This window comes from Prosopis cineraria, unplaced genomic scaffold, assembly GCF_029017545.1.
Source record: "Prosopis cineraria cultivar Desert tree isolate PC_DT_omini unplaced genomic scaffold, ASM2901754v1 PC11, whole genome shotgun sequence".
Taxonomy (NCBI): domain Eukaryota; kingdom Viridiplantae; phylum Streptophyta; class Magnoliopsida; order Fabales; family Fabaceae; genus Prosopis; species Prosopis cineraria.
The window spans coordinates 5574806-5645462 of record NW_026555342.1 but is presented as its reverse complement, the minus strand read 5'-3'; the positions used below and the strand labels follow the sequence as shown (position 1 = coordinate 5645462).

Sequence of the window (70657 nt, the reverse complement as noted above, 5' to 3'; positions counted from 1 at the left end):
TTCACCTTCTTTAAGATTTCTCTGGCATTGGTTCTTTGATTGCTATCTGGATGACTGGAAAACATGGTAAATGCTAGAGTTGTTTGTGGAATTAGAGTTCTTGACAAGCTTGGACACTTGGTCATCGTCTACTGTTTTGTATTTTGCGACACGGGCATAGCTTTAATTCAAGCAAAAAAGAGAAGTGAGGTGAATGCAAAATAAGCACGCTGGCTAGGCACAATTAGCTCAACTAATAGTCAAATATCTGTATATGTTAAAATTGAACAGCATTACATTGTTTTTGAAAAATCTAAAGGGAAAAAGTTAATGATATCAATTATACTTTAAAGAAAAGTTCAGAAGCACATTTGCCCTTGAACCAATAATTAAATCTTTTTGAAATGAAATTAGTTGGTTTTCCTTTTATCCTATTCATAAAGTATTTTCAATTTTTTAAAATACAATCATTACCTTTTTTAAAAAAAAATATCCCTATTAATGAATGTTTTTATATTTATTGTAGAGTGTTTAATAAAAGTAAATATAAAAAGATAAGATTAGTTTAAAAGTAAATAATTACTTTATTGGAGAGTAAGATTCAGTTAAAAATATCTTACATTTTTGAATGAAGAGAGTATATAATTGACTTTTTAATCATGAGTTTTTTATTTCATTAAATATTGGTTTGAGAAAACACATAATTTAAATGTATATATTTAATAAGGAAAAAAGTTAAAAATTTATTAAATTTTAATTTTAATAATAGTTAATAAATTTTAAAATTTTTCTTAATTTCAATAAACATTTTAAGAATAACTTGTAAATAAAAATGGAATGGGTGCTTAAAATTTTTATTATTGAGATTAAGATGGCTGTGAAAACTACATTAACTAACTAACATATACTGAAGTAACACGGGTCTCATGTGTGTGTGTGTGTGTATTAATGTATTGTTATATTATACTAGAATTCTGAGAAAGAAGCCAATCATCAATCAATCTATAGAACACCGTGGCTCGTTATGGTTGACTTGTTATATCGATATATATATAATATAGATATAAGAATTTAAATATTCTGGAGAGTTGACTTTCTTTGATCTTGACATTCGAACATGCATTCAATTTTTTTTTTTTTTGGGTAAAAGGACAAATTGAATTAATCAAATAGTAAGATTACAAGGTAATCGCAAATTCATAAATTCGACACGTGGAAAGTGGCCGTAAAAGAAGACCGAAAAATAGGAACATTTAAAAGGTGACCATGAAGGTGTCGTCCTCAACCAAGGTATGCGAAAATTCTTTCGCGAAGCGATTTGGAATTGGAACTCTCTCTTTTTATTGCTTGTTCTTAATCTTTATTTTTCTATTTTTATTTTTGTATCTTCATAACATTAATCAAAATAAAATTCATGCTATCAAATTCAATGCTTGTGTTTCATGGAGGCTAAAGGCCATTAGCATTCTGGTTCTGAAAGCTTATGTGATGACGGCGATACGATGGTGGGCAAGTGAAGCGATAGGATGTAAGCCTTCTGGCTCTGAAACAACAATACACGCCATGAGCCTTCTAGTTCTGAAAGCTTATATTTATAAACAAATGATTGTAAATCGCGAAAGAGAAAATGAGAACGCATGACTGTTGACCCAAAGACTGTGGAGAGATGAAGATTTGGGGGAGAAGGGTGAGACGAAGCCGAGGTCGGTTAAAAAGAGTGAATTGATTAGCTAAAATGATTTTAGTGACAACAAGCTACGAGAAACTATGTACTCGATCTAGTTTAAAATATAAGCCCTTTCTCCTATTTAGCTGTGATTCAAAATATGAATAACTTAACATTAAAAAATCTATTTTATCTCTCATATTTATTTATTAAACCTGATTTTTCTTGATTGAAAATCTAAACCATTTGAATTAAATTTTAACAATATAAATTAATTTATATTGTTAAAAATTATTAAATTTAATCTAACAGCTTAGATGTGCAAAGTTCTCTCAACTATAACAGAGGAAAGTGAACTCTATATTTATTAACCTAAATTCTTGTATTGGTAAATCTATGATTTTGGTCTCATTCATCATAAAGTGAAATTAAGAATAAGAAGATAAAATAATATATATTTTTATAAAAATAAAAATTTTATTAATATGCAAATTATTATAAAAATGCTTGTATTTTAAACGAGAGTATTAAGTAAGTTGTCAAAAAAATGCGATACCAATAGAGACAAATTTGTTCCTAAATTTAAAAAAGAATTTTTGATATAACAAGTACTCTAGATCTACGTACTCATTAATGTTTAAATTGGCTGGATAAAAAAAATTGAATATTTAAATTATAATTGTAAAATTTCATCAACATTAAAAAATTATTAAAATATATTTCATCATGAAAATTTAAAACAATGCTTATTATTATAATATTTGAATTTCTCACTAACATTTTTCTTCCAAAAATTGAAATTTGGTGATAACAAAAATCTCCCACAAGCAGAGTTGGAAAAACATGCTAAGTTGATTGGGCCAACTCATTTAAATTCGTATAACAGTATGGTTGAGCTTGTAAATTAATTACTGAAATGATAAATCGAGCTTAAGAAATAGTGAAAAATTTTGGATTTAAACAAGTTGACCCTTAAGGGTCGAGGGTTGGCCCATTTAAGCCCACACATACTTTTTTTTTTATTTTTATAATTTTAACTCTTTTTAAACTTAAAAAAAGATTAAACTAAATATTATTTTACATCACATGTGAACCCATATTTGTTGAAGAAGGAAGGCTAATAAAGAAACCCTAAATCTCTTAACTCATATAGATCTCTCAATCTCATATTTCAGTCCATTAATCTTATTTAATTTAAATTGAGTGTTTGTTAGCTTATCTAATCCATTATTTGGTGTCTTGTTGTCATTTTATTTACATTTTTAGTTCATTTAAATGTTGCTTAGTTAGTTTTTTTTTATTGTTTTCTTGATTATATATTATATTGAAATGAAATAATTTTTTGTTTGATAACAAAATTTAAAGAAAATAAAAATAATTAAAAAAGTTTAAAGCTTGCAAGATCAATTTTAAACCTGTTATGTTAAGGGTCAAACTTCATATTTTACTATCATAAAAAAACTCAAACTTAAATAGACGGATTCTTTCAAGCTCGAACCCATCAAAAGGCAGCCTTATAAAACTGAGCCATCCCATTTTTTCAGCTGAATAATGGTGTGACGCTTGTTGATGAGCCGATGAATATATGTGTCTTGCTCAATTCAAATAACGAAACGGTTTATTAAAAAAAAAAAAAGATAAGAAAAAGAAAAAACCTGGTGCTTCCTCGCCTCTCCGCCTCCGCGTGCGCTCCCCACCCCACCCCACCCTCCAGACCTGACTTAAACTGACTCTTCTCGACTGTCTCTCGTCGCCTCTTGCTTCCTCTGTTCGACATACTCAGACAGACTTCCCACGTTATTAATTTCCATGGTTAATCCCCATCACAGTTGAGGGAACGGTGAAGAGTGTTGGTGTTGGAGCCTTGAAGGAAGTCAAGATGGGTGAACAGAAGCAAAGTGTGCCAGTGCTGCCATGGATGCGGGACCCTGTTGATGTCACACTATCTGAAGAATGCCCCCTCGAATGCGTTCCTTGTCTTCACCCCAAGTACTTATTCATTCTATTTCCTCGTTTATTTGCAGTTTTATCTTCAGTTATGCTATATGACTATAGAGTTTAAGTGTTTCTCTGTGTCCTGGATCATTTTTGTTCCTTGCTTGGATTGTTATTTTTACTTTATTTCTTCTGCCACGATTAGAAGTAGTGAATGTAAAGACAACTTTCTGATGAATTGTTGCTGTAGAGAACGCGGAAGTAGAGCCTGCAGGATATTGTTTAGAAGTTACATTTTCTTCTTATGGGCCATCCTTTTTTCTTGGTGATAGTTTACATGTTCCGTCTTTCTTCTTATTGTTAGATGTAATATATAGCTTGCGGACTGTGTGATTCGTAAAGTAACTGACTGTAGGCGGGCTCATATCAATCTTACCTTCCAGTATGTAGGAAGGTCAATTTTATTGATTTTCAATGACGCGTCACCTAATTCTATTGCATGAATGAACTGTCATCATAAGATTCCTCCATGTCCATGCTCTGCGGGCATTTGCTTTCTTTGCTGCATTTGGCCCTAGCAGAACGCGGTATTTTCGCTTCTCTTGTTTTAATAGAAGAGGATAATATCTTAAACTTAAATTAGATTTTTATAAATCAGTATAATTTTCCCTTTTTTTTTTGGAAGTCGATATAAAATATGGCCTCGGATGAATAATTTGGCATGGAACATGATGGCTTTCATTGAGATTGCTTATTTAGCTGAGGATTTGCACCCATATTGGTACATGGTCGATGGGTTACATGTGCTAATGGGAGCTAGGGCGCTTCCTGGACAAGATCCTGAACCAAAATATAAATTTCTTTAAAGGCCCAATGTAACATCTTCATTGCTATGTAATCATTCTATCCTGCAAAACGCTAATATCTAATGCTTTTTTTTTTTAACAGTTTTAGCCTCCCCCAATTTTGTTTCAGTAAATATCTTAGGGAGAATGACAACTAAGGATCTCATAAGAAAGTTAATATCAAATCAGGATCTCATCACAACTTAAGTTTCCAAATTCAACACTCATTTTCCTATATCTCAGAACTGAAAATCTTTAGAAGATCCTGATTTGGGATTGACCTTTTTATGAGATCCTTAGTTATCATTCTCCCAATATATTATCCCCTCAAATTCAACAAAGTCGGTTCAGTTTCTTATGAAGGCTAAGCATTTAATTAGTCTATAATCTATATGTGATGCTACTCTGAATTTTCTCATTTTCTTTACTTCCAGTTCATTTTTTTTTTAATTTTACATTATATGCATCAGGTTGATTTTATTTTTTTTGGCCTGACATCAGGTTAAAGTTGGCATTGCAGAATATGGGCATCTCTAGGCTCTTTCCTGTGCAAGTTGCAGTCTGGGAAGAGACAGTTGGGCCTGGTAATTTTGAGCGAGACCTTTGTATAAATTCTCCTACTGGAAGTGGAAAAACTTTAGCTTATGCCCTTCCAATTGTGCAAATGCTGTCAAACCGTATAGTAAGATGCTTGCGTGCTTTAGTGGTGGTGCCCACTCGCGATCTTGCCTTGCAGGTTAGGTGCCTTCCTGTATGTCGTTTTTCTTTTTTAATTTTTTTTATTTATGGTTTTCTTTCTCAATGCAAATGATTTAACCTAGAACTCTCATATATGTTCTTTTAGATATCAACCTTTAGTTTTTCATTTCTATTTTTGTTAATGCGAAATCAAAGATGAAAAATCCATTTTTTTCAATTAAAAATGAGCCATCGTATTATCCCTGATTTCTCTTGCCACTTTCAGGTTAAAGAAGTTTTTGATGCCATTGCATCTCCTCTAGGTTTGCATGTTGGCTTGGCTGTTGGTCAATCTTCAATAGCTGATGAGATTACTAATCTTGTGGATGTACCGGGATATGAAGCAGGCATGTGTTATGATCCAGAAGATATATCACTTCAGTACCAACTTGGTTTCCAAAGTAAGGTGGATATATTAGTAGCTACCCCTGGAAGGCTGATGGATCACATCGCTGCTACTAAAGGGTTCACACTTGAGCATCTTTATTATCTTGTAGGTTGCAAATGCTTATTACCTCTCATATTTGTATGCAGCCTCTTGATTTTTATTTTTCATTGCAAAAAGGATTTTATTAAATGATGAGAAAGATTATGTGCAAGGATGATAATGAACTAGAATGTTATAAAGATTTGTTTTAATTCCAGTTTAGTATCTTTGAATGTTGGTTGTGGAAACAATTTTAAAGGCCATAGTCAAATATGGTAGATACTTGTTGAAGCCTACCTTCTTGCTGAAAGAACCCCTGAAGGCAATGGGAAATAGAGGAACACATAGGGCCGCTTATTTTATAAGTTTTATTTATACTATTCTGGTGATGGAAACTAATTGACTATGAGACTGAGGAGCTTGGTTATCATATCTTGTACTAAGATTTTTTGTTTAGAAGTGTTGACATGCATTAAGTTATAGTCCTTTATTGTACATAGACCTTTGTGAACAAGATAAATTATGTCAGGTAGTTGATGAAACAGATCGACTTCTTCGAGAGGCCTACCAATCCTGGTTACCTACAGTATTGGAGCTGACTCGATCTAAGGACAATAATATTTATCCGCAAGCTGGTCCTTTTCTTCTTAATTCATTTAGTGCATTGAGCACTAGAAGGAGATGGTAAGTTCAATGTTCATTTACCTGTCTTCTGTAATGTTCTTATCATAGTAAATATTTTGAATATCTGATCATAAATATGACTTTGGAGTGTTTTAATTAAGGTCAAATGGACACCCACTGGTTGATTTTCTTGATTCTTTTATTTTGTGTTAATGACTTGACAGCTAGAAGAAATGCTTCCAAATGGTACAAAGTAGAGATTGCCCTGTTAGTTGCTTTGTTGAACTTTTTATGTTATTATGTATTTATAATGTTTTGGTCATAATGGGGTTTATTTAAGAGATCTTATTATCTGGGTTCTCAGTCCTGTTTCCGAAAATTTGAGTGGCAAGAAGCCAAGTAAATGAATGATTCTCCACCACAAGAAGTAATTAAGTCCTATGAAGATAATAGGTTAGTATGTTTTTAAGTAATCTGGTTTATGAGTTATGAATCCTTTGCGCTGCACATCAGTACACTCACACTGTTGCATATGTAGTCTTAGTGGGATCCTAACAATAATCTTGGGTCGATTATACTAGAATGTTGCTACTTCTTGAATTATTGATATCTTAGTGTCTTCTAACTATTGTGTTATCCTTGTTTACAGTGTTAGGGACTGATTCTCTTCTCTCTCTTATACTTTCTTACTTTAATGAGAGAGAAATAATTACTCATATATGTATTGTTTTTGTAATGTTTATTTTTATTTTCTACAGTGGTGTTGAGAGGGGATTTAAAGATAAACCTTACCCCAGGCTAGCAAAGATGGTTTTATCTGCAACAATAACCCAGGACCCAGGCAAGCTTGTTCAACTTGATCTACATCACCCAATATTCTTGAAAGCTGGGCAGATGCGTTATAGGCTTCCAGAAAATTTGGAATCACTTAAACTGGTATAGCATTAAAACCTGAATAATGTATGAATTTATTAGCATGAATCCTTTTAAACTGGAATCGTTCTTGTATCATTCAATTTCCAGAAATTAATGTAACTGCTTGCTTTCAGTTTCTTCCATTTTAGACTATGTTGTATGATTATGGATGATTAAATTTGTAGGATGATATGCTTCTTCCTCCCTTGCTTCTTTGGAGTTATCTTTAGGACTGGTAAATTCATTAGGTTTATGAAAGGTTGCTCTTGCTTCCACAATGATCTCGTGATATTACGTTTTAGCTGATTGAGTCATTTTCTCTTTTATGTTAGGTTTTACTAGTTTTTAGCAGAGTTTGATTGATCAATTCATCAATCTTTCAAAGCAAGATGTAGGATTGGTTTGTGACAGTAATTGTTGGGTTTTTTATGTCGGAAAGATTTAAAATTCTTTCATAGTGGCTATGTTAGTTGGGACAGCTCTCAATCTTGACACACTGCACACTCCGTCCTTAGGTCACGGTTTGCTTATGTAGCCAAAGGACAAAGGATTAGAAAATGGGGTAAAATAGCTGGTTCTATTTGGGGATTTAGATTTTTGTCTTGATATGGTACAAATAACAAAGGACTTCAATTGTTGAGTGGAGTTGCTGTGTGCTAATTTGAGACAACTGTGAGTTTTTGGCCTGTCTTATTGGTGGTCTTTGTCCTAAGACGGATCACAGTTGGAGTTGTGAATATTTAAAGAGTATGAAAAGGGAGCAGTGGAACCTATCACTTCATGGTCTTGCTCATCGTGCAACTTCTGAAAGTTATATCTTTCTTGCAGCACGTAACTGTTTTTAACTTTTCTCGAGTCTAATATTAGGATGAGTTATCCTAGGGCACCGACAGGATTATCTACTCCAGTGTGATCAGATAATGACGTTGATGGGTTAATTAGTCCTGTCAGTTGCCAGCATTCTCAAGCACCAAAAATGGGTGAGGGTATGTTCTGCTGGCAGGTGCATGTTTGTGTGTAAAATGCAATGTGAAACTCGACTTTCTTGAGTGATAGTGAGCGCTTGATGGTTCCTCAGAATTTTAAATTTGATTTCTTTTTTGTCTAGATCTGTGACACAAAGGTCAAACCATTGTATTTGGCTGCCCTTTTAAAATCATTGGGAGGAGAAAAATGCATAGTGTTTACAAAATCTGTGGATTCAACACATCGTCTGTGCAAATTGCTGCACTATTTTAGTGATCTTCAATTTAAGATCAAGGAGTATTCTAGTCTACAACGTCAACGTGTAAGAAGGTGAGCATGCCATTTACTGTAAAATGTATTTTGAATTGTGCATGATATCATATGACACTTCAACAACATGATGAAATTCTTGTTGCACTAGAAACTTCACAGATTACTTAAATTATGACAATTCTGCCACATGGTGTATTGGATATGCTTTGGAGTGCCTTTGGGAAACATGGGTATTAATTGAAAACTTGGAGAAATTATATATTGTAGCAAAAATGCAATTGCGCATATATACCTTCTTATTCAAAAGTACTTTCTAAGCTAAATCCAGTTTAAATTACATAAACCTTGTGGGACAAGAGTGCAATCTTGTGCTTTTAAGGAGGAGCAATGTGGGCTTGTATATTTTGGCAAGGCTCGGTAAATATGGGGTAAGTTGAGATAGGAGGGGAAAAAAGGGGGAAAAATACGGAAAAAAATAAAAGACCATAAGAGAGCCCCTTTAGATGACCTTAAATCAAGGAACTAGATAAGTAGTGCAAAGGAACTATGGAATCACTTTTTTCTATTGAAGAACACTATATCTGAAAATTTTATCAAATTAAGTGCGTTTGGAAAAGAAATGTGCAATGTCTTTGAAAAGAATCGGTTGCTTTTTCCATCTATTTCAATAAAAGGATTATATTTTTTGCCTGCTTGTACACGCATGGTTCTGTATTCCATTTGTCACTATGAACACAGGTTAAGGTTCAAAATGTTGTGCCCCTTTGTTTTTATTTTTTATTATTCAACAGGATAGATGGTTATGAAAATGTTATTCTGTGTGCAGTAAGACATTGAAGGAATTTCGGAAAGGGGAGTTTCTAGTGCTAGTGTCTTCTGATGCAATGACCCGTGGAATGGATGTTGAGGGGGTGAGAAATGTTATTAATTATGACGTGCCGAAATACATTAAGACTTATGTTCATCGAGCAGGTAGGACAGCAAGAGCTGGCCAGACTGGACGTTGCTTCACACTGATGTCCAAAGATGAGGTATGAAGTCATCTTGCTGCAGTCATGATTGGTTCTATAATAGTTTGTTTACGCTTTTCTGACTATTGTTTGTGCTAAATCCATGTTGTATGCCTTTGGGGTCAAATGGAAGAAATCACAATCTTAGTTTTACTTAGAAAGGCATGTGTTCAGGCTTAAATCTCTTATCATCTTTCTTTTGGGCCTGATTAATCACTGCTGGGATGAGGCTTCTTGTTGTAGTTGTTGATTAATCACTGCTGCGAAAGGACCTCTTGGTGCCCTTTAGATTATTTAATAAAACTGCAAGGGGAAAGAGTACATATAATTTCTCATATTGCCCTTTTGACATTCGACAAATGCTCCATCCTCAAAATGGTATAAATTTGTGCACCACATGGCAGGCTAGACGATTTAAGAAGTTGTTGCAGAAGGCTGACAACAGTTCTTGCTGTGAGCACACTTTGCCCTCCAGTTTGATTGAAGAACTTCACGCTAATTACCAATCAGGTTTATGTTATGTCTATATTGGTTTTACTTATTCTTCACTATCAAAAAATGGGAAATGTCTTGACTTTTACCAGAGCAATTCCTCTCATCTATTTATCAGAGTGCCAGTGCCAATCTTCTGAGTGCTGCAACCTTTTTTGATATCTCTGAAACACATTGCATTTTGATTTGGTTGAGAAATAGCTAAAAATGACACAATTATTTCTTGCCACATATATTTAACTTTGACAGAATCAAATGTTTCTTGATATCTTTTCCTTTTTGCCATTTTGGAGTAGCATTACATTCTTATTGGGTAAGTTACTTGGAGGGAGTGGGTGTTTAGTTAGTTGAGCCTATAAATAGAATATTGTTGTACACATTATTCCTGTTAATGAATTAACCCTAATTTTAATTTCTCTTATCAGCACTGAAAAGATTTAAAGTGACAGTTTTGGAAGCCGGAAAGAAACGCAAGAGCAGTTCAGAGGCGTCCCAAGCAAAGAGGATGAGAAAGAGCACACAGGGGAATAGCTGCTTATACGCTAATCTTGCAGTTTATGATCCTTGGGGAAGACATCCAAGCAAATGAACCAACAAGGAAAGTTCTACAATGGAAGTTACACTGAGGCATGGTATGTTGTAGTGGAAGCTAACGAATACTGCGATTCTTTGGGGGCTTTTTAGGATGTTTGCTGATAAAATGACGACATTCAACATGATGGTTGGTCAAGAAATTAGAATGTTGACATGTTTAGTTTTGACAAGAACTTAATGGCAGAGTTTAGAAGGGATATGGCTTCATCTTGTTCTTGTCATGGATGGGGCTGAGTGAGAGCAGGTAAAATCTGTGGCAACACCAAAAGGACATGAAGCTCGATTTGTAGAAAATTTGATAGCACTATAACTTTTAGTTTCCTTTTGAAGAATTATAAACAGGGAATATTCTACACAAAAACATTAGGCATGGTGAGTGAACAGGGCGTGAAAAATTTGATCCATGTATTGTCAAAGTTCCACTATTGTAATGTTGTTGTTATTATTATTTTTTGGGTCCTGTGTTACCATGTTATTTGATTGATTGATACTTTCGAATTTAGATAACACCAAAAAGAAAAAAAAGAATGGTACAATATGTGAAATTATCGTATGTACTGTTTCGTAGTAATTATTTTTTTCAAGTATTTTATTTTTCAAGTTTTCTTATTTCCTTTTGTACTAATTTTTTTTTATTAAACCAGACAACGTGAAAATTGTCCCAAAATTATATTGTTTAGGATAAATTACATTTTTTTAAAATTTTTCATTATATATATTAATGCAGATTAGAACCGTCCTCTACGAAAAAGATATTGATATGTTTTTTTTCCCTCCATTCTTTTTTATTAAAAAAAATATACAAAGAAATAAAATTGATTGATGTTTTCAAAACTTTCATCTTCACAAAAATACCCTTTATTAAATACTCTCATGCTCTTTTTGCTTATCTTATAAGAATAGGAGAATTTTTGAAAAAGTAGTAATACGTCAATCGAGTTCAAAGGTTTTGATGACGCTTCCATTGTGTGAAATAAAAACTTTAGGCATTAATTGTAGTCAAGAAAACTCAGCTATCCACTAATTATATGCATTAAACAACTGTTCCTCTCATGTGCTGTATTCCACTGCCCACCCCTAAAAGAATTTTTTTTTAAAATTTTACTAGAAATTGTGAATTATGAATTTATGATTCTGATTTATAGCCTTTTTATCAAGTTTGTTCCGGTGAAAAAAAGTGTTAAATGAGAGGTACTTTTAGAAATTTATACTCCTTTAAAAAATTAAAATTTTCAAGTATATTTAATTATCTTCATAAATCTTTACAATTTTTAAATTTTTATTGAGCACTGGCACTCTGGTAGTGTTTGATTTCGTTTCTCTTGACCTTAATTACAGTGCGATTCCGAATTCTCGACCTCCCCACCACACACACAGAGAGGGGCGCGAGCGCGCGCGCGACACACACACACACACACACACATCGATAATCAATCATCGTACATATGCTCCCGGACATAAACAAGAGACTCAGGGTTGGACTATTAGGTTCTCTCATATGTGGACCGTGAAGCAAACAAATGTGTGGAATTAATTAGCTTGGCTAAAAGCATGCATGCAGGTGTCCCTCCTTATTATAAAATAGTACCAATTATATTAACAGCTTTACATAAATTATTTTGAAAATATAAAAATTCTCAATGAAATTAATTAATATAGGAGGTTGTTTAGCTAGATGATTAAAAGTAGCAAACCAACGTTTAGGGAAAAATAATGCTTTAATTAAAAAGTCTCATATTAAGTATCATGGGATGAAGCATTTTAATTTGATGAACCTTGTTTTGAATGTAAGGAATACCGGTAACTGTATATACACCATCTGATATGCAAGGTATGTATATATATACCTTGCAAAATGCGTAATTCTCCACTGATGATTAAGGCTCCTTTTATTATATAATCTTTAAAGGAGAGATACAAAGCAAGGTGATTAGCTTAAAAACAAGAAGAGCAAATTAATAATATAAAGGAAAGTACTCATGTTGGATATAAAATTGTCTTATATATATGCATAGAAAGATGAACATAAGTTCTAGTATTTGATCTTCCCTAAAGGAAAAGTTGAGACACTTCTATTTCAGCCGAGGATTTGGATTTGCTATGAATCTGCTAGCGTCTTCATTTTACCATCTCATCACTCTCAGTGGTTCAAGTTGGAGAGCGATCGATGAACCTCCTTGAGGAAGTACTTGGAATCAGCACTTGGGATTGAAACTGAGGATGATGAAGATGCCGATGATATGGATGCTGCTGCTGCTGATGAACTTTTAGGGAATAAAGACGACGGTGAAGAAGAAGAAGAAGAAGATGATGATGATGATGATGAGAATGATGAACCATGATGAGGATGATGATCGTTGTTGAGGCTGCCGATTTCCCTGTGGTCCTCTTCAGTAATTGTATCCAACATCTTTGATGTTCTGTGCCTCATCACAGTCACATACTGTGGCGGGGCTACCTCCATGACGAACCTCGCAATGCGTGAACTCGCCATTGTTGCACAGATTTGGTGCAGAAGGTGATGGTGAAGAAGAAGAGATTGAAGGGCTAGATAGAAGAGAAATGGGTAAATCTCAAGTAGACTAGAGAGAGATAGAGAGAAAGAGAGTTTGGGAGAGAAGATGTGCGTTGGAAAGTTGGTTTGGTTTGGTGGCGATGGATTGGCAGAAACACAAGACATGGATGGCTTTTATAATGGTGGTTCAATAACTAGGGTCTACGCTGACCTAGGTTATTTTTTTTAATCTATAACCCAGAGGCCTGGTATTCTAGAAATTTCGAAGATACTATCGTCGTATATGTGCAAAGTAATTCAAACACTCACTGAGACTATTTTTATTAATAGTGGTCTCACAAGTACTTTAAAAATGTATTTAATTTTATTTATAAATAATTTTTAATATGTTTTAAAAATAAAAAATTTAAAATTTATTAAAAATTTATAAATTTTACCTTACCTTTACCTCTATTAAAATATATATATATAATTGAATTAACATATTTTTTTCTCTTTAATATTAAGTAGGGTAAAAAAAATTTACAATAAAAAATTTGTAAAATATCTTTTAAATTGGATAAAAAAATTTAATTTATTTTATAAAAGGGACTGGAGTAGCATTTTTTTTTAATGGAATTAAAGTTTCATTTATAAGTCAGTGCCGCCTTTCTTTTTGATGTTAATGATGAAGACAAGGTGATTGAAGGGACAGTTCAGTGATAAACGTCAGAGTCAGTAACCGTGTTTGGCAAGTGGCAAAACCTAAGTGGAAAATTCAATATCCCTTGCAGATATGCTTCTCGGAAGCTCCAATGGCTTCCAATTTAGCACTTTCTAGGCTTTTGATGCACCGGACATTCACTCTGCCACGTTTATGGAGATAAAAAAAACCGATTTCAACATTGATAATGATGCATGATACGGTCGCCAGTGTTTTCACGCCGTTCCCTTCATTTTCAGGGAAAATTAATCTGAGTTTCTACGTATTTGTTTGGCTGAAATCGCTTTGAAGCCATAAATTAGGCAGAAAAGAAAACAAAAAATCTTAGTAGTCGGTGAAGCTGAACGCTGGAACCATGCCAAGTGTGCCAATGGAACTTGCTGAGAAATAGCTTTGATTTGAAGTTTCTTCTTTCTCTCAGTTATAATATCTAGTCATCAAATCAGAAAGAAGTCACGGACTAATGGTTCTCCATGATTTTTTGTTAGTGTTAGGATGACGAAGTTTCCGGTTTATGTTAGCTCGGATTAAGTTAATCAACAGTTTCAGTTGTTACAAAATGGATACAATAACATTCTCATTTGTAAGGGAATGCATACATGTCAGGAACGTATTGTGTTTATATCAGAGTCTGGTATATATGTCACTAATGAATTATATAAAATTATGTTAATGAGAATTTTTACACTCAATCACAGATTTGGATTTTATGAGTGATTTAAATCCACCCATTCAATATGTATTTCAGTTATAACCATTAAATTTTATCAATATGTAAAAATTATTAGGATATATTTTTTTTTCAAAGATTTAAAATAATTCTCAAAATCAGAGCACTCTCTAAAAAAAATTTGGAATTGATATTTTTGAGTATTATATATGATAAAATTTCCTACATTCATTCCATTAAATTGAACGGTTATTATTGTTGTGATGCACATATTAAGTCAAAACATTTAGACCATTTACCGGATCCAAATTTCTTTAAACACTAGTTCACTAATATATAAATTGATTCTCTTTTATTTATGTTATGCTCACTTGCTTATATATTCAGAATTAACGTTCCATCTTTTGTTGGTCAACTTCTTTTGGTCATTATATATAATTTATCGTTCTCTGCGTCTCTCTCTCTCTCTCTATACACACACACACACACACACACAAATATTTATGTATGTATTAATTTAATTTAATATTTTAATTGACATAAATGAAATATAAAAAACTAAGCACATGCAATCAGGAAATTACAAAAGAGTCCAGGTCGACAGTACTTCCCCTTCGTTATAAGCTATAACAGACAAATTAACAAGGTACCGTGTGATTCAAGGCATGCATGCACTGTTTTCTTATGCTTATTTAATTATTGTGATCCTAAATTCTCTAAAAAATATTATTGCAATTAAGATTTCAATTTATCACTTCAACATTTTCAATTTTGATTTTGATTAAATTTCAAACATTAATTTGCTACATTATAAGGAATTAATCTTTTCATTAGACCCAACTCTAATTAGTTATCTGTGCAGCTTTTTAATTATATTCTTATTAAAGATTTTATATAAATACCTTAATAATAACAACTGAAATTCTAACATATTATTTTAAATAATAGATAAAGTAAGAGTATAATTTAAAAAATATTATAACTATTCTATATTTTAGACCAAATAAGTTTTCTAAAAAATGTCTTATTTTATAAATAAAAGAGTATTTATTTAATGCACTGATAAAATAAGATGTATATTTATACATGTATTTATGCATGTATATGTGTGTATGTGTTTGGGGTATGGAGTTTTTTTTTTTTTTTTTTAATTGGGAGGGGACCAAACCTCCACAGCCATGGCAAGCCACATGGCCCCTGATTTTAATGAACCTGTTTGTAGCTGCTTTAGTTTTTCGGTGGTCATCATGAGGTCATGCATATCTTGGAGAATAGAGAATAGTCAAAAGCATGTGATATATATGGGGATCTTAATAGTTGAATTAATTTAAGAGTAAAAAATTGGGGCTGGTTGAATAGAATAAGTATGATATACTTTAAATAAAATCACAGAGGTTTAAATAAATATTATAGATGAAAAAGAATTATGTTAAGAAAAAGTTACTTTTATTATTTTAATCTTGTTAATGCTTCATTTTGAACATTATTTGATAATATCTGATTTCAGATAGTTATGAAAAAAAATTATCTTAACAAATGCTTTAATATTTTAAAAATAATAAATTTTTTTGTGAAGTATGGTGAAATATTATTTCGAGATTACGAAATTAAATTTCAATCAAAGAAAGATTATGATATTAAATAAATTTATATTTTTGATAAATAAGTTAAGAAGAGAGTTGTGGTTACTTATAAATTAAAGGCCACCAAGAAGATAGAATTTTTGTGCACAAATTTTGAAGTTCTTTTTGTTGTGATACTTAGCAGGATATATATAGTAGATTCGTTAGTATTTTGGTGGCCAAGCAGGAAGAAATAGAAACAAATGGAAACACACACACTACAAAGGCCATATGAAAACAAGGGAGAAAAAACAACTAGCTAGCCTCACCAGGAGGAGTAACCAGGGTGTGACAGCTTCATCATGTAGATGGATGATATCATTTGTGAGACGTATAATTAAACAAAACAATCCAATCTCAGTGCATTAGAAGATCACTGAGGATGGTCATTTCATTGTTCTTGCTGATTCTTAAGCCTTCAAGCATCCCCAGAATTTCAGCAAACCCAAAGATACACTTTCATGCTTTATCAACAAAGCCATCATCAATACCTTAAGTGTGTGTCCCCAAAGCTAGGGTCGAGGATATTCTATTCAACGGTTGGAGTTTGCTGATGTCATTGATAACTATGAATGCAATATCACTATATCTTTCTAAATAATAATGTCTTTGCCAAGGAATAATTCTCCTGCAGCTTTGATTTCCCAATTCATTCTTAGAGTTTCAAAAGGAGTAGTAGAGGTAAAAGGTGTTAATTAGTTTTGATGCTTTAACCAATTTAGGCCAGGTCTCTCTCACAACAATGCAATCATGCACAAATAATAATGTGAATTGATGAATCTATAGAATCACATACCAGAGTTGATCTCTCAAAGAAAGTTTTGATTTTTGCTTTTCATTGGTAGGCTAGCTGTTTCCAAAGCTGATCCTAGACAAAAGAATTAGTTCTCTCATTAATCCAATTGCACGCAATTTTGATGGAGAAATTTGCAGTCACGTGAAGATCTCCAGCATACAAACGGAACCACATATATTATATTTTGGTATGGATAAGGATTGACCAATGAGATAACATGTCCTAATTTGTTGGTGCGTGTAAGCGCTTGTGTCTGTGTATGGACACACACCAATATGCACATCACCATTTCTTACGGCTCATGGCAATGGATGTCTTCTTGTTGAACATGGGCAGGCTGCCACTGCCCACGTGGACACTCCACACATTGTCTTCTTCATCCTTTGCTTTCTCCTAGATTACTTCCTGAAATGTCCTTCTTGAATAATGATTGAAATATTAACTTTACTCACAAAATTATCCCTAACATTACTTATCAATTTTAATTTCTTGTCCGCACTTGTGAAATTCATAACATTACTTATGCATTATCAAACCTAATTTAATCATCATGGCTTGTTAAATTATTAATTTTACTTACAAAATTATTAATATTATTACTTGTTATTGTGACGTGTTAAATTATTAACTTTAATTGTGAAATCGCTAACATTACTTTTATATATATATATATATATATATATATCAAGAAATACCATTAAATAAATGGGGAAAACTTATATTTTCACCAAAAAAGAAAAAAAACTTATATACTTAGCCTTATATATTTAATGTGCTTGTTTTTAATTAAATCAAAATATATAGATTTTTTATAAATTATTTATTCTATAAATTATTAATTTTATTAACATAAGATCCACTTGACATGATTTAATTGGTTATAAATATATTAAGTATATAAAGCTAGGTATGTAAGTTTATGCTAAATAAAATAAGTCTACTTGTCAATAATGCATTGAGATTAGAAATAATTTTTTCTTTATTTTTCATGAGATATAATTTCTTCCAAAGGTTAAAAAAATAATTAATATATTAGAATTCTCACTTAGTTTGCAAGTACTTTTTCTAATCTTATATATAAGTTACTTCTAATGTAAAATTAAAGAAAGGCAGTTACATTATTGATGTCTAAAAAAGAAATAAAATTCTTAATTTATCTTTATTAAATGCATTATAATATTTAAAATTTTTTTTCTCTTATGCAACTTTTCTCTCTCTCTATTCTCTAAAATTGTGAAAGAGTAAAATTTTAGAAAAGCAATAAGTGTGATCTACCTTTTTATACAAGATAAGGATCATGATTAAAAGTTACATTATTTTTAGTTCTTATTATAGAACTAGAAAATAACTTATACATAAGACCGTGGGTAATATAATTACTAAAAGTGTTACATAATATTATTTCTAGTTTTTATTATAGGGCAACTTTTAAAAATATTTTTTGATATTTAAGACACTTAGTGAGGTATTAATTATATTTCTTCAATAATATTCCTATTTAAATTCATTAATGATGAGAAAGAATATAATTAAAAATTATATTCTTTTTATAGATAAAATTAATGACTTAATCATCTCTCCTTAATTTCAATAAGGTTGTAAGAGGTGCCTTGTAATAGAAAGCAAATGAAATATTCCCTCCGTCAAAATATGTAAGGCATTTTTAACTTAATCTTACTTCTAATAAAGTAATTATCTACTTTTCAACTAACTTTATTTTTTTATATTTATTCCTATTAAACACCCTATAATAAATATAAACTCATTATCAATAGGGATACTTTTAGAAAAAAATGTAGTAATTACACCTCGAAAGATTAAAAATGTTTTACATTTTTGAACATTCAACTCTTTAAAAAATACCTTATATTTTTAAACATCTAATTCTTAAAAAAATACCTTAACATTTTTTAACAGAGGGAATATATAACAAACAATTGCAATGGATATTTATTTATTTGTTTTGAAAAATTCATGAGCACTCTCCATTTTCCTATGTAATATATAGTGAATTACGCAACTCGATTTCTTCGACGATGGGCAAAATGGAAAAGGTAAAAAACTTTAGACACCCAACTACTTTTAATAGTATGTGTATATCAATAAAATTGTTTCTTATACTTCCTCATTTTCAAAATATAGGTCTTGTTAGAAGAAAAATTTTTCATATCATTTTAAAAGTTCAATCAACATTCATTATTGATGATCTTCCTATTATATTCTTTTTTATTATAATCTCAATTCATCATTCATAGTTCCCTCGTTTTCTTTTTATTAGTTATAGAAAATTTAATTATAAATGTAAAATTAAAAATCTACTGTATTAATTGATATTAGAGGGATTAAATATTATGTGTTACTCCCTCCGTTCAAAAACATAAAATATTTTTTAAAAAATTAAATGTTAAAAATATAAGATATTTTTAATATTTTGAGGTGTAATCGTTGCCATTTTTTTAAAAATGCCTCTATTCATTGTAGGGTGTTTTAAAGGAATAAATATGAAAAGATAGATTAGTTTGAAAGTAGCTAACTACTTTATTGAAAGTGAGATTTAGTAAAAAATATTTTACATTTTTCAACGGAGGGAGTATAAAATAGTTGAAGATTTGTAAAATGAATTATTATGTTTGAAATTATAAACAACTCCTCCAAAGTGACATAAAAATATAAACAATTTCTTCTTCAAAGTGACATAGAAAAGGAATGGAATAAGTCCTATATTGAATTTTTCAGAAAGATATGTAAAATAAAATAACTTTTTTCTAAGAGGCTGAAATGGAGGGAGTACGCATTTGGGTGTAAATTAATACTTTCGAATATTAATTTATACCCAAATCATATAGAGCTTCCTTTATTTTTTGTTAAAACTTTTTAATTAAATTACACAGATTAAAAAAATTGGTTTAAAATATTTATGCTTTAAAAATTATTATCACATTTCAAAACTGTCCTTAATTAAAGCCATTTATCTCTATCCCACATTTAATTCTACCACTTTATGAATGGCATTTTTGAAAAAAAAAATGATCTTATAAATTCGTCATCAATTTTTATAAAAAGGGTATTATGTATATAGCAAGGAAGGCGAAAATTTGTTAGAAAGGGTTTTATAAAGATAAAGAGAGGGTATTATACAAGACTTAAAAGGGTATTATACATATAGTATCAGGAAAGGAATACAATATTTCAAAACCCTACTTAAGGACCAAAAGTTAATTTAAAATACTTTTATTATATTAATGAGAAGGTGCTTAAGTGATTATAATTTCAAAATTATTTTACTTAAATTAAATGTCCTTACTATTTTTTTAAAAAAAATATTTCATGTTAAATTTTGAGAATTCGATATCATCTGTTAAATTGAGGATGACGATTGTCAAACTTGAAGAGTGAATTAAGCTAATTTTATAATGTTCCATGTTAAACCTTAGAAATTCAATTATACATTATAAATTATTATGCAGTTAGTTGTAAAAATTATGTAAAATGACATGCTTATTAAAATACATTAAAATAACTAAGTAATTAAACTTATTAAAAATGATATGATTTTAAAACAATATATAAACAGATAAATGAAATAAAAAAACTTGAACCACATGAATCTCCATCTTTCTTTGTACGCGTAGTAGTAGTGATATGATAACGATGCATCCATAATGAATGACAAAAGTGGTGGCCTCATTATTTATTATACCAACATCTCCTAAAAGGTCTTCACGGAATCTTAATGCCACGAAATTTCCATTTTGTTAATTTCTAATTGATTTATTTATTGAGCAATGCTACATTATTTTCAATGAAACTGTGCTTTATGTCATTAATTTTTAAAAAGGGTATTAGCATCACATTAGCATATTTATTCTAGACGAGGGACGTACAATATTCTACATCGATTTTGATATACAAAACTTATACAAAACCTGTATTTAAGACTTAGCTAAAATCTGCTAATAAAAATATTTATAAATTACCTATTAGGTTACTAACAAAATTTTTATATTGGTAATAAGATTTAAGCTCATTATCTTGTATTATAAATTATGAGCCAAATTCTAACTAATTAAATGAATTGATTAGAATTTCTAAGGCTTGCTTTTTTTTTTTTTTTTATCAAAAGAGATATAGGAGGATAACAAAAAGCTTTCAAATGATGGCGGCCACATAAATGAGTTCCTCAAATAAATAAATAGATATGACGATGGTCTTACTTCGGTGATTCCTCACAAAATGACGTCATCCTTATCAACTTGGTGATCTGAGTGCGCGCGCGCACTGTGTATTATAAATAAGACAGAGCTCGTCTGCGTTTGAATAAGCAAAGCTTTATATTGGAATAATATATGGATATGGATATGGCTCCTGCAAGCTCCCAGATAAGTGTCTCCCAAATGTTCCTAAACACTTGTTCTTCTTTAACGCCATTCTGTGCTGTCGCACCTCAGTATTATCATCGCTTCTTTCTCGTTCCTAAGATTCACGATCTCCAAATAACCATGGAAACAATCTCTGAAGAGGAAGAAGATGATGACGATGACGACCTTGAAGTCCAGCCAATCTTCAATCTCTTGGACATCTGAGACTGATCAAACCCTCTTCACCATGTTTGAATTCATGTAGAGTATATATCTTCATGATTCATGTTGAATTCCAAGCTGCATAGTTTTTGTACAGTTCCAAGGGTTCATTATGATCATCAAAGCAAATCTCATGACTCAAAGAGTGCTTGTAGAGATTTGAGTATCTGTAATCTTTATTCTTCTATTTCTTGAGTCCCAAGATCAACATGTTGGCTCTTGAGCACTTTCAAATTAACAAGCCAAATTATCAGGCTAAATTATGCATTACTTCCCTAAACTTTGAATCACATACACAAAATCTCCTTAACTTTTAAAACTTTATAATGAACTCCCTTTCAATCTCATATTTATGAAAATAACTCTAAATAATCAATTTTATATATTAATTATTTATACATAACTTAAATTTTAGGAAGATTATCTGTATATTAATCAAAGTTTGAGAGCTTAAATATACATAAAAATAAAGTTTAAGGGGGTATATAATTTATAGCTAGGGATCATTTGCATAAATATGAAAGTTCAAGAAGGTTTTTTTATTAAATTTTAAAGGTTAAAGGAGTTATTTATACATGGCTCAAAGTTTTAAGAAAATTTTGTATAATTTAGCCAAATTATTATTTATATATATATATATATATATCATCAGCACAAAGATTTTTGGTTTCGGATTCTCATATTCGATAATTAAGCAATTCTTTTAGACAAGTAGTGTGGTGATGATGTTTTCTAATATGTAATTTTTATTGTCATAATGGAATAAATTACATAAAATTTTTGGTTTTGATAAAATTACAAAATACTCTTAATTTTGATGACAGAACTATACAAAAAGAAAGTCAGAACTCAAGCATCACAGTTTCTTCCCTGAAAAGTCCTCATAATGTCTTCAATAAGAATTTGAGGGAAGTTTGCAGGGAATTGCTCCAATGATGAAATCTTAACAAAAGATGAGAATATAACTTGCTAAGCAATCAACACTCCTATTATTTTCACAAATATCAATTAATTACTCCTTCCATCTCAGTTTATAAGAAATTTTTTTGAGTGATTTAATGTTTCATAATGTAAGATGTCTTGAAAAAAATAATAAATCTCTAATGAAATTTATTTTAAAATTACCCTTCATTATTTAATTCTTTAAATATTTTTCTCTTTGCCCATTTTTAAAAAAATGATATTTTTTAAAAATTTATATTTCTTTTTGGGACAGTTAAAATTCTAAACTATATATTTAATTTTTTTATTGCTCATAAACATTCTCTTATTGGTGTCAATCATATATTTAATTGATTTTATTTATTTTCATAATTTTTAAAAATTATTTTATAAATGGGGCAGAGGGATTTTTCTTTTTTAAATAATGGTTAAGAAAATTCTACCAGCAAAAAAGGAATTGGCCCAATCTTTGGCCCATGGTAGGCACATATTCTCACTTCCAGATCTGGGCCTACTTTGCCAGAAATTTCCTACCTTACTACCTATGACATTTTCAGGCACTTCGTTTGGAAATCAAAGCCACACACACACTCATATATGCAATTAATTAACCTCTAATATCTACTTAGGTATTTAAATATGGCTATGTATGGATATTTCCCCGTAGATATCCAAATTTTAACCAAAAATCTTATGTTTTGTTAGATGTTTGTTGTTGAACTTTTGTGAAAACATGAAGAATCTATTTTTAATGAGCCAATAATAAAACATATATAGTTGAGTAGTTGTAGAATAAACTTCCCCACATATTACATCCTATGATTAGAAAATCTAACCACACTAGTCAATTAAAAGTCTTCCTTACCTAAATTTTATCCTATTTTTAAGCCTCCAAAAGCATATTCTGGAACATTCAATTTACTTTCGAAGTCCTTTTTTTTGTTTTTTTTAACCAACCTAACAACTTTCTTTCTTTAGTTCACTGACCCACTGTATATATACACGGCTCCATTAATCTGCAAACATCAGCACAGACATTGTTCTGAGTTGTGAAGCAATATATCAATCTCTGAAGCCAATTAATTAAAGCCTAAAAAATTAATTGTGAAGAGATATATCAAAGATGGTGAAGCAAGTGAGAGGCATATGTGGAGAGGTAGCACCAGCAATGCTGATAAACCTTCAGAGATGTAACCCTAATTATCTTCCAAAGTTGGAGCCTATCATTGAAGAAGCGTCTGAACAAAACCAGTTCGAGGTTGTTTTGCCCAAAAGGATTGTCTTCGTTCTTCCTCTTTTTCTCTCTTTTGTCTCCTACTTCTTCTTGTATCCAAATATCAAGTTTTTCACTACTTGAATAAAATATGTTTTCAGGCATCATATGAGGCTCTCCTAAATTTAAGGTCATAAATATCATATGGATAATTTTCTAAGATTCCAAAAACTCAACAATCAACATCCTGATAAACTACATATTAAACTTGTGCGGATGATGACCTCTTGCTAATTAAGGCTGTGTTTGGTAATTTGCATACAATCTGAAGTTTGCAAGGATAATATGCATGTAGAATAAGCTTAAAAAGGCCAACAAGCGTTTGTCCTAATAAGATGGGAATGAGTTATAATTGTTTAAGTATGAGGTCTTGAATTTAAGTTTGTATTGTGAATGCAGAAATATTTTTAAAATGGCTACCTCAATCGAACTTGACAATGTTTTGAATATGACCAAGTCATATATATTAAAAAAATAAATAAAAGGATTATACAAATTAAAATATCACCAAAAGAGTTTGTTATCTCTCCGGTATTATTCTTCATTAGTGAAATAATGTATTAACAAGCAAAAAAGGGCTGTATAAGTTTCCAACTTGAGGTAGAGATACTTAATAAAGTTTTAATGGTTAGGAAATTATCAGCATGTATCACCTTAAATTCATGGTTCACTTAGGGAATTTTATAGTCTTCATTATGTATCACTGACATGTTATGCTCATTGGTAAAATGATAAATTGAATTAGAAGAGTTATCTGCGTAGATATATATACTTAAAAGCTTAAAAGAATTTATTGTCTTTGAACAAATTTCATTATTATGTTTTGAAAATTAGAATGTTATCGATATATATATTGTTCAAATTTCAACAAAATTCTATATATGAAATTTAATTTAGGCTCATAATGGAATGAAACCGAAGTGCATGCATCTTCAAAAACCTCCCCTTTTCATGAGAGACAAAAGCTCTTCTTGTTCTCACTCCCTAGAAGCCCCTCCATAAATTATCTTCTTGCTTAAATCTTAAAGAAAATGAGAGAACAGGTCATGAGAGACTAGATGATTATTTTAAATTATATGTTCAGAGAAGCTAATAGTTATAATGATTGGCTGTCATACCAAACTTTCAACATTAATTTAGATGCTGAAATTTTTTATGTTTCACCACCTAGATGCGTACACGTTTTGTATTCTAACATGACTTAGTTTGTTATTCTGTTGTATGGATTTTTTCACGGCAATCTATTAAAAAAATAAAAAACTTGTTGTGTTGAGAGATAAAACCTCTTCTTTTTGTATCAAGAATGTGATGCCGTAACAGCTAAACACAAATTAAAAGAGAACTAACAAAATGACTTTTACTCTATCAAGTATTAATTAATAATAATTGCAATCGTTTTCTTCAATTAATACATGAAGAATAGTAATAGTTTTTAATATATCCCTATGCAACGCATAGGGACTGAAATCAAGGCTACCTAGCTTACAGAAAAAGGAACACAGCCACAAAAGTAATGCAAAAAATGAAAGTACAACATCGTGATCAAGAAACTCAAACGAGTCTTTTTCATGATCTTCAAGAATGGGTTCCAATTTTGGATGACTGGAAGATTTCTCGTGAGATATCAAGTGGGAAGGTGCAACTTCGTCCCACTTGTTCGCATACTGAAACTCCATGGCAGATATAAATTCAGGTTCTTCTCTGGAACTGATAATGAAGAAAGGAACAGATTTCTGATGATAAAGAAAGAGAAAGATTTGTGTGTGGGATTGGTGACAGAAAGCGGAAGGAAAATGGGAATTTATAGTTCCTTTGAAGGAAAGGAAATGAGAAGGAAAGATCAGAGAAGCAGAATGCTAAGCGATGATGTGTCGTCATATGTCATTATTCTAGAAAGGTTAGTAATTTATTTGTGTGGAAAATATGTTAAGTAATTGAAAATTGGGATTAGTTTTTAGACTTCGTCAATTTAATAATTTAAAATTAATTAAAAAAAGAATGTAATTTTGTATTCACCGTCTCACGCGGAGAATCCAAGTCAACTGAATGAATTAATTCCTTAGCCTATTGGATTTCTAGATGCAGATGGATTGTAAGGTTATACTTTTTCTGTTTTCAAATAATTACAACAAAATGACTTTAGATCTGATTGTCAAATCAACGGGATGAGGCCCTCGTATTATGGATAACAATAATCTATATTTTTCATAGCTTTGTGAAAAATATAATTTGGTGCTATCATTATCATACTCAAACACTGTCAAGCTAATTAGAAATAGCTTTTTAACAGGATTTCTCAACTATCAACCTTATATGAAAATAATTTAATTATTTTCCCTCAATTTAACTAAAAGAAAATTATCTCTAGTATTGATATTGATAAATAATTTATTTTCCTTCTTTCCATTCCAATGTTCTCGGGCACTCCTCTCACCAATAATTTAATAGCTATTGCATACTTAAGATTTAAACTCAAAACATCTAGTTAAAAATGACCAATCATCTAACCAAGTAATCCAAGCATCTACTAGTGTTATTGATAGGTAATTGATTATTATATTTTTCATAAATAATTAATAAATTGTTTTAAATGTGTTATAATTGAAGTTATGCTTAAAATTGATATGTAAAACATCAATATCATGAAAGTGAAACCACAGAAAGTTCCATGAGCAACACTTGTTTCAGTTTCAGTCATGACTCAAATACCACATCTTAATATAAATTTTATATTTTATTGTGGTCGACAATATTGATGATTGGAGAGAATCCAGAATACTGAGAATAGTACAAGTACTGCAAAAGAGAGTTTTTGTTTCTAATGCGTTTCAGTCAACCCAAAGGGCTACATACTTAGCCATTACCATGTACAATTAAATACAACAGCTAATGTAACAAGAATGCCTATCATGTAAGATCAGCCTCAGCGAAAGAGAATATTTTTCAAGGGGAAAAATGTATAACTAATTCATCGTTAGAATATATCAGCTTGCAATGCTTGCTTGCTCCAAGATAAGTAGGCTGGGTCCCCATATGGCCTGCAAACAGGGGGAAAAAAAATCAGATGTGCTGTTTGCAAATTGTTACTAATGGGAATAATAATATACCCCCAACAAAAGTTATTCCAATTAGTAACCCATAACCTACAAGGTTGTGAATTCAAATTTTGTTGTTGATATAAAGATTTTGTAGGTGGACAATTTGTAAATGCTCTTTAAGCCTAAAAGCATGTCTTGATCTTGGTGAGCCCCTTGACCCTACTCAAACTTTTTTTTCTTTTTTACCCCTCCCCCCAACACGCACACACAAATACATTTACAGATGAATAAAATATTTGAAATATTTTTTCTCAACTCAACAGCACATTTTTAACTCCTTCTAGAAAGCTCTTAAAGAACTTGATAGGAAACACCTAAGGAATCATCTTATTATTATTATTTTCTACTCTTTGAAAATAAAAAATTCTGCGTTCCTAATCTTCCAGGAAACTACATGAAAGATTGGTTCAGGTTAGCGGGCTAACTGATAGGGATATTCCAGCATGACAAAAAGAATAGTTGAAAGCCAATTCCGCAATCAGGTCGAAAGAATGCCAAAAGCCACCAGACTATGTACGATAATAAATTACCTGGGATTTTTCACATGAAGCAACAAGAAGATGATGGAGATCAATATACAAAAGGAGCCAACAAAAAGATTTGCGAGTCCAAGAAAGTCATTTTTCCCACCCAGCCAGCTTGATGTTGACAGAACAATCTTCTTTTTCCCACCAAAACTGTAAGTGTTATAGTTATTCAATAGGTGGACTACGACAACATCATCCGCATCCAGATCCTCTTCGATTTTACCATACAACTTCCGGAAGCTAGGGAGAGCAGCAGTGCGCATCCATACTATAAGATCTTCTTGATCACTGAGCTGAAATGTGTGAAGCAGAATGGACAGCACAGGGAAGCATAATAAGATGATGAGAACTCATTAGAATCAGTAAATAAAATGACTGTAACAAGGAAAGAAAAGGACTACAAATGTTAACACGGAAAGATGAGAACGACACGAGAATTATGTTGTTAGAGATTATTTAAAATAAGAAAAGAAGAGAAACCATTTATGAGCCTTCATTTAAGAGTTTAAGGTTTCGAGGTGAATTGGTTCTTGAAGGTATTTCTCTCCTACAATCCCCCCTCCTTCACCCAATATTGTACATTCTTATCAATATCCGCATTATGATAAATGCTGTTCTCATCATTTCTAAACTATTCTTGGTGAATCATTATAACCCACAAGGAAGTCTATCAAAATAGATGAAGATAAAGAAAAAGGCATTGCAGCTGAAGCCATAAATCAATTGTGTTAGCATTAGAAATCAAATCTGGGTCATATGATAATCAAGAAGAACGCGCCACTTGGGGAGAAAATATGGTTAGAAGACTTACAGGAATGAGTGGATCCAGCTTTCCACCACCGATCAAGGTCCCATTCTGAAAATTGAATGGGTAAACATGCTTCCCAAATTTATGATCACGATCACTCTTCCATGCAATATTCTTCCTGTTGACCTTCAAATCTGATGGCCCTCGACTAAAGCCATATGTATCATTGAACAAACTCCATGCTATTAACCCACAAGGTACAATTGGTTGGTCATCAAAGGACTCTACAGGTTTACAAGAACTGGTGCCATTGTACCCAAGTCCCTGTAAGAGCTGCTGATCACTTCTACTTTTGACATACCTGAACAAGTTTTGAGGACTTCAATGACCATGGCAATTAACTAACTGAAACTAAATATATAAACACTCGTTTTTGGACAGAACGAAGCAGGAAAAAATAAAAAATGCATTTTATACAACTAATTTAAGAGTTTCAAATGCTTTCATGTACCCTACATGGTATTAATTCCATAAACAACTCAATCAAATGGCAGGAACCAGATGTCCAGAAAGCGTACCAAAAGGTGGGATGAGCTTTCTCATAGCTCAACTCACAAATTTTGGTTAACAATAACAACTAGGATTCAAGGGAATCGAAACTTGAGGAACATATTCCACAATTGCTTTTTCAGAGACAAGACCAAAAATGTCAAATGAAACAATTTGCAAGTATCATGTCGAGCCTAGAGATTCATAATTTGGGAGGTCTAAAAATTTTGAACAGCAGGAAAGCAAAATTTGCTTTTGAAGGAAAGAAAATTGTAGATATCTAAAATTGATTTTTTCAAGAGGACAAAGCACCAGCTCTCATTCTAGAACTTATTAAGAGGAAAAACATAATAATACTTGACTACATAAAGAAAGTGAGACAGTCATAGCCCCCAATTACTTAATCCCAAATGGTAGTTCAATTCTTAATTAAGTTTGCTTTTATGGATAGCCATGCAACAGTTTAACCTCAATTGGTAGCTCAATCCAGAATTCAGTTTGCTTTCACAGCTAGCTTTGTAATCATAATGCAAAGACTCGAGCTCAAGCCCTAAAAGTTTGCATCTGACCATTTCATATGACAATTGACTGCAATATCTTCTTCCTTTACACATAAATCATTCTGCGGGATTTTCTATAAGTGAAAATAGAGACATTCAACAAGCAGAAAAGATAATAGAGCAGGTAGGCGAAGCGACAACTAAAAACCAAATTGTCTTGAATGGAGACAAAGCCCAGCTTAGCTCCATTGCAAACACTCATGAAGTCATTGAGATCCCTAATCTTGAGGAGATAGTTATGAAATACAGCTTGCATGTAAATCAGGACCCAAAAAAAAAAAAAAAAAGAGCAATGCTCCCTCTAGTCCTATTTCTAAGTCACTTTCAACGTTTTCACCGGAATCAAGGAAAATCTTAAACTTCATTAACTCTGTCTAAAAATTTAACAAGTTTTCAACTTTACCCCTATTAAATATATTTATTCTAAAATAAAATACTCTAGCATTTAATAAACTTCCCTATATTTAATAGGGGCAAAATAGTAAAGATAAATATAATAATCATTGATGTGCCTTATAAATAGGACTAGAGGCGTATATGAGAGGAAATCAATGTGAAAGAGAAAGAACAAATGGGGAAAACGCAATTCCATGCAATAGCTGTAAAGGGAAATAAAGCATCCTCACCGTCGGTGGTTTTGGTAATAATTATCAAGCTGGTAATAGATATAAATTGGTGCTCTCATTGGCTTAGGTACCTACAGAAAAGTTACAAACACAATTAAGGGACCATAAGCAACGTCAACTCTATCAGTAGTTCTTTTGGCAAAGCCATTACTTGTTTTAGCACCCAATCCAAAAATCTCAATTATAATTGAAATGAGAAGAAAGAAAAGAAATAAGCCAAAAATGTATTGTTAGTGAAGCAACGGCAGAAAACAAAGGAAGTAAATATGAGCACAATATCATATTGAGCAATGTCGTAAGCCACAACACAAGGTTCTTGTTAATAGAGATATATGTCAAAGCTATCATTGGGCCTTCACTTAATAGTTTAATCTTTTGGTATGAAATGGTCCTCCACATGGTATCAGATCCTTCATGAACAAGTGGTCAAAAAATAGATTCTTACTTCCCTTCACTCTCCTAAATAAATTCAATTTAACACATGACATGGAGCGCTACTGTTTAGTCAATGCTTCAAGCCAAAAAGCCTCTTTGTGAGTGGGTATCCAATCATTTTTTGGGCCTTACATAAAGCAGCTAAATCTTTTAAGACAAAACGGTCCTAGGAATTTTCCAAAGTCCATAATAGGAAGCAATCATTTCTCTTTGCTGACAAGTACAGAAAAGTTCTAACTTTACCAGTTATAACATCAATATGTGAACTATTTCCGAAAACTACCCCACCCCATGGTGGTGTCCCCTAAAAACAAGATGTTAATGCTCTCAGACACCATACAATATTTCATAAAGTTCAAATGAATATTTATGCCCCCCAAAAGTTCACCTCATGCCTAGCATGCATACGTTTTTTAGTCAGAACTGCAGGGGCATCTTGAAAATTCAATAATAAATTGAGGTAAACTTCTGCAATTTCTTCACATCTATGCTTCATAGAAGCAGTTCATTGTTTAACAAAAAAACAAGAAGGAAAGAAAGAACAAATGGGCTGAAATCTTTTTCAGTACAAGATGACCTTTAATTCCATGAGAAAGGCACGACAATAAAGTTAAAGGGGTCAATTTTATGGGATACAACTATCTTCAATTTACTGATATTATAAGAGAAAGGAAAAGTTCTATTCTCTTTATTTTTGTTTTCTTCAGTCTTAATTCATCCAAACATGGGGAGTGAAAACCTCTATAATTTACTTTCCACCTTGAGGACATGGAGTTTTTTAATCTTCCAAAAAACTCGGACCACCAATTGATTTATCTAAATTGATTCTGACGGACCTGCAAGTTTTGGGCAGGTGAGGCTACAGGCTTATGTGAAGAAAATAAAGACAAAAGTTAGTACAAGAGGGCTGGCGAAGGCTGCATTATCTGTGATGAGGAGGCCAAAGGGAAGAGAGAGGCAATTGAGGGCTGTAACACATGCCCAGGACGTGAGGGGGTAAGTAGGAGGGGGAAGAAAGTATGCAGGTAGGGTTGGAGAGGATTGTTGAGGGGTTTAGGGTCTCAGAGGAGACAAGGAAGAATTTTGGCTAATGGTGAAGAGAGTGCCCAGTCTCTCGGATACTAGGTGGAGGGAGGAGCTGTGTCTCTTTATTTTCTTTCCTTTCCTTTCCTTTTCTTTCTTTCTTCCTTCCTTTTTTGTGATATCTTTTATGTCTCACTGTTTACTAGTGTGAGCTGAATATCTTCTGTAACAACCACATTTCCTTTATTGGAAAAGCTATTTAGCATTTAATATCAAATTTATTTTCATATTGAACCTTAAAATAATTGGAAATACAACAGAGAAAATGTCAGCAACATTTGGAAATTTTGTTACCAACATCAAAAGCAGCAAAGAGGAAGCAAACCACAAATAAAAATAGGATTAAAAGGAGCAAGTATCCACAAAATTTTGACGTTGCAAATTCCTGAAAAGGTTTCACAAAGATCAAACAACGACTGCAGAGATAATAACCACTAACTAATGCAACCAAAAGATAAATGATTAATCACCTTTAAGAATCGTGAACATTTTTTGGAGATTGAGTCATCTTTGATATATGCAACCTTGTTACTTCTATACTCTTCTGGCACGCATTCAACATCATACCTATCCACAATTTCAACAACCTACTATCCACAAGTCAAAAGTATATTCCAACAAGCATTAAGCTTTTGAAGAGAGAAAAGAAAAAAATCACTGCATAATATTAAAAGAAAATAGAAATGTAGTTTACATTATAGGAAGCACGAAGAGTAACAAGCCCAACAGGAATGAAAATGCAACTCATCAATAGAAAAGTAGCAATGACCTGCATAGCACATGATTGAGATTTAGCATGCACATTTTATGAAACAAAGCACCTATTAATATCCAAATAATGTCAAAGAACTTACTGTTGCTGGTGTCAGGACAGGCTTACAAGCTGGAAGGTTCTGTTGTGTAAACTGATAGAATGCTAGAAAGCCGCCATTGACATCAAGTTATATTAAAGAAGTACAAAGGTTCAAGATTTTAAAAAGAAAGTTCATGCACAGAGACTTGTCTAAAGGAGAAACACGAGATGCAGTTAAAAGTAAACCACTTCACAGGACTGACTTTCTAGTCTATGCAAAAGACAAAATCTGCACTAAATTTGATTCATCCTCCAAGTCAGAGTCACTTTTCACAAAAAGACAAATATCCTAAAATGCACTGAAATAGTATGTAATGCTCTCCAAATATATTACAACTGAACAAGTACTCTCCATTACAATTTTCTTTCACAATAGCTAAACAGACAGTGACAAACGCTCTCATTGGCCAAATCACCAATTTGCACATCTTCAGTAAACCATAGAAACTTTTTTTTTTTTCAAGCGCATTTAATTTTGGCAACAACTGAACATCTATTGGATTTTGATGGGCATCCAAGTGAGATGAGGAACCCTCCCCGAAAAGCTAGCTGTTGAGGTGGGAGAACCAACCTACTTATATACCTCATTGAGTATCCCACACTACTCAATGTGGGGCTTGGTATCCTCCACTACCGAGTCACCATCAATTGGCCCCCCATGGAACGTCCTAGCAGCTGCACTCCACAGCACCTAACCCTGCCTCCTTCTAGTAAGAACCCTCAGTGGGTAAGCCTCTCTAGAATCACCGACAATGAGGCTCTGATACCAATTAATGGGTACCCAAATAGAATGAGAAATCCTACCCCAAAAGCTAGCTGTTGAGGTGGGAGAACCAACCCACTTATATACCTCATTAAGCATTCTGTACTACTCAATATGGGACTTAGTATCCCATACTATCAAGTTTCCATTAGATCCTATATAGAATAGACCAGACTATCCCCCACATTTTATTTCACTTTTAGTCTCTAAATTCTTTTCTTCTCAATTCTGTTTGCAATGTGAACCTCAGATTTGAAGAAGTGGAAAAATAACTGATTTAAATATATAACTATGCTGCCACATCTTCCATCGCTAAATATTTTCTGACAGTGAAAAAGAATAAAAAAAATAATAATCAAATCTCAATGAAGTCAGTAAATGGAATGTCCAAAACAAAAATGGACCAACCATCTTTTTGACTGCTGATAACAATTACACATGATTTGATCTTAGAGAAAATGAAAACTACAACCTAGTCTTGAAATAAGGAGAGATAGCTTAGAGAAACCATTCCCCTGCATCCCATGAAAGTAAGGAACCAACTATAATCTCAAATGTCTAGATGATGTCCCAGTAATAATCCAATATATAACAGACCATATTGAATAGAGGAACCAGACGTTATCAGAAATTAAGGATATAAAAACATCAACAGAAAAGTCCTCAATCATGGGCATAAAGAAAAGAAACAATTGAAAAACTGCTGTAAGAAACAAGAAAAACACACCATTATTTTGCCTTGAACGTGCTGAGATTGATTGGGAAGCTTGGCCTCCTCTTCCAACTGTTGAGGAACTCCCTCCCTCAACTTCCATTATTGCAACTCCCCAAGAGTCAAAGATACGGCTCAACAACAACAAAAAATTCCACCAGCACTTGCATTCTCCCAACACTGCATTGAAAAAATTTTCCTTCAGTTAACTAGGAAATAGCTATAATTTGTCATTTAATCGTTAATACCTAGTTTCAAAGAATATAGAAACTTCTCATTTATTTTTGAGGAAAGGGGGGTTTCGGCAGGGTGGGAGCACATGACATATTGCAATGCACTAAAGCTAAATCTGTCCATGCAATAGCAAATTTGTGCCCTATTCTCTTTCTTAAACATTTAAAAGTAAGGGTGAAAATTCCTATAAGATCCATATCCAAGAGCAAAAGTGTTGACTAAATCTATTCTTTATTTAGATCATTGGACAAAGAGAAATAAGAGAATCTTAAAGTCATGCAGCAGAGAGCAGGCCTATATGAAATTAACATAAGACTACAAGATGTCAACCTTGATAAACATTTCTACAGGTAAGTTAATCCTAGATATTTTTTAAGAAAACAACTAGCACCTCTACTCATATATAATCATGCTCGAAAGGTAGAACTGCATCAAAATAGATATGGAACGAAAAAACATGCAATGAAAGCTTAGTTATAGGTGATTAGAGAGTTTCCTCTGACATAGTTGTCTCATTCGAGGAAACACACAAACAATAAGCCTTAACAGTTGACTCTACTTCAAAGGAGATCTCATCCCTAGAATAAGTAATCTCCACTCTCAATCATATATGGAAGTGATATACATAGTTATATACCAAATATCCAACGCATTCCCAACCAGCCGTCTTATTTATGGTGTGGAAGCCAAATGTTCGCTCCAGTCCTGGCTGGAAAACTTCAGTTTATAACGACACAAATTTCTCCTTTGCAAATCCGTGTTTATTCATAATAAATCAAATTGAGCCTCTCAAATAAAGATAACAAATTCCCAAAACACAACCTATACTCAACCAGAATATTTACTGAATTAATCTGACCGTTTTAAGCTCAATCTAAACGAGAAAAAGAATTCAAAAGATAGCCTAGGCTAACATAATTGCGATCCTTTATCTGCCCCTGAGATTTTCTCAGCAACTTAAAATATTACCTGGTAATTTACGTTGATCCCAAGTTTGACTAAAGCACAAGTTGAACTCAAATGTCTTTTGAAGAGAGATTTGGAAATGAAGAAACTGAGTTTCCCAGGTGGATAAGGTAGCGAGGGAAGAGATTGCTTACCTAGAGAGAATTTGGAATCACTGAGCACTATATTCTTCGCTTACATAGCGGGAAGGAAGCGATCACCTGCGTTGCGAGCCACGAGCAAGAGAAGAATCCCAAGGTTCCAATTTTCTGTTCATGAAATCGATGTTCATGAATTACTAATTTACTATTACTATTTGTTACGTAAGAAATAAGAAATACTCATCTCCATGCCTTTTCTTTTTTTCTTTTTCCCCTTTCGGCCTCCACCCATCTTTATGCTTTTGGTAACAATTTATGTCTTTGGGAGAAAAACGAACATGAATAATAAAAAACTAATTGAATTCAAATGAAATATTTGAGTTGTACTATTACCATCTCAATTTTTTTTCTTATTTAACAATCTAAAAAGTATAATTTTTTTAAAAAATGTTCGTTATGCATGATATTTTTGATCAATTTAATCTCTTCTTATTAAATTAATTTTAATTTAATGAAATTATGACAAATAAAATGTATCAAATCATAATCGTCAAAACTCAAGTGAACAATGCCTGTCTTGCCCAAAGAAAAAAAAATAGTGAGAAATAATTTTAATTTCTTCAATACTTTTCTTAACGTTTGGATGAGAACAAAAAATGGAAGGGGAAAAAACCTAGGAAAGCAAAACTTTAAAAACTATTGTTATTTTTAAAAACTTCTTCTTCAAGTTTTCTTCTCACTTTCTTTCTATCCAAACCAGGTTTTGAAAGTCAAAATGAGGCGATGTACTAGCTTATACATCCATAACAGGCTATTGGGGAATTCAATATAAAATTTGCAGATAATTTAAACTGTAATAAAATCATATAAATTGATATTGATGATTGAAGCTTCTTTTTCTTGTCACTTTGAGAAATATTGTCAGACAGACCCTGGGCTGAACTGAAGCAAGTGGAGACATTCACTCTGCATGCATGGAGACATCTCAGAAGTTCTTCGAAGTTGATGGCCGAAGAGAACCAGCTAGCTCAGAAACTCGTGATCAATTAACAATTTAAATGGGAAAATACTTGAGTGAAAAAACACTTAAAAAAAAAACAAAAACAAAGTAGGCGTTTGCCATCAAAATTTTCAATTAAAATTATTACATCTAAAAGTAGGCTTTCTATAGAGTCAATAATTTGCTGCCGTGAAGTACGAATGTTCACTTGTCATTCTTCTAGTTGAACTTGATACCACACAGCTACTTAAGTAATGTCCTTTGAGATGGCCAAAACATCCATTAACAATCCAACCACCACTTTCAATTTCATTTATGGAAACACTGCTTTTCCAACATTGCTCATATTACGCAAACGCAGACTAGAACCCAATCGACACTCAGTTTCAATCCAGCTCTTACCAGGCATCTTCTTAACCCCTCTATCTTCCATTAACTTCCTGATCTCCACAGCATCATTCCATCGGCCTACTGCTCTATAAATATTACCCAGAAGAACATAACTTAGATGGTAATCAGGTACCAGCTCAATCATCTTTTTCGCAATTCGCTCTGCCGTGATAGGGTCTGAACATTTGGTGCATGCTCCAAGAAGAACTGCCCAAAGTGATGAATCATATCTACAATCTGCATTTTCTAACAAGTTTTCAGCCTCTTCTATCAGCTCAGCACGGCCTAAGAGATCGATCATGCACGTGTAATGCTCAACTCCTTGTTTAATCCCATAGTCCTTTGTCATTGAAGCAAAATACTTTCTACCTTCATCAACCAAACCTGTATGACTACAAGCAAAAAGGACAGCAATAAAAGTTATATAGTCAGGCTTCATCCCCTCTCCGATCATCTTCTCAAATAACTCAAGCGCTTCTCTCCCTCTTCCATTCTGAGCAAGCCCACCAATCATCGAGTTCCAAGTTATCAGATTTCTAACTGGCATAAGTAAGAACAATCTATGTGCAAAATCAATGCAGCCACATTTTGCATATAGATCAACTAAGGCTGATTCTACGATAACATCTCTCCAACCACCCCTTCTCACGTACTGGCAATGAGCCTCTTTCCCCTGTCTTACAGCTGCCAGAGCTGAACATGCTCGAATGATAGTCCCAAAACTGTAAAGATCCACTTCTTTCATTTCCCTGACAAGATTGATCACAGTTTCACATTCTCCATTTTGACAGTATACACCAAGCATAGCAGACCAAGAAATTGCATTCTTATTGCTCAATCTGTCAAAAACACTCTTGGATTCGCCAATAGAGCCACATTTTCCATACATATCCACAAGACTACTCTCAACAACCACATTTCCACATAGCCCTGATGTAACAACTTTAGCATGAACTTCTTTGCCCTGCCTCAACCTCCCCAAATTAGCACAAGCTGTCAACACTGTCCCAAATGTAAATCCATCTGGGGATAGCCCATGATTTCTATGCATAACATAAAAAAACTCCAAAGCTTCCTCAAACAAATCATTCCTTGTTAATGCGGAAATAACTGATGTCCAGCATATAGCGTCTGGTTCAGGCAATTCATCAAACAACCGGCGTGCGTCCTGCACACCATGGTTTCTTCCATACATATCAATCAGAGCACTAGAAATAACATGATTCGAATCAAACCCCCGCCTTATGACCATCCCATGGAAGCATCTTCCTCGCTTTAAATCTCCCAGCTCTGAGCATGCCTTGATCACGGCCGATAAAGGAAACCCATTAGGTTCAACGCCAAATTCAAGCATTTCCCAGAACAATTGCAAAGCATTTCGGGGCTTCCCCACTCGAATGTATCCAGAAATCATTGAACTCCATGACACCACATCCTTCACAAAAAGACCATCAAACACTCTCCGAGTCTCCGAGAAATCGGGACCCAATTTGAAATACAAAGCCAGCAAGCTGTTGCCGACAAACCGGTCCGTTTCAAGACCAGACTTGATAACATGGGCGTGGATTTGGATGCCATGCCCAAAAGAAATGACCTTGGTACAAGTCTGAAGCAGGGAAGCGTATAGAATTGGTTTGATACTGATATCACCAGAATTAATAGTGTTCAGAAGCTTAAGCGCCTCAAGAAGAGCACCAGACTTACAGTGTTGGAGGATTTCGGACTCTTTGATTGATGGCTTCCTGGCGTTTCTGAGATTAGAGACTAGATAGCTGCAATGGCGTTTAAACAAGAGCTTCATCAACTTGAGACGGTGCTCGCGATGGTATGGTTTAGGACTCGGCCAATATGAACTGCATTGGAGCCTGTTCCCTTTCCCCCTTTTTTTTTTTTGGAAAAAAAAATTGAGGCCCCTGAATAATTATTTGATTATCTCTTTAAATTTTATCTTAGCAATTTTCTATAGAGAGAAGAGACACACGCATCCACGTGTATACGCAACCATATCAATGTTAAGAATGAACTAAGGTCTCTTCTAAGTAAGAGAGGTGGTATTACACTACAATTACTTTACATGTAAAAAACACTTAAAGTTCATTATTTCAATTTTAATCCCTTTCACATTTTCCCAAGTAAATCATACATGCCACATCCTTAATCAATTCTAAGGAGATTTACAACAATTAGTCTTTGTATTCCATATTATCTAACAAATAAAATTACCAACAATTTAATGAACAGTCCTTTCAATAATTGCATTAATTGGAATTTTGCTTATCCTTTCTCTTACTTGGACTTTCACTTGAAATAATAAGTGATGAGGGCTGGGCTTTCGTGGAGAAATTTCATTAGCATACACAACCATTCAATATATACATGTTACCACTCAAGCACATCCATACAAGCACATATAACTTTCCAACATCAACTAGCAAAGCAAAGAGTGTAAGAGTTGGCGACATTTCACAACACATACATTAAATTCGCCAGGCATTGTTTATATGCACAATCACATTCAACATACCAACTTATACTTTGAAACATAATTCTTTCATAAAACAAGAAAACAATCGAGGTATAAAGGGTTAAGAGTTAAAAATGCCTCCCAATTAAGCAGAAATGTTCAAGATTTTTTTTAAAATAAAAAAAGCATCATTTATATCCTTGAACTACTAACATTTTTAATTCCATCACCCTATCATCTCTCCGTCAAATTTCATTATTAATAGGACTTACATTTAAATTTTTAATATTTTTAATGGATTCTACCATTTTTTTTATAGACTTAAGAGTCTAAAATGCCCGTCAATTAAACATACAAGGCCAAGGTCTCTCCTAAAATAAAAAAAAAAATCATTTGTATATTTTAACTGTTAAGATTTTTTATTCCATTGATCTGTCATCTATTTCGTCAAATTTAACCTTTAGTAGAGCCTAAATTTAATTTTTTTAATATTTTTAATAATTTTTGCCATTTTTTTATATTTTTAATAGGTCTCCTCAGAGCTCAAGTCGCACCTTCGAATGAATCTCTATTTATACTTGTAAAAATTTAAACTTCACACTATCTCTCCAATGGCTCCAAACTTGATTTTTCTACCATAATCCCAAACATTGCTCTCAAATCTACCATTGCTAAATACTACTAAAACTTTGCCAACCATTACAGGAACATGCTTCTGTTGCACCCTTCAACATGATCATTCACGATAATAACAAGCTTGCAATCAACATGTTGGGTGCTCTGCCACCTACCACCACTCCACTTGCTTCAATCTAAGAATGAGTGAATGAGAGGGAATGAAGGGGGGAGGGAGCGAGGAGATATTTTTTAAAAATTATAAAAATACTTAAAAATAGTAGGACCCACTAAAAATATAAAAAAATTTAAATGTGAGCTCTAAGGATGAAAATTAACACAATAGACAATAATAATGGAATGAAAAATCTTAATAGTTGAGGGATATAAATGATATTTTCTTAATTTTAAGGGTAATTTTGATCTTTTTTGCTTAATTGAAGGGTATTTTAGACCCTTGACTTATAAAAATATAATAAAAAATATGAAGTGGGTTCCACTATTATATTTAATTATTAAAAAATATTTTAAAAATTCATGTGGGCCTCGCTAACGAATAACTAACACCAAGAGCACGAAGGAAGTAAAATTTTGGAATTAACGAATAAAATTAATCTCAAGTTGAGTTTTAAATGATTTGTAAACTTTCATATACAGTTCAAAAATAAAAATGACTCTCAATCCAAATATAAATATAGTCATGTAATTAAACATGCAAACAAAGAATGGTAGTACCGCTACCAATTAAACACAATTCTTACATTATTTTGTTCTTTCGCTTTTTCTCCCTTTTTTTCTGTCTCTTGGGCTTAACTTTAGAAACATGCCTTGTCATGGTTTCCAATTCAACCACTTACCAAAGAATAAAAGCCTGTTTGCCAACATGTTTTAAAAATAATTTTTTATTCTTCATAATAAAAGGATAAAAAAATCTATTTGATAATATATTTTTAAAAAATATTATAAAAAATAAAAAAACAAAACATTATTCTGAAAAATAAAAAAATAAAAACAACTTTCAATAATTTTAAAATTATTATTCTGAAGAATAAAAGAGAGCGAGAAAAATCTTTATTTTTATTATTTTTTTCTTCTCAAAACATATTTTATAAAATACTAATTTTCAAAATAATAAAATAAAAATAATTTCAAACAGCTCCTAAAATCCCATCATCCTGGTTTTAGCACTTGAATTGTTGAAAACATATACGAGGACGCATTAATTTTACAGTTTAGCATCGTTTATTCACTTTTTCAATCACCTGAAACAACTAAGAAAAATTTGAGATTTTAATACACAAATAACTCACGAAAATATGGTATTAGTGTCAAATTAAAATGCTCTAAGGAAATTGGAGCAGTGCTGAGAGACTTGTGGTTCAAACACCACCTTCTTTAATTTAGGGGAGTGCCATAGATTCTCTTTCAGCAGAGTTATAGAAAACATACATATCACGATGAGCTTGTCGGCCCCTCAACGATCCCTACATATTATTAGTGTTTTGACCAATAATCTTGAGGTAAATTTGTTATTTTATGTGCTCAAGCAAGAGGGTGTCTCACAATGATGCGATTCTTAGCCTGTGTTCAAAATTTTCAAATTTGCTACATACAGTTTGGTCAATATACACAACTATCATGTCCTTGTAAAATTTTCAGTCAATGGCTTCTCAAGCCTTCCCTGTTTCGGTTGTAATGTGTACAGTATGACACTGGGCTTAACAATTGCTGCCTGCAAACATCACAGGAGAGGACGAAGACCCATCAAACCAATTAGGCAATTACGTCAAGGAGACCCAACAAATCCACAAAAGAAACCATTTTACCTATGCTTTGACTACATATGACCAGATTCTTTTCCATGAGCTGATCAAACCATGAGCAGAAAGATGCCCTTCAAAAATTCTCTCAGCTGTGGGTCCCATTTCATGAACAAATTTGACAGATTCTGACAGTCGATTAAGGAGATTCATCAAGGCAATTACTTCATTTCTTTGCAACTGCAGCTGAAGACAATGAAGTACATCATGATGAGTTTGGTTAGCCAAGTGGCCATAGAACACAACTCACAAATACTCGTTAGTTTGTTAAGGATTAATTTGAAAGGTACAGGATTACTAGTAGTAAAAGCTTCAGGGTCGCTAAATGTTGTGCATCACAAAAAGATTTTACTCAGGCGTGAAAATATCATATACAGCAAGCTAGCATAGAAGGATATTAAGCATATTCAATTTCAAGCTATCATCAGCTTAAAACAGTTTCCATTTAAAAAATACTTATGAGAGAGAGAAAATGTTTAAAAAAAAAAAAAAGCCCAGTTGTAGGGGTTAGCTTCTGAGTTCTACAAACTTTCTTAAAGGGGTTAATAATGTGATAATGAGTTGTAACAATGCACAAATGTTACAAGAGAATTTCATTTCATGACAACAATAACAAGTCTTATCCAATTGGGTGGGGTCGGCTACATGATTTATACGACGCCATTATGTTCTATCATCAATCAAGTTAGCAAGATTTGTCATGTCATAACAAAAATACAAAAAACTTCATCCGAGTGTTATATTCACAAATTAGCAAGATGGAAGGACTGGCCAGTGGATGGAAAATATATACAATGCATAACAGCAACAAACGAGAGCAAAATGAACTTCCAAAAAATGCACTTACTGTTTGATCCCCATTTTCTTGACCATCGACAGTAAAGAGAATTTTTAATGCTGTCCCCAGACCCTGAACCTGAAGTTTTCCCCATAACCGACACTTCTCGCATCCCACACAATCCATTATTGCACTGCATGCCACAAATGATTAAGCCATTTCTAATGAGATATATATCAAATGAAGCAGGTTGCAAATTGAATCATTAGACACATAATAGTGGAAGAACAGGCATAAATTTCCGTTTTGTTTTCCTACATCAGAGTTCAATTCCCCACATAACAAGGAGTTTATAGATAAACCTGTTTCGTTTTTCTTTTTCTCCCCTATATATACCTTGCTATATAATAGGAGGAAATAGAACACATTGCTAATTAATCTTGCTTCTTAAATATGTATCAGAATACAGAAAACTAAAGCATTAATTCAGAAGAAACTATGCTGCCACAAAGTTCTAACTAAAAAAAATTGGAGCTTCTCAAATTCGTAGATATATAGTAGAGGCCAATGCTAAACCTACTAAATTTAAGGAGATACCTAATATTTCGGAACTGCTGTTGAATTTTCTGTTTAAGCTCCGGACCACTTTTGCCTTTCCACAGCTTAGCTTCATCAAACGGAACCGGACAAGCAGCTTGAAATTTGGGGTTGTAAAGCATCTGTCTCATCAAGGATTGTGTCTTAAGGTCCTCAATGGGGTTCCCTGTATCATATTCAGCCTGTTCTAGATACTCCCCAGCCTACAGAGTATTCGGTTGTGGATAGTATAAGAAGCATTATCAACTAGTCGTAAAGACAATTAAATGACATGATGACTACTGACTTATGCGTAAAAGCAGAAGGACAATCCATACTCACTTTGGTTACTGCTCGTAGGACAAAAAGGAAAGTGAAGTACAAATTTCTGACACGATCTGGGTATTTTAAGACTCGATCATACATCAAAGTAAGATTCTGACCCCACTGAAATTACAAAAGAGAAAAGAGAATTAGGCATATAATTAAGTCTGTTTTAATTTGATGTTCGTTACTTTAACAGTTCCATTAGTCAAAGTAGGGTTCTGACCCCATTGGAATTACCAAAGAGAAAAGAGCAAATTAGGCACATAATTAAGTTTGCTTTAATTTGACGTCCATTAGTCAATAAGTTCTATTATTCCAAAAAAAAAAATTAAATCAAAAAATTTGAGGCTAAAAGCCAAAACCAGTTTGCAGTCCATTCACGTGATGAAATAGATGATGAATTGTACCAATCTGCAAAAGCAATGCAGATATTCATTTGAAACGAGGATCAGCAGCTACTGACAAAAAAGAACTCAAAATTTACCAAGTTTGACGCTTCATCCAGTAGATAATCAGCAGCTATATGTATCGATATGGAGGAGTGAAGACCAGATATCAATTTATACAAAATTTTTTCCTCCTGGCATAACTCTTCAGAGGGATCTATAGAAGGCAAAAGTTTTCTCATCAATAGATTATAAAGGACGCACATAGATATCTATTTCACATACAGTACCAAACATCAACGTACAGCAAGGAAAACAATTACTCTTTCGTCCTTGCTTTAAAGATAATTATTCTCAAAAGTAAAGAAACAACGAGAGAATGGCTGACATCTTTAAATTTTGAAAGTGCACACCCAAGTAGATAACTTCATCCATTGAAGAAAAAGCCAGATAATAAAGAGGTCGCTCACTTTAAAAGATAGTTTACTCCTGCATCATAGAAATTTATCTGGTTCCAAAACTTAATTAGAAATCCCATAAGCTCCATAGGAGCTCTGATTTATTTTGTTTTAGCACTTTCTAGGTTGTATAAAGAAATTATGTAGAAATAATGGGGGTTAAGGAGAAAAGACCAAAGGTTATAAGCTTTTTACAGGCAACTCACATTTAGGGCAGTTCTCAGAATAGATAGCATCCCATATCCTTCTTGCAGATGGACCACTGTAACCAGTATATCTTTCAGGATTCAGTTGAAGATTCACATAAGTCAATTCATCTGTACATTCAAAGAGGCAAAGTAGCATCAATTGAGATGCTTACTTTCTTGAGTCTCAATATACCATGAAGACCAAAGTCAACTATGAATATCAGTGACAATACTCAAGCATATGTATGTATGTATGTATGTACTCTTCTGATCCTATTTACAAGTCACTTCCAATATGTTTTATCAATATCAAGGAAAACCTTACAACAACAACAACAACAACAAGCCTTTATCCCACTAGGTGGGGTCGGCTACATGGATTGCAAGACGCCTCATTAATTCTATCTTAAAATTTAATAAGCTTTCAACTTTGCCCTCATTAAATATATATAATTCAATCACATTTTCTCTCTCCAACATTCAATAGAGGATGAAAGAGAAAATTTGTGATAAAAATTTAATGACATGACTTATAAATAGGACAAAAAAATTTTTCTCTATCTACCCTATAAATAAGAGCAAAAAATAGTATTTTGTATATATTCTTTTGGTCCTATTTATAAGTCACTTCCAACATGTTCCACCAATATTAAAAAAAAATCTTAAATCTCATTAATTATGTCTGAAAATTTAATAAGTTCTCAACTTTGTCCTTATTAAATTTATACATTTCAATAAGATATTTTCTCTCTCCAACATTTAATGGAGAGTAAAAAAGAAAATTTGTAATTAAAATTCAGTGATATAACTTATAAATAAGATTAAAAAAAATTTTCTCTCTCTGCCCTATAAATAAAACCAGAGGGAGTAGCATTTTGCAGATTCAGCAGGATAAAATGAAAAGTTGTCTAAAAAGCTTTCATATATATACATATATATAAAGTGACAAACCATTGTCGGTCTCATCATCATTTGTCCAGGGATTGTCAGTTTCTGTCCATCCTCTGAAAGCTTTTCTATCTACGGTTCGATCAACAGCTGCTTGAGGTTTTCCTTCTTGACAAATAAGGTCATCCAATGGAAGGCGGTGAGGCTTCTTGAATAATTCCGGAAACTCACTATCTGGACATTCACATACACTGCAGTCCCGCAAGCGACACATACCATCATCAGGCCAAAAGGGGCAGTCACACCATAACTTAACCTACCACAGAACAACAAGCGTTTATCACTCATTGTATAAGTTTAGCAGCATTCATACATTAAACATTTTAAGTAATCAAATGCACACACCCTACTGACCATAAAAAGATGCACAGACATACCAAACGATGTCATATATTAATTAAAGATTTTCCCAATGTAAGAGAAAAAGAGAAAATCAGCAAACCTTGAAATATCGAAAGAATGAGGTTTTCACAAGCTCCTGAAGTGATGGATACAACACTTCCACATTAAGATTATTCACGGTCTCATAATCACAACAGCAATCCTCCACTATCCCACTATACTTGTGAGTGCCCTGCAAAAGAGGGGGGAAGGACAAATATTGATCACAAAGCAAAAATGCAAAACACAAAATAAGTGATTATGTAGCACAAAAAGGAATTGGCAGTAAATGACTTTCTCCAGGCATCTGAAATTTAAACAAAGACGAAAAATTTTGATGATAAGATTTGTCCAGAAGAAAGCTTCTAACTGATATGTCTTTCCCGGAAATTTGATGATCCAAGTATAATATTGAGGAGAAACAAGTAAAACCATTATGATCAAAGACTACACTAGCAGAAAGATTTCCTTCTAAGTCGTAGGTTTTCTAAAAACCACGTCAGGACTTGCAATTTGGATACGAAGGTACATATTTCACAGTAATCAGAAGAACTGTGGCGCAAATTGACGATCCAATATAGGGGCTTTGTGACCTTGAAGTCAACCAAAGCACAGACAAATTACCTGAGCACACTGACAAGCTCTGTTAATAGCTCCAAAAAGAGATATTTTGGGAGAAGTTGAAGATGACATAGCCATGGCAACAAACACCGCAACGAGAGCAACCAGCACCCAAACCCATCGGATCCCATAGCCTTTCTTCTCGACCTTCGAACCCATCTTGTCCGAATCTGAACTAATATCCGTGCTTTCGACACAAAGAGCCAGGATTCTCCGAAACCCAAGAGCTATTGTTCAATGGCTGAGAGAAAACCGACCAAGAGAAGAACGAAGGGAAAAATCTCAGACTGCCTGGAATAATCCCAGTAGCGTGAGTTTCGGGGAAATGCAATGTGGCGAAAGAGTTGCACGCATTTAACGCGCGTCAGTGGGGTTAGGGGAGGTTTTACTTTTCTAGTCCAAGGTCTTCTTAGAAAGGAAGAAAATCAAATCTCAGGATTCCGGAGGCAGGAATTGAACTTGAGGACGATGGCCGCTGTTTATGGTTTTCCATTAAGACAAACAATGGGCAAGAAAGAAATAAAGGACCCCGTTGAATTCTATGACTAAAACAAATTTAATCTTTATATTTAATTAAATATGTATAAAAATAAAAATACCATAATACCCTCAACAGATTTCCGTCCGCCACCCAATGGCTTTCCCGCCGGCAATAGAACAGATTCAAATTTGATTCAACCCAGATCAAGATTTCAACTCAAATTAAATCGATTTGAACAAATTCCAACAAAATCGGGTTAAATTTCATAAGCGAAAAAAAAAAGAAAAGATTCAAACAAAAATGTTAATTCGCAACCCAAAATCTGGGATTCCAAACAAGCAAAGGAAGGCGAAGAGGAGAAAGAGGCAGCCGTACGCTGGTGGCCCCCCCGCAAGCACAGATTCACAGAGAAGGAGGTGACGATAGCGGAGAAGAATTAGGTGGCGCCCGCTAAGGAGGTGAGGAAGGACGAAGGAATACGGGGAGGAAGAGGTGTCGCCGGTGGTGGTGGTGCAGAGAGCGGGATCGACGATGCGGGAGAAGGAATGCCCACAAGCACGAGGGTATTTTTGGCATAAAATATCTAAATTTAGAACTTGTAAAAAATAATAAAAATATAATTATAAATTAATGGCATTGCTTTATAATTATATATAATCGTATATATTACTTTTATTAAAAAATATAAAATATTTTTAATTAAATTTTACCTTAATAAAATAGTTAATTATTTTTAATTAATAAAATATTTTAATATAAAAAAATATAAAATCATTTATTCAATAAAAACACTTTAGAAATAAAAAAAAATAATTATATTTTAAAAAATTAAAAATATCTTACATTTTTAATATTTAATTTTTTAAAAAATATCTTATATCTTTTAATGGAAGAAATAATTATTATTAATTTTAGTTTTAAAATTTTAAATTTAATTTAAATTTTAGAGTTTTAATTATTTATAGAACTCTATTATTTTAGTTTTTTATTTGTTAGGTTTTTTTAGGTAAAATTTATAAGATTATTTATTAGAATTCGATTAGGTTAATATTAAAATTATTTATTTTATTGCCTTGTTTGTAAAACTGTCCAAAAGTTGCTATTCAAGAAATCTATTATCGTGAAGGAACTCATATCTTTTTTGGACAATGGGAATGAAGTTTAAATGTAAAATGATCAAATTGACTTCATTAAATTAAAATAAAAATATGGAAAGTCTTCATGAAACTATCTAATTACCAAATTGCCCCTACTATCTTAAAAAAAATTATTAAAACTGTTCATATGCATTTGTGGAAGGCTTTTACATTTGACAAAAAACAAGTTGCATCTCATAGAAGATATGTTGCATTTATAGAAGATATTTGCACATTATGAGAGATTGTTGCATCCAATGGAAAGAATTTGCACGTCCTTAAAGACTTTATGCATGGCCTTCGTGGAAGATTGTTGCAACTCATGTAAGACATGTTATATCTCATGCAAGATTTTTACATCCCACCAAAGACAAGTTTCATCACACACAAGCCTATCATGAGGTTGCATTTTTAGACAGGTGCAAAGTGTAATCACAATCATCATTAATTTTAATTAAACTCAATTAATTAAACCATTTCTAATTACCAAGTATCAACTGTAGCTTCAAAGATAATTATTTTATTAAAAAAATAAACTTGAAGTTGGAATCCCAAAATTATTTAGAAGTGCACTTTAAAGAATTAATTCTTAAAAACATTTAAAATCACAATAAGAAAATTGAAGATTGCATAAATACAAACAAAAGTTCAAGCATTTAAAACATATCCAAACATGAGTAAAATAGACATTTTAACAATATGGATACATCCATCTTAGCTAAAAGCACATTATATCGCATATGAATACAACCCATGGGCTAATAACTTGTATGGTATAGTCTGTGTGACTAAACTAACCCCATTCTTCAATTATAAAAAGCCTAGTCCTTACTCAAATTTCATGTTATCATAATTGTCCAACCTTATGCTCAACCCGTACCTCACATATAGAGTGTTAGCAATGCTAAGCACTTAGTAATGAAGTGTTGCCAATCAAGTGTGCAAACTCAATGAAAGTCATACCGTGTGAATTTACTATTTTGACCTTCTACTATTTTAGAGTGAACTCCCACCCTTTATGATCATGTAAATTCAAACCTCATATGCAAATATAAACTCGTGTGTATCATAACAATTCATCATCACTATCATAATATCCTAAATTTGCGTGTTCATTACAATTCATACAATAACACAATTGTCACAACTCCTCATATCAACATGATAAACTCATAGTCAATCAATATTTACAAATCATGCCCAATATTATGTGACATTTATATAAGCAAAATTATCAAGCATTTCATTGCAGCTAGGCATGCTTAACATTCATATAATCCATAATCCACAAATTTGTTGGTAAGTCTATATTACTCATTTCAAGCCATTGATAACATAGCATAAATTATGATTGCAAACACTATAATATACAATAATTAAATTTTTAGTTACCTCAACCCTTGAATTTACTACCCCAAGAGTGTAATTTTAAATTTTCAAGACAGTTTTTTATTAACTCGAGCTCCGAAATACTATGGTAAACACACGAGTGTTATAACACTATTAAGTTAATACTAATATATTAAATGGATGCTAAGTAGTATTTTTACATCAAGTTAAAAAAAGGCTACATACATCAAATCGGATAAAAAACGCTCTGGAAAAGACATTTGTTGGATTATTCAAGAGGCTAAAAGCAAGCATTCATGATTAGGCTTGACAGTCTATACCTCTTAATGAGTCCTTGATTTCATCTTGATGCAGCCTAAATTGTAATGGACGTTTTAATGACTTCATCTTTATGATTGGGTTTTAATGGACGTTTACTTTGATGGGATTGTTCCTTATCTCTGCGTGCACAGATTGAATTCTAAATAGCAACAAAAAATAATTAGGAAGCTTGTCGTGCAATTCTCTACTGTTTTTTTCATTTAATTTTATTGATAACAAAAAATATTACACCCACTAACCATTAAGAAGAAAAAAAACAAAGCAATAAAACCTGAGTACAACCTATTAAAACATAAGAACATAAAGCATTAAAACCTAACTACAACGTACAAGTTAAAAAGAAATAGAAAGTAATAAAACCTAAATACAACCTAAACAAAACAAACTAGAAAAAATTAGCCAATACCAAACTCATCCATTTTCCTACAAGCAAACAATAAAGAAAAAGGAACTTTAATCCCATAAATGCAAGTAAGATGTTCAATAAAGAGAATGTTGCTTAAGTAAGCCATCTTGTCGAACACATTACCTTAACACATAATGCTACTAAACATCTTGTAGTCCTATTAACTTAGCGACACATTAAGGAGAAAACCAATTTACCTGCTAAATTTTTTTGGAGAAAACAACTCCTTAACTAAATCTACATATTGCCACTCACCAACTACTCTCTTCTTACCTATAAGTAGATTATATAATTCTTCACAATCCATTTCTAAAACCACATTACTAGATCTAAACCTGCAAACAGATAGCAGACCCTCTTTTAAAGCAAGATATTTAGCCATGAAAGGGGATGATGCATTCACCTTCATATGCAATCTACCAATCATATTACCATAACTATCACAGCACACCACTCCTACACAACCCGCATCAATTGCTTGAATGAAAAATCAATATTTATTTTAATTTTTTCCTACATAAGAGGGATCCATGATAGCAATCTGACATTCCTATCACTTTGACCTTGCATTTTAGAAACTTCTTTCTTTATTACTTGAAAGCATTCCAAAACCATATTCTGGGCATCACATATCGCCACTCTTTCCCCATTAAAAACCTAAATAGATATGTTTTGAGATGTACCCACTTAAATGTCACGTGACTTAAAAAAAGTTGGCAAAAAGTGCCAACTTAAGTAAATAACCGTCAACAAGCAGCATCTGAATGGTAAGACAACAAGGCATTGTATTTTAACAATAATGAACAAAAATGATTCAAAATCAAGTTTAGAACACCCACATATCCTACGTGAAGAGTTCAAGGATAAAAATAACTTTTAACTATTAAGCAACGTCTTAATTATCTAAGAAAAAGCTTAAGTAAATGTGGTATATCAATTAAATATGAAAAAAAATTTAATTATAGAAATAAAAAAAAATGGCATTCATGGTTATTCTCAAAGTATGAAAATTCAAGTTAACCTCATCCGATTGAATTGGTAAATCATTAAATTGGTATCTTGACTAATTTAATAAAATATTTTTTTATGATTGATTTAATTACAGTTCGATTATAATTTTAACCAATAACTCTTGAATCAATAGCTTGATCCGTTCAATTTTCTTGATTATTCTCAAATGTGCTAGCTGTTAGTTGTCCCTAAGCTGTATTATTTCGTCTTATTTATTGCGGGAAATATTTTGTCATATACACATACCATTGATATGTGGCCATGACTTCCGTGAACAAAAAGCAACATGCATGTCTTTTTTTGGACAAAAAAGCAACTCGTATGTTATAATATACGTATATGTATATGCACACGTAGATTGTCGGCCAAATATGATAAATTATGCACATAGTTTGAGTATAGCTTAAAAAAAATGAGGCCGAGCTAAGAATTAATCCTTTTAAGTCCTTAAGAAATCTTAAGGACTAGCTTGAAAATAAGGATGAAAATTGACAAGCAATTGAAAGTTTAAATTCAGTCATTGTGAATGTAACAATTTATATTGAGAGACATTTGCTCTTTGCTTCACTAAAAAAAATTTACTTGAACTGTCAACAAAATTTACTTCTTGTACCCAAAAAAAATATAAGATTTATTTGAACCCTCTTGCTGTGTTTGGAAAGGGCTGGTTCCTTTTGATTAGTTTTAAATTTATTTTTTATGAAACCAATGACAAAGAATTAATTTAAGATATTTATATTTTTTGTGCATCAATAATTCAATATCAGGTTTCAAACATTGTTATTATTGATAATGATAAAATGTGGTGTCTTTGTTTTATAAATTATGATTTAAATTATGAATAGTTATCTGTTTGTATATTTAATTATGGTTTAAATTGTTTCAAATATGGATTATGTTTTAAATATGAATTGCACAATTATATAATTTATTTGTTTTATTTAAAAACTTAAAAAAAAAAAGTTAAAGGCCGGCTTATAGCTCCAGGGATATAAAACATTGGGCCTAAAAAAGTTAGGCCCTCCTATATAAATGGGCCTTTTAACCTTGATCTATTAAAGACAAATGTTTATAGACAACACTAAATTTAAGTCATGAATGTTAATTATAATGTTTTGGGAGTTATAAGGAAATTAATTCAATTCAATTAAAATACAATCAAACAAGTGCATCATATATTAAGGATAATGTGTGTGTGGAACTATAATTTATTTTTGAAATGCAAATCCATCATATAGGCTTTTTGTGTGTGTGTGTGTGTGTGTTTTTTTTTTTTTAACTGTGTCCATGCCAATTAATTAATCAATTGTTAATTCTTTATTAAGCAACGCCATGATACTCTCTGCCTTAAAATTTGATAAAGCGAAAAAGAAGGAGATTTGTGGTTGAGAACCTAAAAAATGACATAAAGGTGCTCCGTTTTCCTCTATAATGTTTTTTTTTTTTTTTCGGTTCATGACTCTATGCATGCTTGCACCTTATATAATTGCAATTTATATATATTTTAATATAAAATAGGGGAAATGACAATTAAGGATCCTATAAAATATTAATAAAAATTATAAATCTTAAATTATTGAAATCCTAATAAAAAACTGTGGTCTTTACTTGTAATTAAAAAATGTGAATATGCATTTAAAAATTATTATCCACACTTAAAATTATTTATAATGTTAGTTAGAAATTTACTAGTGTTAGTTATATTTTTTTGTTATCAATATACAAATAAACTACTTAAAAAATTAAATAAATATATTTAAAATTAATTGTAGCGTTAGTTGAGAAATTAGGAGAGTCAATTATAAATCGCAAGTCAATTATGTATTATTTTTTTAATTTTAATATATATGAAATTGCTTGAGAAATATACTAAATACACTTGATATTATTTATAATATTAGTTGAGAATTTATAAAAGTTAATTGTGAATCGCATGCAAATAACTTTAATTTTTTTGCTATTGCTTGAGAAATTAATAAAAAAATAGTTGAAAATATTTGTAGTGTTAGTCGTGAATTTACTAAAGTTCATTATGAATCTCAAGCCAATTATTAAAAGATAATTTATTAAGAAAAAGAATCATAATCTGTTATTGAGATCTCAATAATTTGTGGTCTATAATTATCATTAATATTTTTATGAGGTTCCTAATTGTCATTTTCTCCTATAAAATATTTCCTCTTGTCCTTATTATAAAGCACATTCTAGAACAGATTGATAATTCTTAACATAAGATATTTAGTGGGTTGTTGATTACGTTTTCTCCATATTACTCCTAATAAAACTCTACCTTTTAGAGATAATATAATGTAATTTTGAATTTTTTTCATTTAAACATAGTTAAAATCGGAGGTTTATTCTATTTGTAAACAAAGTTAAATATTTAATCACATTTCCTTAATTCCAATGAGGTGGTTAGAGGTACTTTATAATAAAAATTGAAGGAAGTATTATTAACTAATATATATTAAGGATTGTCAATCTCTTCTAAAAGATGTCTTAATAATGACAGAAGGAAGTAAATATATGCAATTTAGAATGATATTAAAATACTCCTTCTATTTCAATTTACAAAATACTTTTAGGAGATATTTGATATTTCAAAATATAAGACATTTTAATATAAGTAAAGTTTTATTAATGATTTTTTTTTAATATTACTCTTATCATTATATCCTTTCTATAATATTTTTTCGCAAACAAAGTATTAAATTAAGGATATCCTTAAAAGTTTATACTTATATTTTGAAAAAAAATATAGCTGTAAAGTGTATTTAATATACTTTTTTATAAATATAATTTTATTTAAAAGTATCCTATAAATTAAAATGTGAGGAATACAATGCATCGGCTACAGAAGTTGAGATAGGCAATTAATTAACATTAGCCAATAATGATTGAACTCGAAACCTTATGTTTACATAACTCCTGCCATTGAAATTCACACATGTTAGTAAATTGAGAAAGCGGAAAATATCTTAAAACAAAAAAGAATAATAATGAAGACACGTAAAGAAAGAATAACACATGATTAGATACAGATATTGTCTGTGAAGGAAATAATTAGTGATCCTCAAGAAACCAGCTTAGTGAACGAAATTCAATAATAATTAGGATAATTAGTATTGCGTATATGAAATAATCTCTCATTATTGTTTGCTTTTTGAGTTTGAGTTTCTGATATTCCCATTAAAGGGCAGCCCAGAAAGCCATGTGATCCGAGTAAGAGATGATGCTGAGAGGGCACACGTTTCAGATGCTGAATGAATAACAGCAAAAATAAGAGGAAGCAACATATGGTAGTGGAGGTTTATCATGAGTGATAAGGACTAGAAGGAAAACAAAACCTAGTGTTGATCTGTTTGTGTTTCCTTGCTGAGAAAAAGAAAAGAAAATATCCACCTTAGGTTTGACAGAAGAATGGAATAGATGGAAAGGACAAAAGGAAGTAAAAGACAGAGGATTGGAAAAAGTGGTCTCCAAAACCAAAAGAAAAATTAAAGGAAATATATAATGCTTTCTAGCTATCCTTTGACAATCAACATCAGAATAATCCAGAACGTCATAAACATTTATTTCTTTCGGAAAATATAGCTATTAATTTTTTATAATTTTAATGTATTTGATATAAGTCTCTATAGTTTTTTTTTATTGCTCTAGGTCTTGTTAGTTTATCCCATTTACAAAATTAATTTTTTTTACTTTTGAATATGTCCAAAATGATGAATGAAATGGTATTAACAGTGTTAAATACGTCAACTTGTGATTAAGGCCATTAATATGTGTTGAGGGGAATTATGATAGATTAATAGCTTTATTTGCCTCGTTCTGTTTCAGGTTTCAGGTTTCAATTTGTTTAAACATAATTTCACTTTAACACAAATATTAATGACGTTAGTTAAGGTCATTGTTAGTGTCATCTCATTATTTTTTTGGACATATTAGAAAATAAAGAGACTAATATTGCACACGACATAAACTAGAAGAAACTAAAATAATGAAAAAAAGTTACAGAAATCTGCATCAAAAAACATTAAAATTATAGGGATAAATAGTTGTGTTTTTCCATTTATTTAGTTAGTTCTTGAAAAATTAGTTCTTCTTACTTTAGTCCTTCCAACATGGGCCAGAAGTAGAATTAGTCAGGACAATCAGGCTTTACCCTTATGAAGCCGCGATGTTTAGTCCCTGCAGCGTGGTAGGTAATGGAAAGTTATTTATACTACCTGTGATTTTTTATAAGACAATCTGCCACCATACACTTCATTATTTTTTCATCAAAATTACCAAATTTAATAAGCATCAGTTATAACCTTTTTTTTTAAATTGCTCTCATAAAATTAAAATTTATTTTCAAGAGACAAACTTGACTCTTTCACATGCAAAAGATTAATTAGAAGTGTATTTTAGTCTAACTTTTTTAAATTTTAAATATAATTATTATACTTAATTAATTTTCTTAAAGTGTACGAGTTTGTTAAAATTAATGCTGGAGTATACCAACACAAAAAACATCCTATGTGCATACAAATTAAACATGGCTTCAATATTACCTATTAGGAATGGGAAGTGGCTACTTGAAAGAATACTAAGTGACGAAAGGACATTAAATTTTAATTTAAAATTTCAAGGTTTTAAGTTTATAGATAATTTTTTTTATTATATATTAGTCATTAACTAACTTTATCTTACATGGATTTCTCATATTAACTCAAATCTACTCATACACATCCTAATACTTAGGCTATAGTTAGTTTTCCATTTTTTATTTGGCCTGAAAAAAGAATTAGATACGATAACTATATTCTACCTTTAATGCATGATAAATCCTCTCAATTTAAAATGCAATTTTGGATAATCGATCAGAAGTATTTCAAGAAAGATCATCATGGTCACTTTGAATTATATTGAAGCCCCACTTAATATGTTTCTTCTTGAGGTATCAGATGCAAAACCCAGATTCGGACGATATATAATGATAGTACATATTTAGGAATGAATCTGCCTTGATCATCTATTTTATGGCTAAAAAATTTAACATTTTTTCACGTATAGATTAATACCTATCTATGATTGATCCATTTAATTTAATTAATACACTTAGTCATATTTAGTTATATTGGCGTATAAAATTGTTCGCCGAGTTAAAAAAAAATGTTACATATATAGAACGCGCGCGCGCGCACATATATATCAATGACGACTATATTTATCATTAAAGCATTTTTTTAATCATTTGTTTTCCCTTCTACCCATATTAAATATTAGGGAGAAAAATATCTATTATTAATTAAAGTATATATATTTAATAAGAGTAAAGGTGAAAGCTTAATAAATTTTTACACAAAATCGATAAATTTTAAGATTTTTTTTTGTTTTGATTGAACATATTGGAAGTAATTTTATAAATAAAATAGGAGAAAGTATGTGTGTATCTATTGGTTCTCAATCTTAACCTAATTGTAATTGAATACTCTCTCCATTGCACTTTTGATTGAATAATATTCCCAATAAATTTGTTAATTATTGTTTTTAAAATTATTTTATGTTTACATTTATTTATTAAGGTATTGCAATTAGAAAACATTATTAGTTATACTCCTTAATTAAGGGTTTTTTTTAGGGGGGAAATGTTACTAACTGCACTTTAAAAAATTTGAAACATCTTAGGTAATGCTTGGATTGATAGATTTGAATTTGAATTTAAATTTTAAATTTATTATCTTGCATTTTAAATCTCACCTTTATAATTATTGTATTCAAAATTATTTATTTGGTTAGTTTTAAAAAAAATCAAATGAAGAAGATAGATAAGTTAATATTCAAAATGAAAATAAAAAATGATGAGTTTATTTATATTTTTCAATTGACAAAAGATAAGAAAAGATATGATAATCATAGATGTTGATAGTAAAAATATAAAGAGAATGAAGTATTTGAAGTAATTGAAATTTTAAATAATTAGGGTATAAAAGAAATTTAAAATTATAAAAGAAATGTAATAAGAGATGATGCAAATCCAACTCCATAAAATTTTATTTATCCAAATGAAGGATTTGATTTAAATCCAAATCCAAATCCTCATTAATTGAAACACATCATTATATTTTTTTTAATATGATACTTTGGAAAAATGACTCATAATATTATGAGGAATGGAATTCTCACTTCTAGGTAGGCATTTTTTTTTTCAAATATAAGGTCACTAAATAATTGTATAAAGAGACAAAAATCAAGTCATGTTTAAAACCATTAGATTTTTACATTCAGAAGGTAGGTAATTAAATATCATAATATCAAAGTTATCATAGGATATCCAATGGGCAAGCATGTGGATGCGTCTATTTACTATGAAAACATGTTGTGGGAGTGTGCATAAAGTTGCAGGCTCGCAGCATAAAAACTACAATTTGCAGCTTCAAGTTGCCTTTGATGGAGTCACAAGCATGATATTGGCTGTATTGCTAATTCGGCAAATTAGATTAATGTGCGTGATCTTAGGCTACTAATAATGATGATACGATCTTGTTCTCTCTGTATAGTGGGAAATTAATCATTATATCTCTGAACACAACTTGTGGTATTATATGATCATCGTACCCCAAGTTGAAAACATGGTTGTATTGGGTCCATGACATTCTAGGACTAATCAAGATAAAATGATATATATTGGGACCTTATGTTATTCCGCCTAGTGGGAAATTCTTCAAAATATCAAGCTACATCATTATTACTTTGATGCGTGCGGTGTGGAGAATTTCCCCCGATTTTGATGTTTATTTATTCATTTATTGTCCGAAAGTTTAGGGAAAAAATAAAGAGAAAATAGGACTTTCAATTCCTAAATTCTTTTCGATTATCAATTTAGTCTCTAAATTTTGAATCATAATAACTCAATTGTTGTATTTTATTACTTTGAAATAATCCAATCCATATAATTTTTTGACTTAACATAACTTAGTCCTTGCAATTCTTTTAATTCAATAAATTATAAGGTACTAAATTGTGTGTATTAAACTTTAAGGACTGAATCTGTAACACCCTCCCTCTCTAAGAAGTTCCTTAGAATATTCTTGGGCTTAAAAATAGGATAAGGTTAAGTTTAAGATAGTTTGAACTCATAGGGAAAAAAATTGTAACATCTTCAATTTTAAGACTAAATTAATATTAGAAAGAAACTATTACATGATAATTTGAAGTTACTGTGTAATCATTTGAGTAAATAGAGAATTTACTTCAAATGAAATCAATTTTGAGGATTTAATTTCAAGACATAATTTCAAAGAAAGAGAAATTTATAAGGTTGAATTAGATTAAATATATAGGATCTTAATTTTTTGAGAAATTATATTTGTTTAAATATTTTTTAAATTACATTAAAACCAAATACAGTTAAGATTTAATTTTTATTTTTGAAAGAACTTTAATTAATAGTAAATAAATTATACTAGAGAATTTGGAGTAAAATCAAATACAGTTAAGATTTAATTTTTTATTTTTGAAAGAACTTTAATTAATAGTAAATAAATTATACTAGAGAATTTGGAGTATCTACAAGAAAACCATGGGGAGAAAGTAAAAGCTTATATATATATATATAATGTGAAAATAAAGAGGGGGAAAAAGATAAAATAAGATAAAAGAGAAAGAATAAAAAAAAAACACGCACACGCACATATAGAAATCAATTGGGGGCACCATTGGTTTGGATAAGTCCAGAAGGGTGTTATATTATATGCCAATACCCTTATCCAATTTGAGAGAGAGTGCTTTGCTTTTAATCTTCGGATAGAAATCGCGAGAGAAAGGACAGCGAGCGTCCCACGCGAGGATTAATTTTAGAGAACCTATTCTGACCTTTTCAGATTAGATTGAGGCTTTTTAAGATGGGGGTAAAGATCCTAAAATTTTTATTCTAACTAAGGCCTCGTTTGATTAATAAAAGAAAATGAATTAAAAAGATAACTGTGAAAATAACATGATTAAAAAAAATAATAAATCATATTCATAAAGGAGAGGAATAATTTAATTTATAAAGTTGAGAATCATGATTTATGAAAATTTTAAAAAGTGGGATGATTCTCACATTTAATTTGTAATATATATTAATAAATTTTATCATTCTTATCATAAAGAAAAAGAGTGATTTAATTTATTTTTATGTTAATATTTTTAATTTATTCTATTCTATTTTTATTTTTTTTAAGTAGCTGAGCGGGACTTAAGATTACTAGTTTTAGGTGTGCTTAAAATTGAAGAGAGGTCCCAGAGAGACCGGATAGAGTTGTTGAGTATCAACTCTAAGATTGTACTGAGATGATAGAAAATAGTTTTAAAAAACTCTAAATAACTGAGCAATTTCAAGAGTTGTAGAGAGATTATTTTAGGCCTCTCTAAAGTAATTTATAAATTAAAAAGTTATTCTAGACAGTAAATCATAACTAATTATAATTTATTTTAATTATTTGGAGATGAAAATTCAACTTATTATATGTTTAGAAATTATAAAACACGTTTGCGTGTAATCTAGAGTTAAAGTAATAATCAACATAATTTAAAATTATTTTGGAAAGTCCTTGGGATAAATTGAGAAACTCTGACGTTAGAAAAACTTTAAATAAAATTAATAGAAATTTTTTGGAGTAATTTTAGAGTTACAAATAACTTCCACAAACACTTTAGGATAATCTTGGAGCGAGAATTAAATTAAATTAAATTTCTTTTGATTTTAATTTTTAAATTTTTCATTTGTAGAGAAACTCCTTAATTTTACTTTGACACTTGAGTTAGTTGGATGATCTCTAATAGAGAGACATTGGGTCCTTTGAGTGAACTTGAATTTAGGTAGCTTCTTTTTGGATTACTTATATGCTAGTATTAGTAAATAATTGAACATTTTTGTATACTAATATTGAATTAAATCTAAGCAGCAGGCCTATCATAACATTTTGTGAGAACTTAGCCTAATGGTGAATAAAGTAATTTTTGAGTATGATATGTGAAATTATGGTTAGTGAAAAATCTTGAGGAATTTTCATATTTGCTTGTTTGGAATTTTTAGGATTAGATAGACCTATATTGATCATAATTTGACTGGTTGAATTTTGATCAAGTTGTTTGAATAGATATAATATACAAAGTTTGATAGTATCTATTGAATAAAAACATTGAAAATCTTGATAAATACTTGTCGTGAAAGTTATAATTTGATCTGAATTATATTGAAACTATGCTCTATGAGGTGGTTGTAGGCTATGAGTTTAAAACAAGGTTGGATTGTGGTCACATACTCACTCCCATGTAGCACGCACTATGTGGCTTTGGTATGTACACGAGCTACTCCAATTCCTTTGACTAGGGTTTGGGATAATCTCGGTACCATTTGGGCACCCATTTACAGTCAAAAGAGAGAGGCCGAGGCTTGATGAGGAGCGATGTGGTCTTTGGCCAAGCACTATCCCCTATCGCTTAGAATCTTATCCTGAAAAAATGATAAGGAAATAAAATAGAATGAAGAATTGATAAAAATGTGTAATTATTATTGAAAGGAATTTTTGAAATATTATCTATCCTGCCATGTAAATCAATATAACTATGACTATTAGTTGAATACTAAGTTTGTTATAATATTTCTCTAAGTTGTATGGTTCAAGCCTTCTAGCATGCTTGTACCTTTCTAAGTCAAGTAGGAATTGTGTTCATTCCTTGCCAAGCATGCCAGCTTCCCTAAATTATGAATTAAACCATTCTAGTATGTTTGTTTGAATTACAATGATATACATACATACAAACAAATGTACATACATGTTTTGATGTATGCTTGCTCTTTTTTCAAGCATGGTATCTAGCATTATTATAGTATTATTCGAAAATATATATAGATGGATTGTATTATGTTGTGAAACATTGATTGTGAAAACATACTAAATTTGATTACTTACTAACATAGGATACACTATACTGAGACATCATCTTACCCTTATGTTAAATGTTACAGGAATGGCTAGTAGAGATCCAACAAGAGAATAGGCCTAAGGACCACCAACTCCTTAAGAAGTATGGTTCAAAGACCAACCTTATTGCCACACCATAAAAATAACTGCATTTGCTTAATTATTTATCTAATAGTGTTTCTTTCATTTTACCTCAAGATATATATCATTTTAGTTATCGAGTCGTGGGTTGAGGGAATTTGACTAGAAGTTATGAGTTGTGTTATTTTATTTAATTACTCATTCATTAGGGATGATTGTTATTTTCACAACATGAATGTGTGTTGGACTGTGTAATAGAAAATCTGCATACACGCATGTGCTTCATATGTATGTATGTATGTATGTATGTATATGTATATATTCCTTTACATGTTCTTTCCTTTCCAATCATGGTAGACTTGCACAAAGGAGCTCATCTCCCTACTGTAGTAAACATCGATTGTATTTATGCACATATTTAGAACTTTTAGCCTCTCCCACTACGATGTACATTTAGTGCTGCCTTAAAAATTTTTTCTATCATAATAAGGGCTTATGCTAGTTAATTAAGCTAGCTTTAAATATCATGGTGGAACTAAAACTAGCCCTTTTTCTATCATGATAGACTAAGATGTCCTTTTTTAACCATGATAAATAAAGTCATTTTCTATCATGGTTGGAGACAATTAGATGTAGTTTCATGGATGGGGTTGTTTCAAAATTGATCATTCACGAAAAGTTTAGGCACTAAATTATGTTATCCCAAACTTATAATTCAATGTTCTGTTCATATATGCACTGATGCAATCCTTTATTTATTTATTTTTTTGTTTTATAATACTAACTAATAAATAAGCTCTTGGTTTATAGAATGGAGTTTGAGAAATTAGTTACACAATTTACAATCTGTAAATGATGGACTTGCAATGAATTTTATATTGCTTAATCTATGTTAATTGTTTTAATTTTTTTAAAATGATTTTTTATTAATTTTTTTAGTTGACAAAAAATCCTTCTTGTAACGACTTATTTTCTTAAACGTGGCATCAAACTTATCTTTAAAGCGTTTTTAGTGGATTGCTTAGTAACATTTTTCTGCATGTGGCTAGTTTTATCTTAAGCTTCTATGGTTTTTATAACAATCACCCCATGATCCGATTGTGAGTTGTAATTTGCAGTGGTTATGTTTTTTATATTATATTTTTGTTATTACAATCGTTGGCCGGAAGGTTTTTGCTTGTTTGATTTAATTGTGATGATGACAAAACTGATTAATCCTCATTATTGTCTGTTTCTAATCGCGATCAATTTCTTGTGGGTGATCCCTTTTCTTGTACTATACTCCCTGTCCTTATCTATAAGATAATTTTAAAGATGATTTGGTGTTCTAAAATATAAAACAATTTAATAAATTTTTTTATTAAATATACTACTTTTTTAGTATTAGCCTTCATTTTTTATTATATTCTGTCTCTTAAGGTTATTAGATGAAAGGTGTTTATAAAAAAATTATATTTTTATTTAAAAAATAAGATTACAAATTGTATTTAATAAAATTTAATGGGATATATATATATATATATATCTCAAAAATTGTCTTATAAACAACATTTTCAATCAGCCGACATCGGCCAGTAAGCCAAGCTCAATATGCTGCGTATTATCTTTAATTGCTATTTTACAAATCACCGAATCATATAAAGTTTTGTAAATAAAAATAGTATAAAGTTTATATAATTCATTTTAATTTTATAATAAAAATATTAGTCTTTATTCTGTGTGATCCATCTTTAAGATTGGTGGACAGAAAATTATGAAGATAAGAGTTATTTTTTTTAATGATAAGATATATTATATTCCTAAAAATGGCAATAGTTGAATTAGGCAGTGGGAAGCCGTCACTTGAACAATGACAACCAAACTAGGCATGAGTGATTCATACTTTGGGAGGCAAAGTTGCTAACTAGCACATGCATGTTGTGGATTATGCCTGGAAAAAAGGGAGAGGATATCTGAAATGGGGAAAGAAAATAAATAAAAAGAATAGTTGAAAGAAATGATACTTTAACTCAAAACCTCAATACTTAAATTTATGAATTTCTACTATTATATACCCCTTCATCACAATTTACGATATAATTTTAAGTAAGATTAAGAATATCAATAAATTTTATTCAATATGCTTCATAGCTTTAATTTTTTAAAATAAAAATATAAATTTTTAAATGTATATACTATTAACTTAATACCCTTAAAGAGAGAATTTATAAGGAGGATAGTGTAATATTAAAAAAAGTATATTTAATAAATTTTTATTTTTATTTAATTGTCTTATATTTTGAAACACTGCTCTAAAATTGTTTTATAAACCACAATGGAGAGAATATTGCTTTTTAAACTCAGTGTAAAATTTTTCATATAAACTCAAGTCAATTTACATTTGGATGTCTAAACATGTAATCATATTTTTAACATTGTAAATGAAAACAGTGAATAATGAGGTGTATCTAACATAAGTTAATGTCTGGTACATGCATCTTTAAAAAAAAAACAGAAAAAGGAAAAAGAAAAAAATATATAAATACTTTTTGGGTTTTTTCCTGACCAATTTTTGGCGCTGAGAAATACGGACCACAAGGGCAATTAAAGACCCAAGCACGACGGAGGGCCACATGGAGAAATTCCATGCTTCTTTGTTTTTTTTTTTGGGACAAAAGGAGGAGTTTCATGCTTCAGAATTGATATTCTCTTTTGTGTTTGCATTTTTTTTTATATTTTATTAGAAAGCAACAAAAATGTAGCTCTCTTCTTTAACAGATTTCGCATCACCAAATTTTAAAAAAGAAAAAGTAACAAAAAAAGTGTCATATTTTTGGAAGGTGTTGGTTATGGTCTCCTCTCCTCCATATCTTTCCAAATGTCCCGCTTACTTACCTCACGACTTTATCTTCACCTGTCAATTAAACACAATTTTTATTTTTTATTAAAAATACAATATATATATATATATATATTCAATTCATCTAATCTAGCTTAGATAAAGGTGAAATGTTGTTTATTTTGACAAAAAAAAAGTGGAATGATGTTTAATTATAGAGATCAAGATTCACAAGTGATAATGACATGGCTGATTTTACCGACAAGAAGCAAAACTAACGGAGCAAATTTTCCTAGCCTAAAAATAACTATATTTATTTCTGTCACAACAATCATTTCAATTCACAAAATAGTAATTACACATAAACTAACACGACAATATTGTTAATTATAAAAAAAACGCAGATAACTAGGGTTGAAAATAATTAGTGAAACAATCGTTAAGATTCAAACGCAGCTCGATCTACATTGAACAATTAAATAAATTAATAATTTTTTGACGTGTCACGGACAATGTTTATGTTTTGTGAGTGAATTATAATTTATTGCTTTTTCATGGGATCCACATGGTTGAATTAATATCATGAAATGGGAAGTAAAGCCCAATTAAAAAAGCTTCCAACGGTGACTCAAAATCAATAATTAAACTGGTAAACGCTTGACTCCGTAAAAGCCAACAAAAAGTGACGCTATCCGTTCGTTTATTTATTATTATTTATTGGATAGATTGACTTTTCTGATTTCACCTTTTCTTTCCAAGTCGGCAACGTCTTCTTTTTATTCAAACTTATATGGATTAAATATATTTTCTTCTATTATGCCCTAATTATTTTGCATATATCCACATATATACATATGGTCAAATGTACACACGTGCTGTGTAATTACTTCATTCTAAGTTAATATCATAATCACTCTTTAATTTCATGTCATACATTTGACATCTTATCCATGTTTCAATCAAACTATATGTTAATTTAATACATACATACATGTATACATGCTGCAACAGTGAGGCTGTGAGATGTAATTTAATTTAATTTGTAAAACAATTTTAATTGAGGAAAACTCTCTAAATTTCAGACATGACATTTTTTATTTATAAGTTCAAACTTTTAATTTCAATTAAGAGGAATAATTGAGTATCTTCCACTCCACCTGAATGTAATTAAGTTAATATTTAAAATACATGTTTGAAGGGAAAAAAAAATCACTCGACGCATTTATAATATTCAAAAGTATTACACACGTGAAGCCAGTGTATCAACAAATAACCTCAAGATGATCAGATTATATTCAGTCTTGACTTTTCAATTGCAGTCAAATGGTGGGAAAATGGAAGGCACATCTTTAATTAATTACTTCATCTCTTTAGTACGATTAAATAATTTGAAAATAAGCTCGAGATTATGATATTAACATAAAAGTCATTATTTGTTGGCTAGTTTTGAGCCAAAAAGAAAAACTAAAATCAATATTTATGATATATATTGCATGCATGGTGGCTAGGCAAACATGTGACATTACATGTGATTATGTAATTATGATCACTTGTCACCGTCAATGTTCACTGTGAATGCGATCATTCAACTTTATTGTGTTCGGATAGGAATATTATTTGCTTGAGAATAAAAGGAAGTTCAAATTATACAACATGTGGATTTAATGGGATATATATATATATATATATTATATGGGAACTAATTAATTTTCATGCGCGCATATAAGAATGTTTCATATTTTGTGATTATTGTATATATAACACCTGGAAATTATCAAAACTAAAAGAATCATCAAAATGCTCCATTTCTCTAGGGGACGAATTTCGGGTGAAACTTTTCTTGTTTGATTCCTTTATTTATATCTATCCCAATAAGAATATTTTTTGACGAATTAAAGTTAGAATCACGAGGGCTAAGATCTTTGTACAGAAATCATATTCGAATTTCTTTCTTAAAGGGAAAAGAGACCTTCATACCTGAATATCAATGTATGGAAGACATTTAGCACATATAGATATTTTTGATTCTAATTAAATATGGTAAAGTCACATGAAGCATGAGAACCTTATCTCCTTTTCTTAATTAAATTATGTTAGCCATAAGAGGCTGGGTGCAACCTCATGTTGTATAATAAATGTATTTTCTATTATGTGAATTGCATGCATGGGAAAAAAAAAATCTATCAACTTGAAATCAAAAGATTTGATGAATCTTTACCGGGCTGCGTGCCTTTTTTATTTTTTAATTGAATTTTCATCTCACAAAAGATATTTTATTCCTATTTTTTTTTAAACATAACACCTATTTCGAATATTGCAGTATTTTTTTTTTCTTTTAAAAGGAGGATCAGATCAGAGTAAGCAGCTAAAGATGGCTTCAAGTTCAAGGGCAGCCCAGTTCAGGATGTATCCAATCCAGGACGATTCTAAGATCATATTCTCTTTCTAAGTTATTAAAAAAAAAGTATAACATTTAATTAGTATTGGCCATATCTACCACGTGAGCATGTGTGAGTCAGACTATCAGAGTTTTTGTCTTTCCTGTATAATTAAGCCTCTAAAAAAAATTATACATGACAGCCAACTGATAAAAAAAATTAATGCAACTTAACTATAAAGATCTTAAGTTTGAGGTTTCTGTTTTCAAAAACAATTTTTTGTTTTAAAAACAAAAAAATTAAAAAATTTATTTGAATAAATATTTTAAATTTAATTATTTTCAAAGTTGTTCTCATTTTTTATTTTGAAAACAAAAAATAAAAACATATTAAAGCTATTTTCATTTGTTTTTCTTATTTTTAAAATATATTGAAAACTATAGGTTTCTTAATAAATTAATTACTATCATAAGGTATCACTGTCAACTGTTGGAGATTGTTAGTACCAATCAATTTTTTAATTATAACATGGCTTTTAAAGTATCACAATTAAATGTATTTTTTATTTTTTTTTTAAAAACGATTTTAAAAGACAAAAAATGGAAACCCAACCAAATAGTAAATTCCTGATGGAAAGCATGCCTCGAAAAAGAAAAGTCCCTAAATTACCGATTACATTATTTTAGATTAAAGACATGTGATACCGAACAGATAAAGAATTCGCATGATGCTATATTTATATTGATTAAAAAAAAAACATTAAGTGATGTGTATCATCTGACAGTGCGAGCCTGTGCCTGAAACAAGTCAAATTCAAAAATATTTTTGTCAGAAACGTTGATCAATTATCTAACCTCTATCAAAACAGTTATCCTCACGGATTGCCTGGTGCGTTTGACTCTTCAAGTTGCCTAGGGGTTGGCACTTTCAGATCCTCTGCCGCTTTTATAAATTATTTATCTCAATCTCATTAATATTAATATTAAAAAATATAAAAAATAAAATATACAAAATTTTAAATATATTTTTATGTAAACAATTTAAAAAATAATGTCATATTATTTTTTAAATAATTTTAAAAATATTTTTTAAATATTATTTAAAATGAAAAATTTTGATTTGTAAATAAAATTAAATAAATTTTTTAAAATGTAATTTATAAATGGGATGGAGAAGTATTGCATTTTTGTCAGTTAAGATTACTTAAAATATTCCCCACAATTCAAACCTTTTGAAATTTATGTTTTGTCTCGGTCCAAATGCCTTAACCAATTCTCTCTCTCTCTCACACGATCACACACAGTTATAATATCTAGTGACTTGGGGGCATCTTGTTTGAGCTTCTGAGTTCTGAGCAGAAGATCGCCACCATAAACATGAAAAATGCTATTTCTCAGAGAGCTAAAACCTCGAGGAGCTTAAAAAATAGTTCAAAGTGGTTATTCGTCTCAGAAACATGTTAACTCATGAGACGTCAAAGGGGTTGTTGGGACACTGTTTGGCTGTGGTTAATTTTGGTTCGATCATACAACAATGTTGGAGAGAGAGAGTGTGAGTCTTTTTCTTGTTTATTAGAATCAAATTTTTCCTTTCGTTAGCAAATTATATGGCATTTAAAACCACATTAAATTTCAATTAACTTAAACTAGGACACGCATTCAGATCAAAACAGGAGGTAGCTCTCCCAAATCTTTGAACGTTTTTTGTATTTTCGTAAACTCAAGTCATTGTATTCAGTTAGAACATAGCCTTTTTACTTAATAAGACCAATACTTATTGGTGACTCATATTTAAAAATATCGATGTAACACTACCTAGGCCAAAGAAGAATTAGGGTTCAAATTTGTTTGTCTGAACACATTCATTTACATTTCACCTTATTTTCACTAACTGAACTAATTAATTTTAGGCGGCTCAAATGCGTTTAGATGTATGAAAGATTATTTCCTAAAATTAATTTAATTAGTGTTTATCAATTTCCTAAAATTAATTTATTTCTAGAAACTCTGTTTGATTCAAAATATAGCATATTGATTAAGTAGTTTTTATAATTTTTTTAAATAAATATGGCTTTATATTATGAAATGGGTTTTCCTCTTGGTTTCCTTCTGCACTCACATTTGGACATAAGGTTTTCAAATGTGATTTTACTATTAAAAAAAGTTTTGATATACTTCTTTCATCTCTATATATAAAATATTTTTAACCAAATCACGTAAACTAATAAAAGTTGATTATCTAATAAAAAATACAGTAATATTTTAATTTTGTCCCTAATTATTGTACATAAAAAATAAATATCTTTTTTAAAGTAAATTAATAAGAATATTTTTTTCTCTTTTTAATTTAATAAATGTATAATGGCCTATTCATTAAAAAATATGCTAACAATCTTTTATATTTAGGGACTAAAAAAATTTAAAAAAACTTCTTATATATAAAGATGGAGGGAGTACATGTGACAGAGACCAGTAAAGAAATAAGATGAGGCAAGTCCTTTTAAGTCAACTTATAATTTCATGCTCACATATCCTAACAATATAATTGATCAGTAGTGTATGACTCAAATAACAAAGTTACATTAAGTATACTAAAACTAGGACATACATCTTGATGAACTCAGACATCAATAATTCAAGAGCACATATGTAGAGCAATAGAAGTGGAACCACGAAGGAACCCAGAAGCAGTAGGAAAAGAAGGTGGAAAAGTAAAAGTAAAAGTGAAAGTAAAAGGGAAGAATAGTCATATTCAAGTCATCATCATACAAAGAGAAGTTCAATTCTCACTTTGGCTTTGAAAATGAAAGTGCACAATAATAGTTGAGGGTGATCTGAGTGAGTGAATGTAGGTGTTACTTGTCACATTTTATATTATCCAGACAATAAGGCCTGAGAGCCAAGTGTCTCGCCCAGCCTCTCTTTTTGAATATTAATTTAGGTTCTCTGCATATGTACCTGTCTTTCTCACAATACATCAAGTTTTTTTTTTTTTTGGGGGGGTTATTGTTTTTCATAGAGGCAGTAATTCGAGAAAGTTATGCTTATTTGGATTTTACTCTTTTAAAAAAATTCATATAGTCAAACATTGTCCTAACTTTTTCATCTAGTTTCGGTTTGACTTGTCAAGCTTGACCAAAATTACTAATTTTATATATATATAGAGCTGAAAATTTTAAAAGTTGGGCTTATTCAGATTGGACTTAAAGTATCGTACTCTCTTAAAAAAGTTCATATGACCAAGTCCCGCCTTAACTTTTTCCAGACGAGTTTAAATTTTTAAATCAATTATTCTGTCGATAAGTACATTTTGAATAAAAAAATTGTGATGTCATGCTGGGGAATTAGACAGTATTTTTCTTAACAAAAAAAAAATTAATATCATCATCTCACATTTAAAATTAATTATTTAAGATAATCTGTTCGGTTCTGTTAAAAGAAAGATAATTTGTTTGGATAGTAAATTTTTTTTAAAAAAACTGAGATTTGAAACTAAAATAAAAGATCGATCTCCATTTTTCAATCAACAAAAGGCTAGAATAAAAAATGAGAAAAGAGAGGAAAGTGACAAAAGCACCAACAATAAAAACATGGAGAGATTGGAAAGATTGGAATAACAAAAATTTCAAAAGATCATGGTACGTACAAAAAGAATTTAAAATAAAAAATATTTCAAATCAAAATCCATGGATATTTTTTATCCCAATAAAAAATTTAGCTCAAATACAAATCCAAATTTTTATTAATCTACCCGCAACATTAATAACTGTTTTAAATAAGATTTTGTTTGAGAAGAAAACATTATGAATTAATAAAATGAAAAATAAAAAAATAAACAAGTCCAAAAAATTATGGTTCCACCATTAACCATTTACAAATGAACGGCTAAAGGACAAAGCAGAGTTAGAATTCAAAATTGACATTGAGAGTCTAAGAACCGGTTGTTCTGATGAACTTCTCTTGCTTAAGGTTGGAAAACGTTAAAATATTGAGCTTTTTTTCCCCCCTTCACTTTTCCAAAATGGAATAAGAGAATAGAAAAACAAACTGAATACCTGTTTTTTTTAAATAAAAATAAAAATAAAAGAGGATTGGTTTTGAAAAATGGATGAAGCAAAGACGTGGGGTATATCTCAACTCAACCTCCCATACTGTTTGGAGTTAGTTCTTCAAAGTCGGTCAAATAAGAAACGATCGGATGTTTCTTGTCCGCTTGACCTGTCACTCTTCTTCATCGCACTCACATTTCTTTTTCCTTTTTACTTTTTTTCTGGGGCTACGTATTTTTTTCCTTCTTTTTTTATTTTCTTTGATATTTCTTTCAATTTTATTTATTATTCATCTTCTCTCCTCATCCCCTACATCCACATCATACTTTTTATTTATAGCTTCAACATAAAACAATTTCAACCATATACCTTTTTTAAACTTTTAATTTTTAGAGTGTTTAAGTTATATTTAAATAATTAAATTCCATGAATTTTTCATTTTAAGTATCAATATTAATGTAAAATATCAAAATTTATAGCGTGTATTCAACAAGGTTGCTTCCTACCGTTATCATTTAACAATATTCAAATCGATACCGGCAAGTTACCAAATGATTCTATAAAATAATCATAACTAATAAGAATAATTTTGATCCATTATTAGTTACCAAAATGAAAGGAGTGTAAAAAAAATTATAACATCAATTTTAATAGAATATGGTAAATTATGACATTAATAAGTGAAGTGTGACCAGGAAACGAAAGGAAGAAACTCCAAACAACATGAGAGTCAAATATTCCGAATCCGTTTGGCTAGGAGCGGGCTGAAGGGATCATTAATTGGGAAAATAACTCCAGAATCCCCCATAACAATTTTGGAAGCTCAAAAAATAATTCTTAAAAAAAATTAAGGAGAATGACAAATAAGAACCTTAAAAGAATATTAATATTAAATTAAAATTTTTTAACATTGATGTTCCAAA

General features: G+C 31.0%; 6 protein-coding genes across 9 annotated transcripts; 2 read left to right on the top strand and 4 right to left on the bottom strand.

Annotated features, from left to right (window-relative positions):
- Positions 1–3316: 3316 nt before the first annotated feature.
- On the top strand, positions 3317–10931 carry LOC129284839 (DEAD-box ATP-dependent RNA helicase 1). 3 transcript variants are annotated; one of them, XM_054920329.1, is made up of 9 exons: positions 3317–3634; positions 4946–5161; positions 5390–5660; positions 6124–6274; positions 6973–7150; positions 8238–8425; positions 9195–9399; positions 9783–9888; positions 10296–10931. In XM_054920329.1, exons 1-9 carry the CDS (start codon positions 3599–3601, stop codon positions 10457–10459), a joined length of 1515 nt encoding a protein of 504 aa, XP_054776304.1. In that variant the 5' UTR covers positions 3317–3598; the 3' UTR covers positions 10460–10931. The 3 variants fall into 3 exon arrangements, with proteins under 3 accessions (XP_054776304.1, XP_054776303.1, XP_054776302.1); XM_054920328.1 differs by having other exon boundaries at positions 4934–5161; XM_054920327.1 differs by having other exon boundaries at positions 4927–5161.
- Positions 10932–12446: 1515 nt separating this feature from the next.
- On the bottom strand, positions 12447–13135 carry LOC129287283 (protein DSE2). Its single transcript, XM_054923497.1, has one exon. The coding sequence runs from the start codon at positions 12956–12958 to the stop codon at positions 12605–12607; it is 354 nt and encodes a 117-aa protein (XP_054779472.1). The 5' UTR covers positions 12959–13135; the 3' UTR covers positions 12447–12604.
- An 11779-nt stretch (positions 13136–24914) lies between these two features.
- On the top strand, positions 24915–27139 carry LOC129286002 (uncharacterized). The gene is made up of 2 exons (XM_054922033.1): positions 24915–25462; positions 27050–27139. Exons 1-2 carry the CDS (start codon positions 25134–25136, stop codon positions 27108–27110), a joined length of 390 nt encoding a protein of 129 aa, XP_054778008.1. The 5' UTR covers positions 24915–25133; the 3' UTR covers positions 27111–27139.
- On the bottom strand, positions 26263–35013 carry LOC129286001 (putative ALA-interacting subunit 2). 2 transcript variants are annotated; one of them, XM_054922030.1, is made up of 9 exons: positions 34854–35013; positions 33535–33699; positions 32046–32107; positions 31886–31960; positions 31662–31778; positions 29674–29744; positions 28002–28299; positions 27194–27483; positions 26263–26603 (listed from the first exon to the last, which is right to left on the bottom strand). In XM_054922030.1, the coding sequence occupies exons 2-9, from the start codon at positions 33620–33622 to the stop codon at positions 26540–26542; spliced, it is 1065 nt and encodes a 354-aa protein (XP_054778005.1). In that variant the 5' UTR covers positions 33623–33699; positions 34854–35013; the 3' UTR covers positions 26263–26539. The 2 variants fall into 2 exon arrangements, with proteins under 2 accessions (XP_054778005.1, XP_054778007.1); XM_054922032.1 differs by having other exon boundaries at positions 34723–34859.
- Positions 35014–35893: 880 nt separating this feature from the next.
- LOC129286018 (pentatricopeptide repeat-containing protein At1g03540) lies at positions 35894–38062 on the bottom strand. Its single transcript, XM_054922055.1, has one exon. The coding sequence runs from the start codon at positions 37988–37990 to the stop codon at positions 36113–36115; it is 1878 nt and encodes a 625-aa protein (XP_054778030.1). The 5' UTR covers positions 37991–38062; the 3' UTR covers positions 35894–36112.
- Positions 38063–40632: 2570 nt separating this feature from the next.
- LOC129287298 (endoplasmic reticulum oxidoreductin-1-like) lies at positions 40633–46749 on the bottom strand. The gene is made up of 10 exons (XM_054923513.1): positions 45755–46749; positions 45192–45323; positions 44753–45005; positions 43820–43930; positions 43254–43372; positions 42785–42889; positions 42464–42666; positions 41936–42059; positions 41095–41274; positions 40633–41000 (listed from the first exon to the last, which is right to left on the bottom strand). The coding sequence occupies exons 1-9, from the start codon at positions 45908–45910 to the stop codon at positions 41095–41097; spliced, it is 1383 nt and encodes a 460-aa protein (XP_054779488.1). The 5' UTR covers positions 45911–46749; the 3' UTR covers positions 40633–41000.
- Between the last annotated feature and the right edge of the window lie 23908 nt (positions 46750–70657).

Bases quoted from the DNA above. Each gene is read 5' to 3' on its own strand.
- LOC129286002 (XM_054922033.1), top strand. From the start codon at position 25,134: ATGATCTTCAAGAATGGGTTCCAATTTTGGATGACTGGAAGATTTCTC. The intron at 25,463-27,049 runs GTTAGTAATTTA...CTAATCTTCCAG, and splicing joins TATGTCATTATTCTAGAAAG to GAAACTACATGAAAGATTGG.
- LOC129286001 (XM_054922030.1), bottom strand. From the start codon at position 33,622: ATGGAAGTTGAGGGAGGGAGTTCCTCAACAGTTGGAAGAGGAGGCCAA. The intron at 31,961-32,045 runs GTAAGTTCTTTG...TGTGCTATGCAG, and splicing joins CTGTCCTGACACCAGCAACA to GTCATTGCTACTTTTCTATT. The intron at 31,779-31,885 runs GTAAACTACATT...TGTGGATAGTAG, and splicing joins CTCTTCGTGCTTCCTATAAT to GTTGTTGAAATTGTGGATAG.
- LOC129284839 (XM_054920327.1), top strand. From the start codon at position 3,525: ATGGGTGAACAGAAGCAAAGTGTGCCAGTGCTGCCATGGATGCGGGAC. The intron at 5,162-5,389 runs GTTAGGTGCCTT...TGCCACTTTCAG, and splicing joins CTCGCGATCTTGCCTTGCAG to GTTAAAGAAGTTTTTGATGC. The intron at 7,151-8,237 runs GTATAGCATTAA...TTTTTTGTCTAG, and splicing joins ATTTGGAATCACTTAAACTG to ATCTGTGACACAAAGGTCAA.
- LOC129286018 (XM_054922055.1), bottom strand. From the start codon at position 37,990: ATGAAGCTCTTGTTTAAACGCCATTGCAGCTATCTAGTCTCTAATCTC.
- LOC129287298 (XM_054923513.1), bottom strand. From the start codon at position 45,910: ATGGGTTCGAAGGTCGAGAAGAAAGGCTATGGGATCCGATGGGTTTGG. The intron at 43,931-44,752 runs GTTTGTCACTTT...TTGAATGTACAG, and splicing joins TGATGATGAGACCGACAATG to ATGAATTGACTTATGTGAAT. The intron at 42,890-43,253 runs GTAAATTTTGAG...TTGTAATTTCAG, and splicing joins TGGATGAAGCGTCAAACTTG to TGGGGTCAGAATCTTACTTT.
- LOC129287283 (XM_054923497.1), bottom strand. From the start codon at position 12,958: ATGGCGAGTTCACGCATTGCGAGGTTCGTCATGGAGGTAGCCCCGCCA.